Source organism: Podarcis cretensis (assembly GCF_951804945.1).
Source record: "Podarcis cretensis genome assembly, chromosome: 5".
Lineage (NCBI taxonomy): Eukaryota > Metazoa > Chordata > Lepidosauria > Squamata > Lacertidae > Podarcis > Podarcis cretensis.
The window spans coordinates 54051904-54123992 of NC_137174.1; the positions used below are offsets into that span (position 1 = coordinate 54051904).

General features: G+C 43.2%; 1 protein-coding gene across 1 annotated transcript; it reads left to right on the top strand.

The window, feature by feature from the left end:
* Positions 1-1074: 1074 nt before the first annotated feature.
* On the top strand, positions 1075-36128 carry XPNPEP1 (X-prolyl aminopeptidase 1). The gene is made up of 21 exons (XM_079976093.1): positions 1075-1198; positions 4507-4606; positions 10231-10351; positions 13183-13246; positions 14990-15094; positions 17329-17421; positions 18214-18357; positions 18638-18733; positions 20091-20172; positions 20871-21081; positions 22432-22521; positions 22788-22838; positions 23719-23777; positions 25334-25411; positions 26545-26616; positions 29453-29513; positions 30196-30265; positions 31409-31582; positions 32937-33013; positions 33992-34090; positions 34805-36128. The coding sequence occupies exons 3-21, from the start codon at positions 10235-10237 to the stop codon at positions 34931-34933; spliced, it is 1872 nt and encodes a 623-aa protein (XP_079832219.1). The 5' UTR covers positions 1075-1198; positions 4507-4606; positions 10231-10234; the 3' UTR covers positions 34934-36128.
* Positions 36129-72089: the final 35961 nt, after the last annotated feature.

Consider the following 72089-nt stretch of genomic DNA (forward strand, 5'->3'; position numbering starts at 1 on the left):
AAACTTCACCACTCAAATATCTGCCTATTACACTTGTGGCCTTGCCAAGGGGGAAAGGGTTTCTACCATAACAAAAGCACAGTTCATTTTTGCATGGAAATAAATGAGCCCAACATCTCTCTCGCCCCCTTCCTTTTTAAATACATAAAACTTGGATATAATTCTCCAATTTATTTTGAAGATGTATGCCTCATATCCCAGTCTATTGTTGTTTCAACTTTTCAAAAGTCTTAAATTATTATTTTTCTTATTTTATTGTCAGGGTAGCTCACCTGGCACCTTCATTACTTATCATTAGGCGCAAGCTGAAAACATTCTTCCCCCAAACCTTGGGCTAATGAAGCAATCAATGGCCTCTAAAACTGTATGTGTGTTTGTGGGGGCGGTGATTGTCTTCTAGATACTTTTGTGTATTTTTGTGATTTTACAGTGCAAATCTCCCTGCGTTCCTCAGATAAAGAGCAGTGTATTATATCATGGGCGCGGGGAGCAGGGAGGGGCAGCTGCCCCCCAAAATCAATAAAAATACATAGCAAGCTGAGGTTCTACGCCCCCTAACAAAAGGCCTAATAAAAATCCTGGCTATGCCCATGTATTACATATAGTAATAAACAGTGCTTTTTTCTGGGGGTACACATACCCCTAAACGTTTTGTGAATCTTTGTACTTTTGTCCATTTACTGTATTTACTTTCCCCGACTTGAACTATAAAACGGTGAATTTCTTGAGTCAAAATGAGAGTGCCCCTAAAAATTTTTTTTTTAAAGAAAAAAATCGCTGGTAATAAATAACTAAAATTATCCATTTATAACAAAATTGTATTTATCTTTTTTTTTGGGTAAGCGGCTTTGAGGGGTGTTAAATATCAAGCGGTGTGTTAGATCTTATGAAATGGCTAAAATAATTTCCCCGGGCGACTTTTCTTTCCTTCTGCCTCGCACACCAGCTAACAACTGAAGAAGCTCAGAATGCCAGAGCCAAGGGAAGCCCCCTTCCTGCTTCCCTTCCCTCTTGCGGGCGGCGAGCATGAATGGGAGCCGCCGCCGCCACCGCGACGTCACTGGCGCGGAAGCGGAGGTTGCTCCGCCCCTTCCCTTTCCCCGGCCTCGGTGGCTCACGGGGCTTGGAGACGTCAGATTTGCATGGCAGCCTCCCGGAAGCGCTGAAGTAAGGGAGGCAAAACGGTAGAGGCGGCCAGGTGAGCGATCCGAAGGGCCAGGATGGCCGCTGGGTACAAACGGGGTGGCGCGTCCGGGAGGAGGGCAGGGGAAAAGAAGGGACGCGGAAACTGCAGCTTGATGCATTGCAGGGGACCTCTGGGAAACAGAGGACCCGGCTTTCCAGCAATCTGAAACAAACTAATAAAATAAAGCATTTCAGGCTGTGAAGAAAATGGCTAGGCTTTAATTTCCCCCTGATCTCTGCGCAAAGCCCAAACGGAAGAGTCTTGTGGCATCTTAAAAGAGCAGCACGTTTTCGCTTCCTTGGAGCACAGCTCATTTCATCAGATGCAGACCAGACTTATGAAGTGTGTGCATGCATATGTATGAGTGTGGTGTGGTGTGCATCTATCGGATCCAGTGTATTTTCATTGAGAAGGAATTCCCCATAGGTTCACTGAGGCTTATACCATAGTAAATATGCAATAGGACCCTTGCCTTCAACGGGTATATGCTGCATGGGACTTCCTGGGGAACCCCCCCCCCCCAATGTTGCTCTGTGCTTTCACTTGTTAGGAAATGTTTTTTAAAAAGCAGCTGATGGAGCCAGAAGGAAAATATGAGCTCTCACTCTTAAAACAATTGTTTTATTAATGAAAGTGAAACTGCATTTGAGTATGACTGATGAGAAGCTTTCTTTTCTTTTACAATAATGAGCAACAAGAAAGAAAAAGAAGAAGCTGTTCTGTCAAGGTTATAATGCAAGATTTCAGGTGTGTATGCACCTGAGAAGCAAACAGAATTTTAGACATACTGACCACACACTGTATTCTAGTGTTGGTTTAGTATTCCTTAACTAGTCTTCTAACAAGAAAAAAACAACACTTGGCTTGTATGAGGTCAGCACTTCTAAACTCAGGGTGCCAGGTACTTCACAGAGTTCCCTGATATAGCAAACCTGCAAAAGGCAGGTTGTTCTGTGAAAAGCTTTATGCCTCAAGCTAAAATCCTGTGAACACCTGCCTATTGAAACACATTGAACTTAGTGGGATTTATTTCTGAAGAAATGTGTATGGTTGGACTGTAAGTTGCTTATGTAGGCCAGAACGTGTCTTAATGGCAGAACTCTCTAATGTACAGTCCTGGGGACCCATTTCCTGAATGCCCATGCAGCAGCCATAGTAACAGTTTCATAAATAAGCTATTTTATATACTCTGCATATTTTGTGGAGAACTTATTTTCCCAGGGGCTACTTAAAGACTCTCAGTGCACCCTGAAGGAAGGTGAAAGAGGAGAAGCTATGAACAGAGAGCTCATTTCACCAGCTCCTGAAGATGCCACCAGAAAAAAAATCTGCTTTTTGTGGTGTGTGTGTCTTTTGAACCTTACTTCTGTTATTACTCATTTATAGCCCTCCCTTTCACCCCATTTAGTATGTTACATTTCATTGCGGGTATACAAAGGCAGTAGATAGGTAGATAAATAAATAAAATACAGAAATAGTATTAGTGTGTAGGGCTATTTTTAGCTACTGTTTATTCTATTCTATTTGATTGGTTAGAATAGTAGAATTGTAGAGTTGGAAGGGAGCATGAAGATCATCTAGTCCAACCCCACCCACAAGGCAGGAAACCCCTAACAATTAAGAATATAAATAATCAAACCAAAATCTTGATTATTTTGGTTTGATTAGTTATATTCTTGTTGAAAACAGCTTTGATGGTTTTTTTAATAAAAAAACAGGGTACACAAATTAAACAGGCACACTGCTATTTTAGCTTAGTTTTAGCCTATGTGGCATAATGGTTAGAGCACTGGACTAAGACTGGAGAGATCCAGGTTCAAGTCTCGCAAAACTCCCTGGGTGGTTGTGTGCCAGCCACTTCCTCAGCCTAATTTGCACCACAGGACAAAGAGCTGTAGCTCAATGATAGAGGATGTGCCTAACATACAGAAGACATCAGGTTCAGCTATAGGCCTGGAGGGAAAGTCCTGCCTAAACCTCTGAAGCGTCACTGGAAGTCAGGATGAAGACATTACAGAGCTGGATGGCCCAATCTTTTAACCAAGGCACCTTCCTTTGAGGGTCTTGCTTTTGTGGGGAGGCCCTTGTAAGTCATCCTGAGCCCCTTGGAGGAAAGGCCTGATAAAGAAAGAAAGAAAATGTGTTCTTTGTAGCCATTTAAATGTGGTTATGGTGTGAGAGCCCTGGGTGCAAATTCTGCCCCAAGAAATTACTCCTTTCTTTTTTGAGGTTTTACCTACAGACAGAACGCCAGGTCAGCACTTGTTGGTACATGCTCCTGTAACTGAATGAGCAACTTCTTGTACTCCTGCCCGCCCCCAACAGCTCACATATGTGCACATAACTACAATGTACTTTGTCCTCCTTGCAAGTGTTGCCACCCCCCGTTACGTTTTCTAATCTGTAGCCGTTCCAGAATTAAAGTCTAAACTGATTACATATGGCTTGGACCTTGCTGACATTTATCACAATTTGGATCCTTCCACCAACCTAGCAGTCTGAAAGCACGTCCAAGTGCAAGTAGATAAATAGGTACTGCTTTGGTGGGAAGGTAAACGGCGTTTCCGTGCGCTGCTCTGGTTTGCCAGAAGCAGCTTAGTCATGCTGGCCACATGACTTGGAAGCTGTACGCCGGTTCCCTTGGCCAATAAAGCGAGATGAGCACTGCAACCCCAGTGTCGTCCGCGACTGGACCTAATGGACAGGGGTCCCTTTACCTTTTTATCAAGCAGTTCAGAGCAACATAAATGGAACCATCTTGTGTATCTTCATAGCAGCCCTGTGAGGAAGGGGCGTCCCTCTTGGGAGTTCTACCTCCCTCAGAAGTTTGGGTGTGTGTGTGTGTGTGTGTGTGTGTGATGGCCTGGGAGGGGGCATCCTCTGTGGCAGCCCCTTTCCCACAGAGGTGTGCCTGGCTTCTTCGCTATACAACTTTCATTTCTTCACCCTGGCCTTTGACCCCCGACTTGTGTGATTAAAGGGCCCACCCTAATCCTCTGGTTGTAATCTGTTTTGAGTTTCAAATTGTAAATTGTGGTAACCCACCCTGGAGCCTGCTGGAGTTTAATGATGATGATTATGATAAAAACCATCAAGTTTCACATGACCTTGAGCCAGCTGACTGGTTTGAGCCCAGATCTAAGTGCAGCCCTCTCCCCTCCACTATGGCACAATGCTTTCTGTTCTGGTGTTGTGAACTGCAACTAGAACAATCCTATCACTGCAAGGATCGCTGCTTGAGATTAGCCACTGTGGGAAGGGAAGGGTTATTGTGGCAAAAAGTCTCTGTACCTTTGAAGTTTTGCCCTTTGCTTTGTCAGGCACTGCTGAGTCAATGAAGAGCAAGGAAGGAGCTGAATAGTGTTTGTGCTGTCCAAAACTGGGGAACCCAGGATTCCAAGGAAGGACTAACCAGGACAGGTATTTTTTTTTTGGGGGGGGGCATGTATAGACTGTGGTTCTGTCCTTTAAACTGAGGCGGTATTTTACACTGATGAGAAAATGTCGTTTAATTCCAGCTTTGTTTGTCTTTGAATACCACAGGGGCAGATGATAGCAGGGAAAGAATTAAAACTTACTCCTTGCCTATAATTTAGTGTTGTCAAAGTGATGGAGGTAAATGGCACCATTTGGAATCTAGTGAAATTGGATAAATGACCACCCAAGGAAAATGGAAGGGAGGAGAAAAAGAGCAGCCCCCCCTTTTGTTTTGCTAGAGTAGGACTGTGCCAAAGATCTTATGGACACACAGTTTGAAGGGCTGGTCTTCTCAAGTCAGGAATGAGGCACACAACACAGATAAAATGAGAATGAACAAGTTTCTTTTTTAAAACAAAACCAAAATGTACTTAGCTCTCCATGGAAAAAGTAAAATTGTTACTGCTTGGTTCTCTAATGGTTTCTTTATTTAGAAAAAAAGAGAGCAAAACAGCTTAATATTGTGAGATACATTCCCTTGAGTTCTGAAGGACTTGTTTCCTTAAGACTGATTTCTTTAAGAGGGAAGCTAATATAGGGAAACATAAGTGAGGACTTGTGGAACTGGGCAGATCTAAAGTGAGAGAGTGATTTGCAGGCTGTGAGGAACCCTGTGAGGAATCTAACTGTTTTAGAAATATAAACCTTCTAGTCCTCATTGCTGTGGTTTTTGTTTGATTGTTTTTTTTTAACTGTGGTATTAAGGGTTTTTTTTTGGGCAGTAGAATTTTGTCTTGGCAATAAGGATATAAGGAGCTGGTTTAGGACAGTATGAATAATACAGTATTGGCTAGACAGGCCACCAGAGGCTTTTCAGGAAGTTCTGAGACAGTAACCTGTCTCATAAAGATATTTTACAGACAAGTGGGCTAGAGACTCAGGAATAAACTAAATGTGTGACATGACACACACTGTTAAAAGCAGCTGGGGCGGGGGTGGGAAGAGGAAAGCATTGGATTGGGAAAACAGTGCTGGCGAGGCAGGGGATTTTCCTGATCAGAACTGCCTCATCTAAAGCTATTTGCCCTGTGGGTGACAACGTGCACACTCTCCTGGCAATATTTTCATTACAGTGTTGGAGCGACAGTTTGCTCTTTCTTAATTATTATTAGCTTTTGCACCACAGCTTTTCAAGGGACAGAAGTTTAGATTGGAAAAGATATGTGTGTCTTTGGGGGGAGGGTTAACCCCTTCCCCTAGTCCTGCTTTCTGTCCATTTCACCCCCCCCCATGCATCTACTGTATTTTTCGCACCATAACACTCACTTTTTTCCTCCTAGAAAGTAAGGGGAAATGTCTGTGCGTGTTATGGAGCGAATGCCTACGGATGGCGGGGGGATCTGCTGCAGTCGTGAGCAGAGGATCCATGGTTCCCCTTCCTTCCCTCCTCCGTGGCTCGCTTTGAAACAGCAAAGCGGGAGAAGAGCCGCTGAGTGGGGAGGAGAGAGGGACAGAGCCTGCTTCTTTAAAGGAGCAAAGTGGGAGAGGAGAGGAGCCGCTTACAAGAGTCCGGAGCTGTTTTTTCAGCGAACCGGGGAGGAGGGAGAGAAGCAGAGCCTTTAAAGGAGCAAAGTGGGAGAGGAGAGGAGCCTTCTCCTCTTATACCCCTCTTCTGCATTATTAACAGCATCCTTCTCCACCCACCCCACGCGTGTTCCTTGTCCCTTGAGTGCTTTTCCTTCCCTCCCCACTTAAAACGTGGTTACAAAGCACGGATCCACATGGATCCTCAGGATTTTTGCACTGGGTCACCCCAAATTCACCATCAGATCACATAGCATGTCCATGGCTACAGCTTGCACCAAAAAAATCACGCACCCACTGTTGCCTGGGGCTGCAGTGGTGCAAAAACGTGGTTACAAAGCATGGATCCACATGGATCCTCAGGATTTTTGCATTGGGCTACCCCAAACTCACCGTCAGATCACATGTCTGTGGCCACAGCATGAACCACAAAAACCATACATCCACTGTTTCGTTTAGAATATTTTTTTTCTTGTTTTCCTCCTCTAAAAACTATGTGCATGTTATGGTCAGGTGTGTGTTATGGTGCGAAAAATACAGAACTTTTACCTTTGGGAAAAACACAGGAGATCTGATTACAGGTCTCCCAATGTCACATGCAGTTTGGCTCTCAAAAGCGAACCACACTGGAGAAATGCTTGTGACATTTTTGAAGCGTTGCAACTGTGAATGCATTAGCACAGGAACTAGGTCCAGCCTCATGGTACTTACACTTGATTTTTAATGGGATACCTTTCCTCCCCAAAGCAGATGTGCTTTTAAAAATACCCACAAAAGTGGGCTAATGAGAGCAAATTTGTTACTTGTGTGCACTCCTGAACAATTTTTCTTTTTAAAAAGCTACTGTCATGCATTACAGTTGTTTCAGTTGTCAAGTTGTTTCAGACCTTGCTGTGTCAAGATCACAGTTTTGGAGTATGTCATTGCCTTTTGATCCCAAATCCTCCTTTCTGGTTGGACAATTGAAGTTAAATGCCTTGGGCTGATTTTTGCTTCACAATTTCACTTCAGTCACATTTATTGGCCACGTGCCGTACTCTTGCTGAGGGTTAGTTAGCATGCAGCAAGCATACCCCATTTTTAATACTGGGCTTTGGCTGCTGAAGGCCCTTTCTATTTTAGTGGCTAATCAATGGCCATGGAAGATGGTGGCCTGGTGACATGCAGGCACCAGGCCATCTGTTATTGAATTTCTATCAACAGAGGAGGCCGGTCCATTAGGGCAAATGAGACACTGCCTCATCCAACAGTGTCTTCAGCAGTCCCACTTGCTTGCCTTCCTTATTAAAAGCAGTCCCCAAAAAACATATTGTCCTCACCACAAAATGAATATTGTGCAGTTGGAAAGAGTTAAGGAAAGGCATCCAAAATAATCAAGCGACTCTCCTGTGGGGAAAGGATGCGACCTTTGTGACTACAGTGTGGTGTGGTGGTTAAGAGTGGTAGTCTCGTAATCTGGGGAACCGGGTTTGTGTCTCCGCTCCTCCACATGCAGCTGCTGGGTGACCTTGGGCTAGTCACACTTCTCTGAAGTCTCTCAGCCCCACTCACCTCACAAAGTGTTTGTTGTGGGGGAGGAAGGGAAAGGAGAATGTTAGCCGCTTTGAGACTCCTTAGGGTAGTGATAAAGTGGGATATCAAATCCAAACTCTTCTTTTTCTACTACTAGTTTAGAGAAAAGGCAGAGAGGAGGAGACATGATAGATGTTCATACATTTATACACGGCGCAGAGGAAGTGGATAGAGAAAAGTTTCCCTCCCTCTCTCACAATGCTAGAACTTGCTGACATCCAATGAGGCCAAATGTTGGAAGGTTCAGGACAGATAAAAGAAAGCACTTTACACAGTGCATAGTTAACCTTTGCAACTCACTCTCCCCTCAGAGGCAGTGATGGCCGCCAACTCAGATAGCTTTAAAAGAGGACTGGACAGATTCATGGAGGATAGGGCTACCAATGGCTGCTAGGCCATGATGGCTATGCTCTGGTTGGAAACTGTAGGAGGGGAGAGTGCTCTTGTGCTCAGATCCTGCCTGTTGGCATCTGGACGGCTACTGTGAGTATAGGAGGCTGGACTAGATGGACCATTGGCCTGATCCAGCAGGCTGTTCTTATGCCAGCCCCTCCCCCTCAATTGGCCTTTGTAGAACTCAGCAGGGGAAAATTGGGGGGCAAAACTAGAATTAGTTGGCTCTACTCGCCATTTACTGATGGCCTCTCTGTTTTCTGTCCTGCGGATCCCGATGGGCACCAGCCATTGTCGTCAATCAGCAATGGCTTCATGTCCTCATGCCAAGGCAAGCTGCAAGTTCCAATAGAATCCCCATGGAGGGATTCAGTAAATTGGTGATATGGTAGTGGGCTACAGTGTGGTTGATCTTATTCCAAAAGAGCTCCAGTTTCTTTAAGTGGTGTAAAGAAAAACAAATTTCCACTGGCACAGTTCCCCCCGCCCCCATCACAATGTTGGAATAAAAAACAACCCTGCACTCACTGAACATTGTTCCGCAGAATAGCTCTTCCAAAGATAGAATCTTGGTCCCTTTTGGAAAATGGTAACCCACCCTGACCAGATGGTATGTTCCTAATGAGCAGTATGATCTTGTAGCTTCTGTGTTGTGCTGAATGAATATTAGTGACTCAGTAGCTGCTGATTCAGGGCCAATTCCAGTGTGAAGTTGCTTATTGTATATGCCAGTTTCCCCTTTCCCCCGTTTCAGATGTTAATTGACATATCTGAATGAGTATCCACTGTTCTTTGTGAGTGCCAAATTAATAATGTAGATGTGAGCCCAGGTTAATCTGCAGATGGACCTGCATGATTTTGTATAGCAAATATTCCACCAGCACTGGAATAGTCCAAAATAACCCCAGTCTTCTGGGTAATGGAGTCATTTGGGAATGCACAAATGGTGCCAAAAAGGGTTGTAATCCTGAATTGTAATCTGGGATAGAGATGATCAACGTGTGCTGCTTTCTGGGATAACCAACCCAAGACTGTTTTGGCATTAAGTGGCATATAAATAAATGATAATGATAACTAGAAAGAAAGGGTTTTACACCTGCCAGATCATCTATAATGAGAGACAGGGTATGAATTTTATAAAAAATAATAAAAATATAGACATATCTTCCAGTAAGATGGTAGCTCTGGGTGATCTGTGATGAATTGCCCAAATAATATTTTTATGCTCGTCTTATCTAAATACACTTCCCCAACAAGCCATGTTTCTTATTTCTCTATTTATTTTGTTTATATCTTGCCTTTCCTCCACTGAACCACAGGGCAGTGCACATGTTTCCTCCCTCCCCATTTTATCATCGCAACAATCCTGTAAAGGAGGTTTGGTTGAGAGATAGTGGCTGACCAAAGGTTCATGGCTGGTCGGGGATTTGAACTGCCAGTTCCCCACATTGTAGCCCAAGACACTAACCACTACACCACACTTACTTTGATTTTGGGAAGGAGACATGGAAAGTTGCAAGGGTAGGGCTGCCAGATCCAAACTTGGAAAAATGAAATGTTTTCTTTCCCTTGGGAAACGTGTTGCTGAGAAAGGAGGGATTGTGGAACCTATTAACTGTCCTTGGCAGTAAATTATAATACGATGGCACATAGGAAGCAGTGAGAAGCTCTAGGAACATTCCCCACAACTGAGAGCAGCAGCAGCTTGTGAATTGCTTCCTTCCTGTTCGATGTCCTTGCCCTTCTCACATGCCTCAGAGCATCTGTTGTGCTTCGTTTCCTAAAGTTTCCCATGCACAGTACTTCCTCCAATCTGCCACTCATGAGGCATCCACTGCCAAGAGATTCATCATTACAAATGCAAGGTCCTGGAAGTTGGCCAAGTGTGGTTGGGGTCAAACTGTACTACAGTAAAGTTGACTGTGGGAGAAGAACGGAAGGGAGGGAGGAGAAAGAGAGTTCACTTGCAGGTTCTGGTTGGAAACCATGGAGTTTCTTTTACATATTTGAAATATTTAGGTATGAAATCCACAGGACTCTCAGACTTTTTTTTTTTTTTAGTATATAATTCCAAATAGGAATATGGCTCCCAAGAAGACTACAGAGCTGCTTCATCTGCTTCGACAAGCAATGAGAAACTCCAAATATGTTCCAGAACCAATCCAAGCCTACATTGTACCCTCCGGAGATGCACACCAGGTATGGGATTCAGCAGAATTGTCTTCTGTCAGTAGAATTCTTCCCTCCCCCGTGCTCCAAGAGCTTTAGCCAAGACCTAAAGATTAAGGTTCTTTAGCCAAGCGTGTTTAATATGTAGAGGTATCCCTATTCTATGCCACCCTATCCTAAACCTATATTAAGGTGATGCACACTGTGAAAAGTTCCAGTGTTCTATTCTCACAGTGGGAATGTTTATGGGAGCCCACAAATAGGCCGGGAAAACAGTAAGATTCCTGTCCCCCAGCAGCTACTATCATCCATTTATTAATCACCTTCTGAACAGCCATCTCAAGGCAATTTACATATGAGATTATTAAACACAAAATCAGCAAATACATTTAAAACAAGACTGAAACCCTAGGAAAGCAGACACTCGTGGTTAAGACCCATTTCTTTGACTGGGAACAAAAAATATCTTCTGTTGTTTCCGGAAGGTGCAGGTAGTGGGGCAAAAGGGGGGCAGCCACGTGGAAAGCCCTGCTCCAGGATTAATGGCTACTCCATTGTCCACGTTTTATGCTGTATGCAGAGAACAGTGCCTCCAGCTGCCAGTGCGCAGTGTTCTTTATCTAATAAAGCAAGCAAACCAAACACGCACACAGCTATTCTGCTCTCAAGTTGCTGCAGGCAAGGGGGTTTTATTTTTACTTTTTTTGCAGCTGCTACAGGTGCTTCTTTTCCTGCCTGAGCCTGCTTCTCTGTAGCTCTGGTTACACTTGTGAGACTTTTAATATGTTCCTGTGGATCTTGGAATATGACCTGCAAGATTGTTTATTTCTTTGTGTCGCTTTAGGGAATGCAGTAATGCAAAGACCTCGCATTATGCTTTTCCTGCTGGGCAAGTTTATCAGGTTTGTTCTGTTCTGTTCAGAGAGCTGAATGGACAGGAAGAAACCCACCCCTCCTTATTTTGTATCACTAGATTTGCTGCATACCATGACTTCAGCAAAACCGTGTCCACCCATGTACATGGTTTAAAGCCTTGATTCTCAGGACACAAGTACATGCGTGCTGAAGTAGACAGAGTGACCAAGGAGTCATGGGTTCAAAACCCCACTTGGTCATGAAACTCACTTGAAAGATCTACATTGGCTCCCAGTATGTTTCCGAGCACAATTCAAAGTGTTGGTGCTGACCTTTAAAGCCCTAAACAGCCTTGGTCCAGTATACCTGAAGGAGCGTCTCCACCCCCATTGTTCTACCTGGACACTGAGGTCCAGCACTGAGGGCCTTCTGGCGGTTCCCTCACTGCGAGAAGCCAAGTTACAGGCAACAAGGCAGAGGGCCTTCTCCGTAGTGGCACCCACCCTGTGGAACGCCCTCCCACCAGATGTCAAAGACAAGAACAACTACCAGACTTTTAGAAGACATCTGAAGGCAGCCCTGTTTAGGGAAGCTTTTAATGTTCTAACAAACCACTGTATTTAATACTTTGTTGGAAGCCGCCCAGAGTGGCTGGGGAAACCCAGCCAGATGGGTGGGGTATAAATAATAAATTATTATTATTATTATATTCACTGCAAGATCTCACAATCTATTAGTCTACCCTACCTTGCAGAGTTGTTGGGAGGATAAAAGGGTGGGACTGGCAATGCATGGCTCCCTAAAACTTCTTAAAGGAAAGATGGGATAAAAATGTAATAATGAATTAAGGGGTGGGGGGAGAAGAAGAATGAACTGCCTGACTGGTTTTCTACCAGAGTTCCTCAGCAAGGCTTCAAGTGGGGTGGTGGTAGGGCTGCCTACCATTTCACAGCATCAGAGTTATCTTACGCAAAGTAAGCATATATACTTAATTTCATAAATTATTTGCGGGGCTGGATGGAAGCTGACGGTGGTTAGCCGTACTAGCCATGGTTAATGCTAACCAGAGGTTCCATTGGAATCAAGGTTTGATGCACTTGTAAATCTTGGTTGAAGGGTACCTAGCTCGGTTGAAGCATGATTAGTGTTGATAAAAATATCACTGTAAACCATGATTCAGGCCAACAAGAAAATGGAAAATAGGAAGAGTAGGAAGGATGCATTCCATAGGTTGCCTCAGTTTGCAAACCACTGTTTGCATGGAGCCGGTATTGTGACTGCACTAGTCTGTGAACACCAGAGCTGAAGTTTTAGAAAAAGTAGATTCTGCCTTAGCAAATTAAGTTCTGAATTGCATGGGGTACATGCCGGCAGTGGAGACTTCTAGGCTTCTTTGCTTTGAGCTTACAGCCAAGGCCAGAACAGCTTGTTGTCAGTGGTTGAAATTCTTAACAAGGAGATTTTAGGCAGACACCCATTTTTGAGTACGTCTCATAAAATCCAGTTAGAGGATGCCAGTAAAATAAAGCAAAGGTTACAGATTTGAGGCATATCGTCTATTACAGCTTCCAGGATCAGAAGATATTGGGGGCGTTTCTTCCGCTTGTGTTGCCACATCAAAGGCCTGACTTGTTTGGCTGGACAGTGGTGTGGTCAAGAGTGAAATAAACATGAGCGCTGGGAGGAGGAAATGTTGGAGGAAAAAGTACTGCAGATCTGAAGTAAACAAATGAAGAATAAACATGGAGGTTTAAATGTCTCAGGGGAATAATTATATGAAGGCAGCCTTCCCCAGCCTGGTGCCCACCAGATGTCTGGGATTCTCACCAGCTGTGCAGAAGAAGAACTCGTTCAGATTTTTAAGTATTTCTTTGCATCTGGAAGAGCACCTGATAGGGGAGCACAGCTAATTCAGGAAGCATGTTCTGCTGCTCTTGGTGCCTCTCTCTGCTGTTGTGCATCATTAGGCTCACTTTCCCCTTTTTCTTTTCACTATTCATTTCTAGAGTGAGTACAGTGCGCCTTGTGATTGCCGAAGACAGTTCATCTGCGGGTTTGATGGCTCAGCAGGTATGTTCCCAGAACTGTGCTTGACCCCGTCACATTTGACAGTTCTTCAGCTTTGAATGCCAAGCTCCTCCTCTGAGGTTCACGGGCCAGAACATGAATCTCTCCAACTTCCTCTAAAGCTAAAGTGCTGTATGGTTGTTGCTGTTATTTTACATCCAGTCTGGATATGGCTGTTTAATAATCTCTCTGTAATTTGCAAAATGTCTTGATACACCCACCCACCGCTTAAGACAATCTTTAAGTGGTTTACAAAATGCATTCAAGATGTATGTATAGATATATGTATAGATATCAAGATGTATAGATAACCCAACACTGAAACTGCAAAACTACAATATAATACAATGCAATAAAACAATAGCATTCCTAAAAACATCAACATAGCAGCTCACTTTGAAACACCATTAGAGTCAGCTCCATTCTCTCTTCTTCCTTCCTCTTGCCAAGCACATCCTGACTCACGAAATACAACACCCATATACTACACTTGCGGGGTGAATTGGGAGCAGAGAGAGGTGTGGCATAGGGATATGGGGTGTGGTCTGAGGAGGTTTCCCAGAGCAAGACAGGGACACAGGCTTTATGTTCTCTACCCCTGGTGTGTAGGATTGCAGCCTTGATCATAGTGGCATTTGTCGTATAAATTAAAAATGAAATGGGGAAGGTGATGTCAGCGTCTGTTTCCTGATGCTTTTATATACCAGAGAGAAGTAGGGACTGGTCCAAACCTGGCTGCTGTTGTGTGTAACTTTTTAAGGGGAAGAAATCAGTCCCTACCATGCAGCATAAACAGTTCTCTCCACCACATTTAAGGCAGACTTGGTATATATTCCATATTACCTGCTCTGGGCAGATAAGTCTATAGCGATGTTGCTGCTGAACTTTGGTATGTGCGTAGGGGTGGGGTGGAGAGAGTTGGCTCAGCTCACTTCTGGAAAAACTGTTGTGCTTTGCAGTTTGCGTGCTGGGTTGAAAGAAAAACACGAAGGAAAAGTTTGACTTGTCCCTTCCCCTTTCAGCATCGACACCAGCTGGAATGGTGACGTAATACCCGTGTAGTAATGAGCTTTTGCCGACCCCCAGATGACCCTTCAGTAAAGTGAAAAATCCTGTTAACTGTTTCATACAGTGATCGCAGCTTGCCTTTCTTTTTCCCTCTGCGAAGCCAGTGGAAACAGATTTGCTTGTAGTTTGGCAGATTGGGGGATTAAGCGGTAAACAGTGTTGGTTAGCCAAGTTCAATCTTCTTAAAAAACATTTTTTTTCTGTATCTGAAATCTCTGGGCATTGAAATTCGGCTAATGGGCGGGAAAAGCCTTGTTTATCTTTCATAGGGACAGTGTGTTCTGTTTAGCAGCATGTCCTGTGGTAACACGCATTAAACTGCAGCTATGAGATGTAGGTTTCATTTCAAGCTGCGTGCGTGATATATATGCATTGCAAGCATTGTCAAGCCAGCCATTCTGTGGGGCTTTGTTTACCCCTTACTGTAAAATAGCCAAGTCCAGGTGTCAGCAGCCTAACTATGGTTTATGTCCCAGGAAGTATTTTAGCTCAGGCCTTCTCAAGGTAAACTCTACTGCTCTGGCCTGAATTTCAGATGCTTTGGAGCAAACTTAATTCAAGTTTGATCATTTTATTTCCCTTCATTTATTCAACTGGCACCACTGGCCATGTGTGTGTGTGTGTGTGTGTGTGTGTGTATAATATATGACCACCTCTCCCTTCTTCACTCTTTCTCAGGAACCGCCATAATAACAGCACAAGATGCTGCCATGTGGACCGACGGACGCTACTTTCTCCAAGCTGCTGAGCAAATGGATACCAACTGGACACTCATGATGATGGGTGTGTGAGAGCCCAAACTAGTGCTTTGCTTTAGGTCTCCTCCACGGTTCCTTTAGTAACTCAGTTGTGCTTCTTAACCCATTAACATTCCCTTGTCCCTGTTGTTACATGGAGAAAAGAACGTTTTCTTGAACATGTTACAGGAGCAGGGCCTCTTGCTTTCCCTTCCTAGTATATCTGCCCAAAGTCAGTGGTTATTTGCAGGCAGAAAGCAGGCAAATCCTAGTTGTTAGGCTGTAGCCTTCACCAAGTGTGAGTGTTCTCTGGAAAAATACAATAGCATTTCTTGTGTGAATGGTATAAAAGCGAGTTGCAGCTTCCTGTACCAACCCTATGAGAAGAATATAATGGAGTTTGCTTGAATGCAGCCTGAGTGATTGTCAGCTGCTGAGCAAAAGCGATAAAGGTGATGTGACCTTGCCCCATAGTGACCTCTTCATTTTGTGTTAGGACTGATTACTTCTAGGCTCACTTGAAGGTGCAGCTGAGGGCCTGTGAATTGGGCACCCAACTTTCCAAATGCCACAGTAAAGAGCCATACTGTGCTTGCAGAAAGTCTGCATTTAATATCTGGACATGTAACTCAAAATTAAGAAAACTCTTGTAATTTTTTTTGGGGGGGGCATAATTCTAGCTATGGAAATTGTACCGAATTGCTGTCATTTATATGGGCGTGTTGGGGAAAGATTGAGGAACAGAAACTGTGTGTGTGAGAGGCATGACATTAAAATGTTGCAACGTTCAGGGTACCCTGAACCACAGAGATGGTTTCAGCTTCCCCAATGGAGGCACTAAGACAAGGCATCAGAATTTCTGACTAGTCCAGCATTCCCCATTCTTTTCCTTGTGCTGACTCCCCCTTTCACCATTGGGCTTCCTGAACATACCAGTTCCTCCTTTATCGCTGAACTTGCTGCCAGTACTTGCAACTTGTTGTTTCTTGGCCCATCCCTTGGTTGCTTAGCAACTGCAGTGCTTTCTGACCTTAGTGAGAACAAAGGCTGATGAGGGAAGGGAGATAGGAGAAGGAAAGAGCTCGCATGGGCATCACTTCTCTTTTCAGTGGTACTCAAATCAGTGGAGGCAGGCAGGGAAAGGAAGGGTGCTCTGTTTGGCTACCTCCCAGGTGCTTTGCTCTTGGGGATAGCAGTAGCTATAGCTGAAAGGAGCCATGCTTCAGTGTGAGGAGTACATGGTTTGCATGCAGAAGGCTTTAGGTTCAAGGGTATTGGTTGGCAGAAATGGAAAAGTTCTGACATCTCCTAGTTGGAGTAGGCAACACTGGTCCATCTAGCCCAGGGTTCTGACTCCATTGTTCTCTGAAGCTGATTGCTCATATCATTTCGCAAGGCAAATAGTAGGGAACAAACTGAGTTATTAAAGGGGCAACATTCTGGGCCATACTGCACTGTATCACAGTGCTCCAAGCTCCAAGTCATTAATTTTGCTGGATATCTGCAGTGTTTTTAGGTGTATGGAAAGGGGGTTTGTTTTGGGAGCAGAGGGCTTCTATGATAAAGGTTGGTTCCTAGGGATGTATGCATGGTTTGTTTCCCCAAAATACTATTTGGTATTCCAGGCATGGGGAAGTGGACCTGACCTGTGTGCTGGGTCCTTATCTCCCTCACAGGGCAAGTTTGACAGGGGAGAGGGCACTAGCCACCTGTCGGTAACTGGTGTTGCAATTATGTTCACAGCACTTTGAAGTCCTGACAATTAGTCGACCGCTGCAACTTCAAAGAGCCTTGCACAGCTCATCAGCCGATTGGCAAGGCTTTCAAAAAGCCACGGGTGGGGCTCTATTGCGGTGTTTCTCAACTGGGTGCCATATGGCTTTCTGGGGGGTCCCGGATATTCTAAGGGGGGCACAGATGAAAATCATGTAAATGTGGATCCACAGCACAAGGTTAGGGGGCCACAGAGGGAAGTGAGCAGTGAAGAAAAGAAATCATTTTTTAGCCTTTAGCTGCCCAAGAGGTGTGTGGCTTGGCCAAAATTGCATTCCGGCCAAATAGGGAGGCCTGGTGGGCTGGGGGTTCCCCACCGCTGGTGCTAATTCCATCTCTGGCACTGCAGTCTTACTTGGGGTTTGGGTATGCATTTCTGCACTTAAATTTGGTTATAAACCTCTGTGTTGAGGTTTACTGCTCCCTGGTCTTGTGATCAAAGTCTCCATGCTTGTGTTCCTTTTCGTTAAACTTTGCAATCTCTCTTGAATTCTTTCTTGTCTTCAGGTCTGAAGAACACTCCCGCGCAGGAGGACTGGCTTGTGAGTGTTCTTCCCGAGGGTTCCAAAGTTGGAGTAGACCCTTTCATCATTCCAGCAGGTTAGTTTGCCCTTAAATGTCTTCTGATTTATGTAAATGGTTAGATTCTCCTGACCTGTGCTGCTTCACCACGCAGCATCAAGGGGTTGGCTCTAACCAGGGTAGTTGAACTTGTCCTTAAACCTTTTCTCTGCCACAAGGTAGTTGGGGGGTAGGGAGGCTGATGTTTTTCCAAGGAGGCAGTGAGATATCCTGATTATTCAAGAAGGAGGTGGATTGGTTGCCCTATCCAGTTTCAACTGCAAATGAATCTAGCAAACTTTTCAGTTGGGAATTTGAAGAAGGTCACAGGAATCTGTTCCCCCCAAATCTGGTTAATGGCAATATTTTTACTACTTTCCCTCTACAATCCCACAGTGGTTTGTAAGCTAACCATTCATCTCCAGTTTCTTCTTCAAAACCATAAGGCGTAAAAACTTTTGGTTCTTTAAAAATGAAATGTGATACGTTTCTGTTCCAAAGTTTTCTGATGAAAGTCTAGGGTTTAGTTGACCCTAACAGGAGAAGTTCTCATTCCCTAATTCTTGTTGTAATGTACAGAACATGCACACACAATTTTCTTCAGTTTTTTTTATTGATTTTATATTTTATGAATGCAAATGGTGAGGTTCTTAATAAAATTCTTTTAAAGAAATGCAGTGGATAAATGATTCTGTTACCAACCCATATGTTTAGATGTGTACTGTATCCCCCACCTTTCTGATTACACAATGTCGCTTCACAGGGAAAGCTAGCAGGCTGGGGATCTCAACAGCAGCATCCTTCTTACGTCACTCTTTCTGTCATCCTCAGATCAGTGGAAGAGGATGTCCAAAGTTCTGAATAGTGCTGGCCATACTCTTGTGCCTGTCAAAGACAACCTAATTGATGTCATATGGACAGATCGACCACCACGGCCTTGCAAACCCTTGATGACTCTAGGCTTGAACTACACAGGTTAGCGGGATCCCAGTCACGTCCGTAAGAATGTTGTTGATAATGAAATGACAATCTCGACAGGCTCACCGTTGAATTGCATATCGGGCAGAGGTACTGTGTGTGTGGAAAGGATGAGACAAGTCTTGCCGCAACCATCATTTAATATCCCTAAAAGCATCTGAGATGAATTGGGCATTGGATATAAACGGCACCTGTGTGTAGATAAAAGAACTGCTTTGTTACATTAACCCTAGAGAATTTGGCCGGATTAAGTTCTTGCTTTCATTGCATGATGCAGGGATCAGTTGGAAGGACAAGATCACAGCCCTGCGGGGGAAAATGGCTGAGAGGAAGGCTCCGTGGTTTGTGGTGACCGCCTTGGATGAAGTGGCTTGTGAGTACAAGTATCCTGTTTCCTTTAGCATTGTTCAATTCCATGTTCGTTATCTACTCAGAAATCTCTACACAGCTGGAAATGAGAAACCCTGCAGCATCCCCAGGGGTCAGTAGGACTGTTGGCCAATTTGGACAATAGAAGCCTGTCCCGGTGTCATCTTTGGAACGTAGAGATTTCAGTTGCTGGCTGTTAACTGGTCAATGGCAAGGAACCTTGCGCCATTTCCAGGAGGGCTGCTGCTGGGCTCAGTATTACTAATTACCACGAATGGTTGGAACAACCACCTTGTGCTGCACTTGTGGGTAGCTGCTGCCTGCTCACAGTCTGCTACCTCTTAGTTCCAAATACCCACCAAGCACAGCTGAGGAGCAGCCAGGAGCCCAGTAAAGTGCAAAACAGGAAGTGGTATGTTTGCCTATTGGGAGCTAATGGGGCCCAAAGGATAACGTGTTGGATTTGATCTGGGGAAACTGCTTGGTAGGCTGTGGGCTTGTTAGTGGCCTGCTTTCTGCAGGGCTTTGCTGCGCAAGTGAGTTCATAGTGGCAAACATGCTTGCACACCCTCACCAAGCAGAGTTGAACTCCCTGCCCATCATCAGAATGACTGCTGGGGCTGGTGGTGTAGAAAAATGCTTGTGATCTCCTCTCTGGGAGCCTGGCTTGGCTTAGTGTGATATGTGAGTCCCGTCTCAGTCTCTAGAGACAGATGTGAGTAATTCCTGGATTTTACATTTTCAATAATAAGGAGTGAGCCGCTGAACCATTGGATGTTCTTTTGTTTTCGTTTATAATCCCAGGTGTATCTCGCAACCTGCACAGCACCTTGATTACGTTCCTTATCTCTTCCTGCACTTGGTCACAAGACTGAAACCAATGCAGACTTTATGGTTTTAATACCAGCCATGTTCCCTCTCCACCATCCCACTCCTCCTGCTTTGCTTCCCTCATCTTCCAGCCCGATAAAGCGATCTGGAGACCTTGAAAGTTTGCTCACTATTTTGTGGGTGGTCCTAATAAATATAGGGTCCCGCTGTGGATTTTCTACTTTTTCCTATGGTCCAACTTTGCTTCCTTTGTACTTCATTTGTCTTATTTTCTTGTTACCAAAAGATCTTCCTTGTGCGTAGTCTGGACTTCTAATGCCATCTTGTGGCAAAAGCCCCTTATTGTTCATTTAAGTGGTTGTGTTGCATTTCACTATGGATGGTGCTTCCCTACTGCTTTCTTAAAAAAAAGAAAGTACAGTGGTACCTCGGGTTACATACGCTTCAGGTTACATACGCTTCAGGTTACAGACTCCGCTTGAATTTTAACCAGGTTTGTGACACCGTCTTCTCCTTCCTTTTTTTTTTAGGGCTCTTTAATCTCAGAGGCTCAGATGTTGAGTACAACCCGGTTTTTTTTGCTTACGCCATCATAGGAGCCAATACAATCAGGTAATGGAAACGGAGGCTTTCTCATTTATTTTGCTCACATTTACCCTGATGGTCAACATGTGTATATATTTTCCTTTAAGAAACTGATTGGCTGAGTGGGCAAAGACATCAGGTCTTTAAAAGCAATAGGCTGCAGCCTCTGAAGGGGGAGGAATGGCTGTGGTGCTTGCCTAGGGGTGGCACTGCACTCACTGGGAAAGAAATAGGCAGCAGTGAAGTCTGGGGAACTTTGAGTAGACAGCAGCCCCACAAGGCAGCTGTACCTGCAGAGATATTACTGTCCATCTAGATCTCCCCTGACCTCGGTGCCACCTCACTCTTCTCCTTCCTATGGTAGCACTACCATATGTTTTTCACCTATAAGAAAGTCTGTGCCCAGATTACCAGTACCCTGCTACTGAGACCTGGAGAGCCAGCCAGCGTGGTGTAGTGGTTAGAGTGTTGGACTAAGGCCTGGGAGACCGGGGTTCAAATTCCCACTTGGCCATGAAGGGTGACCTTGGGCCAGTCACTAAGGATTGTTGTAGGGATTGAAATGAGGAGGCGGAGAACCATGTACGACACCTTGATCTCTTCGGCAAAAAGGTGAGATGCAAATGCAATAAATAAAACGTTGTTCAGTCATTCACTCTTTATTTAATTGTGTGTCCCGCAAAGCTCAGGCTGCTTTTCTCTATCTCTCCAATATATTCCTCTAGGTTGTTCATTGATGGCGATCGCATGTCCGACCCAGGCGTGAGAGAGCATCTGTTGCTGGACTCTGCTCAGGACCCTGAGTTCAGCATCCAAGTGCTGCCTTACGACTCCATCCTGACCGTTCTGAAGTCCATCTGCGATACCCTTTCTCCCCACGAGAAAGTTTGGCTCAGTGACAAAGCCAGCTATGCCCTGACCCAGGCCATCCCCAAGGTCCGTAGGCTTTGGCAAGGCAGCAAATTCCTCTCACCCCCCCCCCAGCTCAGGTCTGCCGCTGTGCACTTCCACTCGGGATGGATGTTTCCAAGCTTCCTTCCGTGTGGGGCTGTTGCAGGCCTCTTGTCCTCTGCTGCAATGTGGCTTTGAAACCCAAGCCAAGCTCTCCATGGGTTGCTTACAACCCCTGTGGCAGGAGGAAATGACTAACTCATTAAAAGAATTTATCTGAAAGAGTGTCAGATTAGAATAAGGCAGGGATTTGGGGGAAAAAAAATTGGCCCTACAGCAAAAAAACTACTTTTGTGGATTGGGCTGGAAAACATTCTAGTAGAGAGGAATAAAGAGGTTTTGTTCTCATCGTTTTGTTGGGGGACGGCGACACAGCAGCCTCTTCTGGCTTTCTGTGGGGAGGCTGTGACAAAACGCACCTTGAGACTTACTGTTATCCCATGTGAGGCATTTTTCTTCTTCACCTGTATGTAGAACATGAATATAGAAACCTCCATTAGCTAGAGCAGTGGTAGCTCTTGTGGTGCCTTCAAGATGGCGTTGGACTCCAACTCTCCTCATCCCTGGCCATTGGCCATGGTGGTGGGGGCTCATGGGAGTTGGAGTCCAACCACACATAGAAGGCACTCCACCGGCTACCCTGGGCTGCAGGAGCATGCCTTCTGTTTGAAATGGGCTCTTCTTTTTCTTTTTGCTTTCTGTGCTGTGTTACATACCTAACACAGAGTGCAAGAAGATTCTAAGGTACTTTTAGTTCAGTGTCACATGTATATGGCAGTGTTTTGGCACAGTCCGCAATGTTCTTTGAGACCACACTTCGCCCTGCTTCCTGCTCAGCTCATAAAGTGGCTTGCACAGAGCTGGAGACTTTCCAGAGAAACTATATGCAGAGGTGTGTCCGCTTCATGGAATCATAGAATTGTAGAGGGACCTCACAGATCATCTAATCCAGCCCCCTGCAATGCAGGAATCCTATCTAAATACGTAGATCCATGGAATTGTAGACTTCAGATGGACCATCTCTTGAAGGGCTTAGAACAGTCCGAGCAGAATTGAGGGGAAATGACGGGAAAAGGTGCAGGAAAGGGCATGCAAAATGATCTGGTGGTCCCTTGTAAGGAAAGGCTACACTTTGCCTTTCATGCGGACAGAAGATGATAAAGGATGCTCTTGGCTTGCATGTACCCTTTCTGTCTGGTCCCTGAGGCTTGGAAGGATACGAAGATGTAGCTAGCCCACTTCAGCGTAGTCTTAGTGGCCAGACAACTCCAGGGCCAGCAGGCAGTTTGGGCTCCTTGCCAAATTGTATCTTTCTTTTTTTCTTTTTTGTCTTAGGCTCACCGCTACCTCACCCCCTACACTCCCATATGCATTGCAAAAGCTGTGAAGAATGCAGCGGAGTCAGAAGGCATGAGGAGAGCTCACGTAAGTGATCTACCCAGTTTAGTGGCTTTTTTGTTTCAGAGCTGCAAATTATTAATTCTACTGAACTCTGCAATAGTTTTTGCAGAGTGCAGAGTGAAGTGCAGAAGTTTCTGCTTGGAAGTAGAAATGTCGTCTTTTTGCTACTGCCTACTAATATATTTCTTCCATTAAAATGTTTGGGGCCAATTTTTCAGTGGGTTATTCCATACAGGTGTATTTCATTAATCCCTTTACCTTGTTTCTTCTTCTTCTTCTTTTATTAACAGATTAAGGATGCTGTGGCCTTGTGTGAGTTATTTAACTGGCTGGAGAAGGAGGTATAGTTTTATAGATTTTTACTGAGAGAAGACTGTTACTGTATAATAGAAGATTGCATGAATATAAGCTTTAGTATTGCTCATGGTAACTACTGATTACTATGGCCTAGAGGGACGGAGAAAGCCACTGAGACTTTTAGGTCCTGTGAGGGCTGTTCATATTTCCACCTTCAGAGGAAATGATGAATTTGGAGACTGTTTTTGCTTGCCTTGTGTGATCGAAAGAGGAATGGTGAACGATTGGCTTGCATACAGGAGAAAAATCATGGCAGAGGTTGCCATAGTAGAATGTTACTGGAAAGCATCAAATTCTCTTCTGTTTTTTTATATGCTATATTGGTTTTCTCACAATGGCCATGTTCAGATATCACACTAAACTATGGTGCTTAGCACTACGTGAATGGGCCTGCGTTAGCCTTGGATTCAAACACTTCCCCCTTGCTCTGCTTTTCCAGTGCAGCCACATGCAGGGTATCAGAAGCTTTTGCTGCTGTTTGCCACCAATCACAGCTTAGTGGAATGTCCGAACTCAAACAAACTGTGTCTAGTCTTAACCATGGTTTATTGAAATAAGTCAACTTATGAAATCAAACTATAAATCTGGTTTCAATATAGCATAGTTAAGATTAACCACACTTTTAAGTTTTCCAAGGTAACACTAATATTCAATAGCTGTAGTCTACTGAGGAGAAAGTACCGTTGGTTTAGCCACTGCTAATGTCGTTGAGCCCTGATATTGATGCCCAAGGATAGCATGGAGGGATGGGGAGTCAACAGTGGCCTCTAAGGGAAAAGAGAGGGTGACTGGGCAAGATCCCATGAAGGCTACAACATGCTGTGTTTCCATTGTTGTTTACCAGGCTGCAATCTTTTCTATTAGGTTCCCAAAGGGAATATTACTGAAATAACAGCAGCAGACAAAGCAGAGGAGTTCCGTAGGTAAGAAGAAAGACAGATGTGGGCAATCTCTGGGTCATTATAGTCACTGAAATTTTATATAGACTTTGGGGAAAACAGGGTCCATTTGTTTAATTGGGAGGCTGCGGAAAGAAGGGGTCCGACTTCCAAGGCAGGCAGTTTAAAGAAGAGCAAACCTTTAGGAACATAAGAGCATTGGAAGAGCCTGCTGGCTCAACCTCACAGTGAATAGCTAGATAACTTTGAGGAAAGCCACAAGCAGGACCTGAGCATAAGGGACTCTCTTCTCCCTCAGTTTTCAGCACCTGGCATTCACAGGTGTGGCTGCCTCCTGGAGGCAGAGGATAGCCATCATGGCTAGGAGCCATGGATAGACTGATCCTTCATTAATTTGCCCAACCTTCTTTTAAAGCCATCCAAGATGGTGGATGCTACTGCCTCCTGTGGGAGTGAGTTTAACTAAGTGCTGCATGAAAAAGTACAGTGGTACCTTGGGTTACATACGCTTCAGGTTACAGACTCCGCTAACCCAGAAATATTACCTCGGGTTAAAAACTTTCCTTCAAGATGAGAACAGAAATTGTGCAGCGGTGGCGCAGCAGCAGTAGGAGGCCCCATTAGCTAAAGTGGTGCTTCAGGTTAAGAACAGTTTCAGGTTAAGAACGGACCTCCGGAACGAATTAAGTTCTTAACCTGAGGTACCACTGTACTTTCATTTGCCTGTCCTGAATCTTCCAACATTTGGCTTGATTGGATGTCCACAAATTGTTTTGAGAGAGGGTCCATGTCCTGCATAATTTCATGACCAAACTGTTGCCTTGTCTTCTCCTTGTTTGTCTTGCCTGGTTTCATACCTCTGTCTTAGACAAGCTCAGAACAATATTATGCAGTTCTTGGCCTTCAGGCTTATTCATCACATAGAATACTGTGCATGTCATTTTGGGCAAGCAAAGTGAACCCTGTATCTAAGACCAGATTGGCAAACTTGGCTAGGGAGTCTGCTGTGCATGATGTGGGGAAAGTACACCAACTCAATATGTTTCAGTACTCCAGCTGATACCTTTTTGGATGAACCAAGCAGAGGGTATAGAGCAAGCTCTGGTTTGAGATCATCACTAGTCCAGTTCCCATCTTCTTTTTTGGTTGGTAAAATAGGAAGCTTCTTTATAACACATCATCACACCATTGGTCCACCTAGCGCAATATTATCTATACAGAACTGCAGTGTGTCTCCAAGTTTTTAGAGGGCATTCCCAACCTTACCTGCAGATGCTGGGATTGAACCTGGGACCTTCTGCATGAAGAGCATATGCTCTACCACTGAGCTACAGCCCTTCCCCATACTTTAGGTTTGATGTTCATTGTCTTGCTAGAACAACCTGAGCAAGTTTTGGCCCAAATGGTTAATCGAGACAAATTGCAGGAAGACTCACCAGGGTGATCATGAATGATGAAATCTCAATGAAGGGCAATGGCAGAAAATGAAAACCTTTGTTCTCATCCTTTGAGAGGCAGGATGTCTCCTTGCTGTAGAAGTTCTAAATGACCTTTGCTCATGAAATTTCTCTTTTTTCCAGCCAGCAAGAGAACTTTGTCGACTTGAGCTTTGCTACAATATCAAGTACAGGCCCAAACGGTGCTATAATTCACTACAAGTAAGTAAGAGCAACAGAGTCCTTGCACTGGACACTTCACTACATAGTTGGAAGAACCTAGAGCACCATCATGCTAGTGTATCGCTGCTTAGTCTAGATTAGGAAATGTTCGCTACTGTTAACCTTCAAGTTGGCTTCTATGACCAAATCTTTTCTCCAGGATCCCATTGCACTTGGTGCGGTCCCCATCTGAGGCTTAACAGAACTTCAGGGAATCACGTCAGTTGATGTTATTTTCCGTATAAAGAGAGTTTGTGGCTGAAGCAGCAGAACAATGTTTCTTGTTCCATAACCATCTACTGTGGATGTCCAAATTGTTTTCAGGCGGTTGGCTTCATGAAGATTGGTTTTCCCTGTTTGGCTAGCTTCCTGTTTTTTTCCAACGTTACTAATGAGAGAGTTTGAGGGGTGGAGTCATTGTGGAGGGCTGAGGTTATTTGCTGCTGCAGAATGCAGAGACTAGAGGATTTCCTTTTGTCCTTTACAAGTTTCTCAGGGATTGCATGATGTTGAGGCTGGAAGTGTTTGTTTTTTTAAAAAAAGAAAAGATCTTGACATCCACTGATTCAGTGAAAAATTTAACCTTGTCCTAAAGTGCAGCTTTCAGTGCAAAAACTGATAACTGTGCAGAATTTAGCACAACTCTAGTTGAAATAATGGTTGAATGAAGTGCAAATACATGCAAATACTTTACTTTATCTATATTTTTTTTTTGAAGTGTTGGAATATTTCTTGGTGGCTCATAGACCTGTCTCCTGTCAGCTGTAGAATTTTCAATAGAGAATCATGTGATCAACAAGTAGGTGTAGATAACAAGCTCTTCCAGCCTTCTGATCGTCATTGTGAATGTGCTTCCACCACCAAATATTGTGATTCTATACAGCCTGTTATATAAGTTAGAATAGTAAACACATGCTGTACAATGCTGAAGATGCCCTCAGACACATGATGCTGACCTAAATGGGCAGCTGATTTGATCCAACAATCCATGAAAATTTACTAAGGACAAATACACTTGGCCCAGAGTTCATAATTTAATTGTATAATTGAAGGAAGAACTTGTAATTCAGTCTGTTTTCACTTGCTGGTTTCAATGAAAAGGTGAGACAAATCATTTTTCTTTTCTTGAATAGGCCTACACCTGAGACAAATAGGACTTTATCCATGAATGAAATCTACCTCCTGGATTCTGGGGCTCAGTACAGGTAAATGAAGCTTATAGGCTACTTCGCATTGGTGAACCTACACTAAATCAAATCCCACCTCAGATATAGATTTGGTATGGAAAAAGACACAGCCTTATACTATACTTGTTTAAGATAAACACCATGGAGAAAATATGAGTCATAGCAATATTATCCTGGCAAGTTGGGGGCTGTGCAGTTGCCTTTTGCTTTGAAATAGTGCTATTTCACACACAGTATCATTTTTTATTTAAGCTTAGAGTGAGTGGCTTGCTTAAGGCAACCTAGTGTGCTTGTAGAAGTGAGATTCAAAAGCTGGGGACTTACAGAAGTGCATAATTTCTTAGCCACAGCAGCATTAAGATGAAAACTGTTTTGTTCAGCAAGGAATGGAGCGGAACTGATCTGCGGAACAGTTCTTCTTTAGAACTGGGATGGGGAACTTGTGGCCCTCGAGATGTTGTTGGACTACAACTCCCATTATCCTTGACCATTGGCCGTGCTGGCTGATGGGAACTGGAGTCCCATAGCACCTGAAGGGTCACAGGTTTTCCCTTCCTGGCTTTAGAGGCTTGGCATTTTTGTTTTTTTGAAATTTTAATGGCCCCCTGAATAGGAACTGTGTGGATAAAACTTGTACAATGAGAGCCTTCTTCTCAGGCAGCCTAATTATCGACTTCCTCGGTGCCACATTGTGAAGCAGTCACTTGAATATAATGAGTTATGCATCCATGACATTCCCTAGGCTGTGGGGCAGCAGGGCTGAACTGGCTGATGTTGCAAAGTTAACTCGAGTGTTTTTAAAGTCATGTGCTAGGGCAGAGTGCCTGGAGAGAGACTTTGCACAAATCCTGCCTCCCCCGGGGGAAGTTCTCAGGGTCCTGCTTAACTCCTCTTAATGTCAACAGAGGTTGTGGAAAAGAAGTTATGAGTGGATTGTGCTCTTTATTTTCAAAAGTATGGATAATTTGGGAATTCTCAGAGACATACAGATGCCTTGACTTTTTTTCAGCACGGTACATATAGTTAAATTAGATGCTTGAGCAAAGCTCCATGATCTGTAGGACCATAGAGATGAAGGAGGCTTCCTTGGTCAGTGATCCCAACCCATTAGATAGAATTTCTTGATGAACTTGAAAACCTACTTTGCACTGGGGCCGTCTAATGAAATTAAGTGTGCATTGCACTTTCTGAACTCCCATCTTTCAGACTCTTAAGGATTTTCCACTGTACCTGCCTTTCTCTCCCCCCCCCCCCATTTTTTAAAAAAGTGTCGCTTAACACCCAGCCTGCAGAAGAAGTTCTGGAGAACTTGAAATATTTGCTCACTCCTCTGGGACAGGGTAGAGGAGTTATGCAGGGGTCCTGATAGCTTCCAACAACCCATGGATCAATAGAAATCCTGCTTGACTGGCTTTGAATACTTCCCCAAGCACTGCTCACATGTTCTCCAACTCACTTTCCCTAGTGCTGTCCTCAGAAGGTTGATTTTTGTTCCTTTGTGCTTTATGCACAAAGCTGCAGGATGCACATTTTGCCCTGATTTTTATTGGATTGGCAGCATTTATTTCCCTTGTTTTTGTTGGTTTGACGTAAGGAAGTGTGTCCTGCTTTTCTCATCCTCTGAAACATGCCCCACAGTACCAAATTATGTATCATTTATGAAACATAGCATCCCAGAGCCTTGAGTTGCATCCAGTGACTTCAGTTTGTACGCTGGCAGAGCTAGCCGGGGGGAGCGGGGGAGGGAGCAGAGGTCGTTTAGTACAATCTCTTGTGCTGGAGCCAAATCCTTTGTACCTCAGCTTTCCGAACAGCTTGCCCTGTGCAGAGACAACAATGCAGATGGTTATCCAGATTGGAATGTTCCATAAGCAGAGAGCAGGAGGAACCAACGGACACCAGCGCCGGGATAGCTGGAGGGATAACAGAATAGATTTGTTGGAAGAGAGTTCATTTCCTCTGAGCTACAGTTACAGATTCCGCTTGACATCTCTCCAGTGGCCTTGCAGTCTGTGAAAGCTTACTTGAGCATGCATTAACTAGAGAAAAGTTGGGATAGGGCTGGAGCCAGCTTCTAGAAGTTGCTCCCTTTAAAAAACAGCATAACTAAATAGATTATACTTTGAGGTGTGGCAGAAGACACCTGGATGTCCATTGGCTAGCTGATACCTTATCTCAGGAGGACGGGAGAAACCATCTGCTTTGGGGGTCTCTAATTGGGAAATCTCTTGCTAGCAGGTTTGGAAGGTCACAGCTGCCACAACCAACTACCCGTCTTGTTATTCCACCCTCTGTAGGCATACCTTGTCCTTCCCCTGCCCAGTGAACGTCTGCCCGTTGATTGCTATTTCTGCACTTTAGATTCCAGTAAGAAGGATGAGGCCCACAGAATATCTTGCTGTGTGAGCTGATTGGTGGGCAATGGTCTCCTGGCGTTTCCATGAGGAAATCTTGACCTGTTTCATAGCCTATTTTGATGCGACTCAGCAAGACCAGCAATGCCCATTCTTGTTATAGCTGAGCCTTACCCACTGCAGAACACTTGGAAGAAGCTCACAAAATTTTGCACTAGGCTGGCTATAGCTTAAAGTATATTCTTGACTTTTCTGGGAAGTGCCATAGCTCAGTGTTAGAGCATCTGCTTTACCTGCTGAAGATCCCAGCTTCCGTCCCCAGGATATCCAGGCAAGACAGGGAGAGACCCCTGCCTGAAACCCTCGGGAGTTGTTGCCAGTCAGGGTAGACATCACTGAACTAGATGGACCAATGCTCAGACTCGGTATAACGCAACAGCCTATGCCTCCACCTTTCTCTTTCGATAGTTAGAATGTTTTTCTCTTTCTCTTTTTGTAAGGGATGGAACTACAGATGTGACAAGGACAATGCATTTTGGCACCCCAACAGCTTATGAAAAGGTATGCAAGAATTCGGGTTTCATCGTTGATTCTCCCCAAACAGGTTGCCTTAGGCAATTTTAGATACAATAAGCACTGTAGGTTTGTTTGTGTGCAGATTTCACTTACTACAAGGACCGTGAGATGATCAAGTAGCTCTGCTTGACACCAACCCCCCCCCCGAAAGTCAAGGGTGGCCTTATTGTCCCTGGGCACCTGCAGCAACTCTCCCTCTTTATGGGTCCTGGTTTCATACCTCCCCCCTTTGTATCTATCCATTGGGAACCTTTTGGATATTCAGTTTTGTGGCATTATTTTTTCATAATCAAAACCACCTGAATATTTATAGAAGCAGCGTTTTCTCCAAAGGGGGTGGGGTGGGGCAGATGTTCTGGATGCCAATGTGTACAAGAGCCAATTAAAACATCTGGGGTGTAGTCCATATGTAAGCTGAACATCTAAGCTCTGACCACTGTTAGAAATTGCCCTTTATTTCACTCCTCCCTCCCTGTACACACACACACATCTTAGGGAGATGAGATATACACTGGTCGCTTTTACTATCAAACTGAGCTGCTGCTTCAAATATATTGGCAGACCCCAGTCCAGAATTCTTTATGCACTTGTTCTAGGTTGCAAGTGACTCATGGGCCAGGCCTTCCAATGCCTTCTGTTTTGTTCACCGTCTTCCCTTTCCTTCCAGGAGTGTTTTACCTATGTGCTGAAGGGTCACATAGCTGTCAGCGCAGCCATATTCCCCAACGGGACCAAAGGTTGGTCAGTTTCCCTTTCCTCTTCCTCAGCTGCAGTGGCACTCGGAATCAGATTTGTGTTTTCTCTGTTATCTAGTTATCAGGCCTTCATGAGGGAAGGGTTTAATGATGAGGAACTGCATACCTGTATAAAAGTAACTTACGATGAATAGAATTGCCACAGACGCAGATAAACCATATATACAAACTAAAGAAACTTAAAACTAACATTGAATATTTCCCTAGCAAATCACAACAATTCCCCTTTAAAAATGGGGTTCCTGTTTTAACACGTTAAGTAAAATAAAATTGACCCTGAAATTTAAGCCTGAATGAAATTATATGGAACCTGAATGAAAGAGTGTTAAGAAACTTAGGAACATAGGAAGTCGCCTTCTTTCTATGGAGTCAGACCATTGGTCCATTCAGTTCAGTATTGTCTGCTCTGACTGGCTGGCAGCTGTCTAGGATTCCAGGCAGAATTCTCTCCCAGCCCCGCCTGAGGATGTGGGGGGACCCTTGGCACACAATGCCAATACTCAAGCCCTGAGCTATGGCCTGTTTCCCCTCAATTTAGAATTCTGAATCTCTCAGGCAGGACGCAACATTATCCCTTTTAAAAAATGAATAAATTCTGCAAGATTGCAGATAAAAGGGGTATCTGTATTGTTCCCTCAGCCCAGTACACGAAAGGAAGGACACGATTATCTATCTACACATCACACAATGGAAACAGAATGTGTGGTCAATTGCTTTATCTGAGAAACTAACTAAGAGAGTACATTCCCCAGTGATGCGACTGATACGGATGATTTTGCTGAAATACGGCATACCTTTATAAAATATCCAAATGAACTCTGATGACTAGCATCCACTATATATGCATATAGATTTATGGGGAAATTTGTTGTATGAATTAGTTTTTGTTCTGGGGGAGTGGGAAACCAATTTTTTGTATAATATTATGGTCGTGCTTAAATCCTGTTTCCAAAGGTTTTTTTTTTTTTTAAAAAAAATCATAGTATATAAAGGAAAGTATAAAATTGTATGCACATCTTTTTCAACCTGCAAGTTCAGGATATGACTGTCAGAAACAAGGCTGCTCGCTTTCTGCTCAGTTTGTTAATATATTGTGGACCTGCAACTTCCTTTTGTGTCTTGTAGGTCACCTCCTGGACTCCTTTGCACGCTCTGCACTGTGGGACCAAGGCTTAGATTACCTGCATGGCACAGGACACGGAGTTGGGGCTTTCCTAAATGTCCATGAAGGTCCATGTGGCATTAGCTACAAAACCTTTGCAGATGAACCTCTGGAAGCTGGGATGATTGTTTCTGATGGTAATTAATTTATTCCCATTGACTGCAATGGGACTCATGACTCTTGTTACATGAACTAGTGTCTTCTGCCTCTTTGGCTTTTAATAGAAGAATTTCATGTGATCCTCTTGGCTCTCTATGTTGTTTCTGGGAAAGAATGGGAGGGTGGCACCTCTCCAGTCCTTAAATATCAACATTGATTATATTAATACGTAGCATTTATATAGTGCTTGCAAGTGTCCAAATATATTTGAATCACAGACTCACAGAATTGTAGAGTTGGAAGGAACCACAAGAGTCATGTGACCCCACCTCTTGCAATGCAGGAATTATTTGCCCAACGTGGGGCTCAAACTCATGTCCCTCAGATCAAGAGTCTCATGCTGTACTATCAGTTTGCATGCATTGATCTCAATAACGCTTACATTCCTGTATGGTAGTTCAGTATTATCATCATATCAGGAGCAGCTTGCCTAGTGGGACATCAAACAGGCTTTTAACACCTCCTATCCACCCCCCTCCTGGTAAGCATCAGTAACTCCATGATGAAATGAGAAAGAAACAGTTAAACAAACAAGAAATTAGACCCGCTTTGAGGAGGAACGAAGTCTATTAGAATAAAATAACAATCGAAAATAGGGTAACATAAGTCCGTGTGTAAGAGCTTTCAGCTTTATGGTTATTTGTTTGTCATTTGTTTTGTGTTTTCTTTTTAGTTTGTTTCTTAAGTATCATGTGTTTATGTGTTGTAATAAAAAGTTAATAAAAAGCATAATAAAATAAAATAAAGTAAAGTAACTCCATCTCCAGGAAGCTGCTGCTCTGAACTACTCTTGCTTCACTTTATAGATGAGAGCCTGAGAAATGGTGCCTGGGCTCACCTAGCAGTGAGTGAGGTTTGAGGCAGGGATGTCCCCTAGCTGTTATGGCAGCGATTTGTCAGCCCAGGATGTATGCATTAAGGTCTGATTTTGCTGGCACAAGCATTCCATAGATTTGGTGCACATTATCTCTTGTCTGCCATGTGAATTTTGTGGGGTTTTCAGGCAATATTGCTGTTCAAGGGCTTTGGTTCTGCCCCTGCATAAAAAAATCATCCATCCTGGTTTCCTTTCTTACGGTGTTGGGATTTTCACCCCCAAGTGCTGCCTCACCAATGCAGCCTCTGTGACCAAGCCATAGAAGAAGCCTTTACTGCCTTTCTCTACGAAAGGTGTAGATGTGTTTTTGGGTGTGATACGGAAGATTCTTTGAACTCCAAAATCTTCAGGTTGCTTGAACAGAAAAGCTGGGCCTTACTCCCAAGGTTGTTAGGGGGTTTGCCCTTTGGGGAAAATTTTTCTAACAGTGTTCCTGGCTAACTTTGTCTCTGCAGAGCCTGGTTATTATGAGGCTGATGCTTTTGGGATCCGAATAGAAAACGTTGTCATTGTCGTTCCTGTTAAAACCAAGGTGAGCAGTTTCTTTGCATGTCTGAGAGGAGTGATGCCTCCTTACTGTGACTTGTGAGCACGATGTCTTTCCAATAGGGAGTGAACCTGCCTTCTTCCAAATGTTGTTGGGCATCGTGGTCCATCATCCCTTACAACTGGCCATGCTGGCTTGGGCAGATGGCAGTTTGAGTCCTCCAGCATCTCAAGGGCTACAGGTTCCCACCAATGATTTCAAAGCCACAGCTTTTCCATCCTTGCAGTGCTTGGTTGTTTCTGCCGTTTGGAAGCTGAAACATAACTTTGGAAAGTATCCTTAATCTTCTATTAACTTTCCTAGTTGCTGATGAAAGGGAATTTTTATGTAGGAATGACAAACATAAGAGAACATTGGGTTGAAACATGGTGTTTGGCACAAGATGGCCAACCTTTACATTAGGACCTTCAGTGGTGTCCAAACTTGTTTCAAAAAGGGCCAGATTTGATGAAGTGAAGGGCTGTGAGGGTCGACCAAAGGGCCAGCCTTTTTTTAGGATTGCAGTTTTTTAATGATTTTACCCCAAAGTTGTTGAGCTCGTTTTATGATTGAAGTTGTTGAGGTTTTTTTAAAGGATTTTACCCAGGAAATAAACTGCCACAGGGGCCAGATTAAACCGACTGGCGGGCCGGATGGATTACGCCCCCCGAAATGGACTTTAGACATGCATTACGTTACTTGACCGAAAATATTTTTATAAAGGTGGTGAGAACAAATCTAAAGTCAGTTTTATGCACCAGGGACAGTTCTCCAGAGGGATGGATAACATGTCTGGATTTGCTTAGTTGAACTCTCTCAGAATATACCCTTAATGCCACCGTTCTCCAGTTTTCTGTCATCTCATGAGAGTTGGAGGACACCAGAATGGGGAAGGCTGCATTATGGGAAATCTGTGATGGTGAGAGGGGCACTTTTACTCAGCTAGAAGCTTTCTCCAATGACTGGGATATTTTACCTCCGTAGTATAACTTCAGCAACAGAGGGAGTTTGACGTTTGAGCCTTTGACCCTGGTTCCCATTCAAACCAAAATGATAGAGGTTGATTTGCTAACTCCAAAAGAGGTAAGGAAAATAATAACTGTGTTGTAAAACTTGAGACTTTTACTGTGAGGACTTGAAATGCTTGGTTTTCTTCCCCCTCATTTCCAGACAGGCCAGGTCTTGATGAAAACCTCCATCTTAGTACTTAGCTATCTTAGTTTTTACAGCCAAACCTGTCGTGGTCTATTGCCAAACTTGACAGAATGATAATACAAGTGGCACCGTGGTTATTTTGGGGACAGAAGGTGGGGAGAGGAACTCCCAGATTTGCAAATATTTCAGAAACTGAGTATATATCAGGTGAAATTCCGGGGCATTTTGCCATTGAGGTTGTTCTGTAGTGATGCATTCATATGTATCTTATACTTGCCATGAAATCAAGAGCTGAAATTTAAAGACAAAACAGAAACTTGCTTGCTGGTACTCTTCCTGCCCAGCTTTTCTCTGCGCATCATGGTAGAGGGCATGGCTAGCTGCCTGGAACACTGAACCTTCCATGCTGCAGCATTTTGTTGCGGGTTCAGCTTGCCCTCACAATTGCCGTTGACCTCCATCCCTCCAAAAGTGATGCACAAGGGACTATTGTATTCAGCTGCACTTCCCCATAGACATCAGTACACAAAGGGCTGCTCTTCACTTCAACTATTTGAGCTTTTTAGACATATATAACCCCTTCCCCCCTTGCAAGTAGCATTCACAGTGGCTGGAGATCAAGATGCTCTCCTTTCTCTTTAGTGCGACTGGGTGAACGAGTACCACAGAAAATGCCGAGAGGTGGTCGGGGCAGAGCTCGAGCGACAAGGACGGCAAGAAGCTCTTCGGTGGCTCATTAGGGAAACGGAGCCCATCTCCAAGATGCACTAACAGCAGCGCACGTTCTCTTTGTGTGTCTATGTGCGTTTCTGCGAGAAAGTCATTCCTTTTTACAATTGCAAGTGCAGTATTGGTTCGGCTTTACAATAATATACCATGCCTGGGGAGGGAGAGTGAAGTGGGGGGAATGTGAAAACCCTTTCATATCGGTCAGGAGAGACACTTGGTGCTGGGGCTGGGTGGGATTGAATATTTTTTGGGGTGTGGAGGGGATTTCTTTCCTTGTGATTCTTTTATTATTATTTTCTTGATAATGAGCAAAAATAAATTGGGAGCTATGGAGTCTGTATCTTACGGAGAAGATGGGTCAGTGGAGAACAGCACGAGGTCACTGAAAACTTGCTGAATCACTGGATTCTATTGTTTATGCAACCGCCAAGCTTATGCAGCTGACTGAAAACTACCTGGGAAGTGTGCAACGTGATGCAAGTTAATTGTTGCGATGTCCTGCCAAAGCACTACAGAGAACAGGGCTATGCATCAGGTGGAGATGCGTAGTAAAATGGGTCTCCTGTAGGGGCCTGAGAACAGGTGTTCCCAAGGACCCTGTACTGAAAACTTCCAAAGCCTTGCTTTTCTGCATTTTGCACCTCTCAGAAATGCAGCTCGGAGCAAGTTCACATGTACACAGTGACTGCAGCATCGTGTTATCTCTTGGCTGCTGTGAAGTGCCCCCCCCCCCAGCTCAGTCCTGTGCATGTCTACTCTGAAGAAAGTTCCACTGTGCTCAGTGGGTCTTACTTCCAGGTAAATGCACAAAGATTTGCTGCCACAGAAGAGAATGTCCAGATAGTCCTGGCTTACCTTAAGCAAAATTATTTTTCACTGGATGCGGTTGTGTGTCATTGAGCAATAAGTGATGGGGAAAGGTACCTTCTTCTACAAACCAGCCCCGACTTGCAGCGTCTGTAAGTTGCTTCTTGTGATGAAAATCGTTTTGGACACCTGCAGTGTTTAAGCATGCAGTATAATGCAATGGTAGCCACTTGGGTTTTTGTTTCCCCCCAGCTCTGAGGGTGTGGGCTCCTGGGTGTGACCATTAAGCAAACGTTTAGTGTTGAGGATGGAGAATGTTCAAAAGCAGCCTTGATTGTTTTGAGTGAAACTTTTACACGGCTAGGAACATGTCTTTGCTCTACCCACAGTCAAAATCTGGAAGTGCCAATAAACATCATATACTTCTTTACTGCTGTGTCCTATTTCACAGATTTCTAAAATCCCACAAATGCACCCCAAATTTCTGCAATGGGAGCATGCTGTGGACTCTTAGGCATTTTTTCTTAATTTAATGCAGTCTAACTGAACAATGTGAGAAGCTTTGGAGGCGGGAGTAAGGGCTTTAGTCTTCCTTAGGATCAGAGATCTGAATGTGGGCTGTCTACTCTTTCACTCACGGATTAGAGTGGACACGTAAAAGTTAGATCTAGTTTGTTTATTTGTTAACATTGTTAACTCACCATTCTCCAAAGAGCTCTGGGGGTTCTGTCAAGTCCATCCTTCAGTCGAAAGATATAAGCCAGGTAGCTCTTAATATTTCTGCAAAAAAAAGTGTTTCAACTGGGAAGTTGGTGCTGAATTGCTCTTGCCTTGGGCCACTGAACAAATATTCAACATCAAAACTCTACTCCATTCCAGCAATGGGGAGTGCCAGGACAGAGCACACCCACACCCACCCACAGGTAAACGGGGGAAACAACTTGCTGCAAAATATTTTTGCATACACAGTTCTTTTCCTTCCATTTTATCTTCACAACAACACTTGAGAGGTTGGATAGGCTGGGAGAGGAGGACAGGTCCAAGGTCATCCAACCAAATAGGGTCATTGCTGTATGGGGATTTGAACCCGGACCTCCCTCATCCTATTTAGACATTTTAACCACTGTATCACCTGGGGTCTCTTTGTACTCCAGACCATGCACTTTCTATATTATTGAGCCCGGTCTGAATCTTTAACAGGAGGAATTGCTGCATGGGCACTAAATAATGAAACGATGCTCCTAAAATAATGGCATTCCAGACAAACACTCTTCAAGCAAATCTTTGTTAAGGCTCAGTGTCATTAATTAAAAATGGAACAGGCTCTCACAGTCCTTAAGAAGTTAACAGTGACCTGTCTCTTGCTGTATTTCATCTGATTTCTGTTCATGCAAATCCTCTTAACTGTCCCTCACGGTGGCAATTTGCTAGTTCGGCTGCCATAGTCAGGCCCATATTGGTTCCTACTAATATTAAAACACGTCACTCTCTGAGGCATGAGCTTGATGGAATTAGACCAGGTTTTGCAATACGAACGCAAAGGTGCCAAAGGATTAAAAGAATCCTTATTAAGAAGTGCTCAGTCATTTTGTGCGAAGAAACGGGCACATCAGGATGAGACAAGACACTCAAAGGCAAATAGGCCTAGTATAAATTTGCAGCACTCTCAAGTGCTGAGGTGAAGATAAAAAAGCAATTTTTTTTTTTTGGGGGGGGAAACATGGAGTGAAGAACTTCCATTCGGCACCGGAATCAAACCAAGGGTACTATTGAAGAGGGGGCAAAATCTGCCTTCCAATACTGGGATAACCACGGGATGGGGGCAGGATTTCCCCCCTACCTTAAGTTGTCCTCTCCTCTACTTTCCCCCACAGATTAGAGTCATTTGCTTCCATGTAGGAGATGTGAATTGTCCCCTTACAGTGACGGAGGCGGCTGTTGTGGTTTGCATTGCAGTGATATCAGACATTGTAGCCTCTTTATGCTGCAGAGACTAATGGGAGCCATTTGTGTGTACGGGAGAAGGAAAGGGTTCAAGGACAAGAAGAACCCCACTAGATCCTGGCCCAGAGACCCATCTAGTCCACCATTTTGTTCCCACAGTGGTCAACCAGGTGTTGATAGGAAGCCCACAAGCAGGACATGAGGGACGTGGGTGGCGCTGTGGGTTAAACCACTGAGCCTAGGACTTGCTGATCAGAAGGTCGGCGGTTCAAATCCCCACAACGGGGTGAGCTCCCATTGCTTGGTCCCTGCTCCTGCCAACCTAGCAGTTTGAAAGCACATCAAAGTGCAAGTAGATAAATAGGTACCACTCCGGCAGGAAGGTAAACGGCGTTTCCGTGTGCTGCTCTGGTTTCTCCAGAAGCGGCTTAGTCATGCTGGCCGCATGACCTGGAAGCTGTACACTGGCTCCCTCGGCCAATAAAGCGAGATGAGTGCCGCAACCTCAGAGTCGGCCACGACTGGACCTAATTGTCAGGGGTCCCTTTACCTTTAAGCAGGACATGAGCACTATAGCACCCTCCTGTTTATGTTCCCCAGAAACGGATTCAAAAGCACACTGCCACTGATGCTAGAGGTGATCTCATGACTGGTAGCCACGGCTAGTTTTCCCTCAGTGTGTCAGATCCCCTTTTAAAGCCGTCTTAAGTTGGTGGTGATCACTAGGCCTTGAAGCAGCAAATTCCAGTGTTTTAATGATGTGCTGCTGTGTTATTTTTTTGTCTGCCCTGAATCTTAAAGGCATTCAGCTTCACTTGCATGACCTCAGTTTCTAGTTCTGCAAGAGAGGGAGAAAACTGCCACAATTCTACTTTTTTATATAAGCAGAGACTTTTAGGGAGGCTTTTGGGTCTAGCTGAAGTTACGGTAGCAATAAGAAAAGCACATAATAAGAACTTCACAGGCACTGTGAAAGGCACCGTGTTGGCATTTTAATTAGCTTGCCTTTTTAATGCTTGTGTACTAGCTTGGAAGAATTTTAATACAACAATTAAAGCCGGGGCCTATCTCCTCACTGTTCTTTGTCCTTGGGGGATTTCCAGTGGAAGCTTCTCAGACTGGAGGGAGGGGGGGAACCCACTTTGCTTTTCTCATTAATTTTTTTCAAAATGTGGGTTGCTGCAACAGATGCATACTGATATAATAAGATGGTGGAGTGGGGTGAAGTTCTGAGAAAAGGAACTTTCTCTGCCATTTTTTTATATGGATTCATACTCCAAAGGAAATCAGTGCCATGAACAATATTGGCTTATATATCTTTTAACTGCAAGAATCAGTGTGCCACGCATAACCTTATCTCAGAAGAAATTCTAATTCTGAATCTTTAGGGATGCACCTGTCCAAGCAGAAAGAACCTTCTAGAACCTTCTGTAATTATTATTTAAAAGCCTGCCAGTTGAATATCAGATTTAAGGCTAACTCATATTGGCCCAAGTTCCCAAAAGCTGGGAAACTGGAAACTAAGGCTGATGCCTTGTGCTCATATGACACAAATATGTAATATGTTCAGACCTTCTGGTCAGTAATCAATAATCTGGCTGCTGCATTCTTTACTAGCTGTAGTGCAATCTAACCTAGATGCATTTGAAGATGCTTTGCAATTTTCTGATATCCTTTCCCCCCTTTCTCATAGAGGCCCCTTTCTTTAGTGGGCCTCAGAAGGACAGTATATTCAGAACTGAAATTTTGATTTGAAACCTTGGTTAAGCTATAGAGTTTCTGCTGCATTTGAGATTTGAATAAATAATCCGTTCAGCAGTCAGAAAGACCTGGCATTTGTTCGGCACGCCTAAGGTATCTTTGCATGGCTTAGAATAGTTGATCCAGCAGGCGAGCGAGCAAGTCTACCCAGGCATTTGGGCTAAGTGCAAAGTTGAATGAAGCATCCTCTTGTATCTTATTAATATTTAGGATCTTCTATCAATGATTCATTTCTCCAGGGTGTTTTTTCCTCATCTCAGTGCCATCAGCTTAACTTGCATAACTTCCCTGGGTACTGAGATAAGAACTTTACTTCTTGCATCTGCCAAGGCTTTTTCTGAGAGAACCTCCACAGACATGTCACATATTGTCTGATGTCAGGGAATGAAGGATCAAGGAGAGAAATGTAGAAGAAGCTTCACCACTGGGATTTCACAAAGTAAAAGTAAATCTACTTTTTAGAGTCATTCCTAATCCTGATGAACAACAAATTTCAAGATGAATAATAATAAGCCTGTTTTTTTAAAAAAACAAATATACCTAATAATCAAGGTACAAAAACCTATAGAGTTAGTTCTATGAGGCCAAGAGGATCTTTCAGCACCATTTTAAGGATGTTTACTTGGAAGTAAGGTTCACTGAGTTCAATGTGTCTGACTCCCATATGCATGGGATCACAGCCCTAGCCTTGTTTTCATTAAACAATAAAACTTCACTGCACTGCAAACTGCTTTTGAAATGGAAAGGAGTTTCCAAAGCAGTTTGTGTTATGGCAGGGGTCACCAATACATCCTATGGCCCTTGCAAAAGGTCTCAATAAATATCCGAACTCAGTTCCTGTTTGCATTGGTTTAACTATGTTAAACCACAGCCCCTTGAACATGCTCACATTTCATTGGATGCCAGGATTGGACAGCCATCTTTCATTCTATTCAGCAACAGAGGAGAAATGCAAAGAGTTTTCAAGCAGATTGTGCACAAAGAACCAGGAGGGAACGTGATTTCCATTTCCCCACCAAAAACTGATAAAAGTATGCCCTTGTGGCAGAACCACTGCTCTCATCTTTCTGGAATTTGGCAGGCTTTATTGCCTCAGAACAGGGAAACGTGTCTGGAATTTGCATGTACTTATGGCAAAAATGTAAAAACTCAGATACTTTTTTTTTTTAAGTTTCTCTGCTCAACACCCCCCTGGGTGAATCATCACCTGAAATTTGGCAGGCTCAAGCCATTCTGGAGGGACTCTTAACTGCAAATTCCAGCCACTTCTGTAAAAAAGAGCCATATTTATTTTTCCTATCATTGCCAATGGGGAAAAATAGAGTTTCTGATTAAACAGGTCAAATTTGGGTCCTGGATAACAAACTGAATCAGAATGACATAAGCAGATCTAAAACCGTATCAGGCTGCTTCCAAGTATTACAGGCACAAGGCAAATTTTGTGAGTGCTGCTAACTGCTTGTTTCTATTAACATCCAAATTATGCAGATTGATTAACCCATATGATTGACTAATATTTCTTAAATTGGGGGATAGCCTAATGTTTGGAGGATAGGCACTGCTCTTCTGAGACCTGCCAGACTTTTCTGATGCCCACACAACAAACCCTGGCTTTACAGCTGTGATCCTAAAGCCACTCACAGGCTAGTAAGTTACACAGTAATCAGCAAGACTAATTTCTGAGAAAACATGGTTTGGACTACACTGTTCCAAGCAGCTCCTTCCACTAGGAAGAACATTGGCCTGTCCCTGACCAAGCTATTATCTATCTTTATCCACTGGCAGCAGATTCAACCCTCCATTGTGGACAAATTTGATAAAAGGAGGGGAAATCTTTTGGCTCTGGTTTTTAAGTGTTGCACTCCTGTTGACAAGGTTGTGTGTTTCATTGCTGGTGTTAAAAGTGGCTGCGTTGGTATTCAGAAGCAATTGGCTCAGCAACAATAGTCAGGAAAGCTGTTCTGTATTGCTTTCAATAAGGACTCCATTATACCTCAGAGGTCTAACATGAGGGAGCTATTTTCCACCACATTGTTTGTTTGTTTGTTTGTTTGTTTGTTTGTTTTTTGTTGTTGCAAAAATACCCTCTCCTGCTGATATAGCAGCCATTCCACACTTTAAGAATTTATAGCACTGGCTTTCCTTGGGAGTTTATTCTCACTGATCATCAAGAGTCCTAATACTGCACTTTCTAAGGAAGGGAAGAAATAAAACAACTTCCTTTGATCAGGTATTCTACTATATACAGAATTGAGAACAGATGCTCTGAGTATTGTCAGTGAGCCTAAATAAGAAAATATCAATTACTGGGACGTGTACCATCAAATGCATGGTCATGTTGCATCTAGTGTCTAGAGTCCTGTCTGAGGAAAGCAGTTGCAGCCAAACTAGGCAGGGGACAGGCTAAATTTGAGTACAAACTAAAGTCAAGTCAAAGTGGCCAGTGGTAAGGCACTCTGTACAGCAGTGACAGGAGACTTGCAGGCCTCCAAATCTTACTGGATTCCAACTTCCACCAGCATGGCCCCAAATATCTGCATGGCCACATGTTCCCTCTCCCTGCTGTACATAAAGTAGAGGTTAGGGTAGCAGTCTAAGAAAGTACTTGTGGTTACCAATGTTTGAACACCTCACATACTCCTGATAATAGCACATTGCTACGTATCTGGCCAAATGAAGTCTACAAGCGTGTTAAGGAACAGGCAGTTTCACTGTTTTGCAATCAAGGGCCCAATACCTCTCAGTGGATTTCTGGCTAGAAAATGTGTGCAGACCAGGTTGTGCTAGAAGCTGTAGCACTTCCATATTCAGCTATGAGACACCCTGAGGTGTCTATATGCCAAACTTGTATTGCTGCTCACATGCATTCATTTGGAAGAACTAATCTCTTTCCCGTTGTGATTGCTAAAGCGAATATGAACCCCACCCCCACTTTCATCCCTAGGTATGCACTGAGGGCTTATCTACACTTCCTCTTATTCTGCTACTTTCCCCTGGGGAAAACTGCTCTTTAATGCTTAATAGGAGCAAATGGCAATTCAGTTTTTCTCCGGATTGCCATTTGTTTTTATCTATTGCTAAAGAGCGGATTTTCCCTTGAAAAGGAGCAGGGCAGAAAAAAAAAACTGCCCAGACCCGTGCTTTCTATGCATGGTGTGGATGAGCCCTGAAAAGAGTAGAAAAGTATACCTTTGCAAAACAGCGAATGCGGTCCATTAAAGAGTATTAAGCGGAGTAAACAAGCTTGTGTTAGGTGATCTTCAGTGTGTGCCTTGAGTCCTAAGGGGAAAATAACAATGACATGTCCCTATGGGGGTGACAGGGATAGTTTATAGTAGATTTTCTCTGACAGGAAAGTGAAATGTGTGGTCACCTGCGGGTCTCTGACTATCAACATCACAATATGTGGAAGTTTGTTACGCGTCTGCAGCAAGAACACAGAAAGTGGTGGTGATTTGCTGCTTGCACATGCCAAGCTGGTCATCTACAGGGGAGTTTAATCCCCACAGGAACACTCACTCCCAAATGGAAACATGGGAGCCAGCCTTATTTCTTGCAAGCCACCTGAGACCCTGCTCACCAAGCAGAACTCTCAAATTTTCAAATAACAACGTCGGCAAGTGTAAATCTAATGGCTCACAAGAGATGCCAACGCCTCACTCCCAGAAGCAGGGCGTGGATGCTGTTAAAAGCAAGTCAGAAGCCTGATGCAGTTTTAATGCAAAGGAAGTGTATCAAATAGCAGCTTGTTTTTTATTTTTAATGTTCCAGTTCTTTCCTTCCCTTTCTTTCTCTCCCCAGTGTAGAATGAGAGGAAGAAATAAACAGGCCCTAAATGCAACCAAATCAACAAGGCAGCTAGCAGACCCTACGTATATATTTTATTTATATACACCACGACTAGCGACCTCGTAGACAATAAAATGGAAAACCCATCTCCAGCGAAGTGTTTTTGACCTTTCTCTCGGTGTGAGAGAGCGCAAGAAAGTGAGAAAGATTTTAATGATAGAAGTGAAGAAACTGTATAATACGTCCTAAAGACAAAGAATATGCAGTGAAAGCTGGCAAAAAAGGTGCAAAGCCTAATGAGAGAATTAGTCTTCGTGGACATTCAGTAGATATACTGCATCTAGCTCCTCACCGTGGAGGCACCTGAAAATTAGGGCCTGATCCACCCTGTCATCTCTGGATCAGACTGATTCAGTAGGTCTCTCCTTTTCATGGTTTCTCCTTTTTCTTGCTCATGCCTTCTTCTCATTCCTTCTTGATGCCCTGCTCTCTGACAGCCCTGGATGACCCAGGCCTCCTCAACAAGTAGTGATCCAGGGTTGTTTCAACCCAACCGAACTGAGGCCCAGACCCTGCTCTGATCCTTGGCTCAATTTGGATTAGGATTCAATCTGGTGTACCACCCTGCTGAAAACCCATTGAGTATCAAAAAGATGATAGACCATCCATCGTTTGCCATTACAGTCTTACCTTGGATCCTGAATGCCTTGCAAGTCAAACGTTTTGGCTCCCAAACGTCGCAAACCCAGAAGTGACTGTTCTGGTTTGCGAACGTTCTTTGGAACCCAAACGTCAGACACGGCTTCTGATTGGCTGCAGGAACTTCCTGCAGCCAATCGGAAGCGGCGCCTTGGTTTCCGAACATTTTGGAAGTTGAACGGATGTCTGGAACGGAGTCCGTTCGACTTCCGAGGTATCACTGTAGTTTTAAAAAAAATACTCTTGTTTCAAAAGTCACATCAAAATGTACGTCATATGAAAGGCCTGAGCTAACATACATCCTGTGACTAAATGGGAGAGTTTCAAGAGTATGGCAACTGAGATCCATCTTTTGATTAATTATCCACGCTACAATGGTTATTTGCACTTTCCTCTTTTGCTTGTTAGCAAATAAGACAGTATTTACTATTCATTGCTTGAATAATATTTTACACAGCATGCACAAAATATCAATCAACTGCCATTAGACAGTGTAGCTTGATTTCCAAGTGTATGTCCATACATACATCTAACCCATTGTTGTCAGTGAAATCAAATATTCAAGTTACACGTCTTACATTAAGCAAAGGAGTAAATAGGTCTCAACTCTCTCTTTAAAGATATAATGAGCCCCACCACACACACAGACACACACACACACACACACACACACACACGCAAACACTGTGTACCACATACATAAGCCCTAGGTGCTCAACAGCCATCTCAGTGGAGTAAGCAAAGTGAACCTTCTGACATTTCATAGTCCTGCTTGCATATCCTTTCTAAGGTTGCAAGTCTGTTTACACTTACCTGAGAGTCGGCACCACTGAGCACAGTGGGACTTCCAAGTAACCATATACATTGTGCTCCTGGCCACCTCCAACATAAGCATCACGTTAACAGTGTGAGGGGACGTTCTGCTGTATTTACCACTCAAAGTGTTTAATCTTCGCCCCATGAGCAAATCAGGCCAGAAGCTGCTTTCCGGCATGCATTCAATTCATTCTGTTTTTCTTTCACACCACAAGGGGTCCTTCTTCTACCAGAGACTTGCTTGTTCCATCCCATCAGTATTCCACGGGAGTCTATTTAACGGTGGCCTTTGTGTACGCTGCTTGAAGATATAAGGGATGCGTTTATATCCTCGCTCCCTCTGCCCATAGGCTCAAGGTGGCTAGCATTTTAACGGGACTCACCATGTTGCACAAATCTCATGTAAATATTTCCCTCTCTTTCAGATTTCCCTGCCCTCCTTTGAATGTCAAGGGTGTATATTTTATCAGATAGATTTTAAAATATTTTAAAGATCAGACATGCAAAATAAATGCTTGCCCTGATTAGTACTCCACTCATGTGAGTTTCCTTCCTTGCTCAGCTGAGTTTGTTTGGTTTAAAACATGCCGAGGCTGGGTTTTATGTTTCTCACTGTGGCCCAAACTATAGCTCATATAAGAGGGTCTATGATCAGATTCCATGACATTTGACTGCACCCAAAATTCAACTGCAGCAGCTGTTCTGGGATAGGGCAAGCTTCACCTTTCTTGCCATGCTATTTCCCCATATTAATTTATTAGTCCACCTAACGAAGAAGAAAAATACAAGTATCAGAGATGCCAATGAATCAAGCCCATATCACACTGTCTACACCCAAGTAATGAACAGACTTGTCAAAACAGCGCTGCAAGTGTGTCTTGAGCTGTGACGGGAACTCAAGAATCAAGACTTTTAGCATATGCCAACTACAGTTCTCTGTCAATGTTGGGACTTTTTAAGGAAGTACTCAGGAATTGCATATAATCGGAATACTGTGTATAGGACAAGCATGTCCACAAGGGCCAAAGAGGCCAATGCGACCAATGCTTAAGAATATGGAGGGTGCAGAAAGGTGGGAGTTGTTGATAGGGCAGGTGGAACAGGACACAGAGGTTTGCAGGGTTGGAGTAGGCTGGTATGCCAGATAGCAGCTACCTGTCTAGGCAAAAGCAAAGAACAGAGCTGAAAGCCAAGGTCACCAGGGACCTCTGGTAAGGTTGTGGGTGAAGCAAAACAGAATGCAACCTATTCCTGATTCCTTCAAGTAGCTTGAATGATACTTGAGAAATGATTTGGGTAGGAAAATGAGAAAGGTCATTTGCTGGAGAGACCATCTCCTCCTAATGCATAGGTATAAGGGTTGATTTATGGGCCAAAAAGCAAGAGAAAATTAGGAGTGTCTATGGGTATGTCCGGGACGCGGGTGGCGTTATGGGTTAAACCACAGAGCCTAGGGCTTGCTGATCAGAAGGGTGGCTGTTCGAATCCCTGCGACGGGGTGATCTCCCATTGCTCGGTTCCTGTTCCTGCCAACCTAGCAGTTTGAAAGCATGTCAAAGTACAAGTAAATAGGTACCGCTCCAGCAGGAAGGTAAACGGCGTTTCTGTGCGCTGCTCTGGTTTGCCAGAAGCGGCTTAGTCATGCTGGCCACATGACCTGGAAGCTGTACGCCAGCTCCCTCGGCCAGTAAAGCAAGATGAGTGCCGCAACCCCAGAGTTGTCTGCAACTGGACCTAATGGTCAGGGGTCCCTTTACCTTTACCTATGGGTATGTCCAGACAATCTGTTTATTGAGCATTCATCCTGATTCACTTGTACAAAAAGCTTACATGCAGGTTAGATTATGAACAGTGGTCACCTAACTTTTGTTCAGAGTAGATCTATTGAAGTTAATGGACCTAATGTAGCCATGTTCATTAATTGAAATAGTATATTCTGGGTAAACCTAGTCTCAGTTTATCAACCCAAAATAACATTTGCCAAAGAGCGGATTGGTAATACTCTGTTGATTGCAAACATATACAGTGATACCTCGGGTTAAGAACTTAATTCGTTCCGGAGGTCCGTTCTTAACCTGAAACTGTTCTTAACCTGAAGCACCACTTTAGCTAATGGGGCCTCCTGCTGCTGCCGTGCCGCCACTGTGCGATTTCTGTTCTCATCCTGAAGCAAAGTTCTTAACCTGAGATACTATTTCTGGGTTAGCGGAGTTTGTAACCTCAAGCGTCTGTAACCTCAAGTGTATGTAACCCGAGGTACCACTGTAGATGGCTTTTGCTCACTATGACAAAAAGCAACTTTTTCTTTCTCCTTGCGGTGAAGCTATATGAACAGCAGACGGCCTAAATGCTGCTGAATTTATCCAGTGTTCTCTCCCCCATACTTAGGAGGGCACTGAAGGCCATTTCCCAACCTTGCCTTTACTCACTCATGTCTTAAGATGTGAAGCACCTTCAGAAGATGAAGAAGAGGCTTTGTAGGCAACTGATTAGCCACTATGAGAACAGAATGTTAGACTAGATGGGCCTTTGGCCTGATCCAGCAGGGCTTTCCTTACGTTTTTATGTGCTTTCTCACTAAGAGAAAAAGAAAAAGAAAACCACCATCAGCATTGTCTCCAGGAGTCTTCTCTCCAGCTCTTCCCTTCAATCTTTCACATGCAGACAACTTGCTCCAAATCCTTTTATTCTCTCCAGTGGTGTAGTGGGAAATTATGACGTGCAGGAGCTCATCATGACAGGTCCCAGCAGCAGGGACATTGCTTGATCTTTTGGAACAAATCTGGAAAAAAAAGCACATGCTGATTTATATGCATCACTGGCTCTGGGCAAATGAATATGTGGGTGGGTGGGCCTCATCAGGAGTGCATCTGGCCACACCGTAAAGGGAAGAAGAAGGGTCAGGAGAGGCAGGATTTGGCACAAAGGACCCCAGGCAAAGCAATGACCTTGTCCTGCAGCAATGAACCCAACAATGCAGGAAGGTGTGTGGATCCACTGGTATATACCACAAAGCAGTGGTATAAAGTATAATGCCCAATAATCCCATGTTAGGATCAGCAAGACTGCAAGTGCCATTGAACTCAATAGTGCTCACTTCTGACTGCATAAGTTCAGCTTGAAGGAAACATATTGAGCTTCAACAAAAGATCTTCAGTCAGCTGAAATGCAACCTTTAGCTTACCATTTGAAATTGCAAAGAATCTCAAGAAAGAAGTGTTATCGTTTAAACTGGTAGGATGAAGTAGGAACCCCACCAAAAAGAGAGAGAAAGTATCCAACCTCTGCTTGAATAATTCTCTCATTTTCTAACTTCCTCTATGCAAGTCTGTCAGAAAAGGAAAGCCTCCCCAGCACCTCATTCACTTGCCGGAGGAAGGAAGGACTATCAAATTTCCCTGGCACTCCAGCAGATGACATCATTACACCAGCTCTGGTAAAAGTCCCTGAGCAGGGCTGGCCTGGGATGTTTTGATGCTTCAGGCACAACAGAAAATATGGCTCCCCTGCCGTCTCTGCTTCCATGCCCAGAAGTTACTGCCCACTGCAGTCATGGACTCATGGCCACCTCCTCTGCACCTGGCCATGGCAGTAGCTGCCTCCTCCTGTGCCTGGTCCCCTCCTGTGCTGCCACCCACTGCTACCTACACAGCCATGGGTGAAGGAGGTGGGCCCAATGGCAAGTGGGCGGCACAAAGAAAGCTGGATCAGCCGCCTGAGGCAACTGCTTGCTTCATGGGTGCACTGGCCCTGGCCCTGGAGCTACACTTTTCCATGCTCCCTCTTCCATTACACAACTGAATCTTCCAGCTCCTTCAAGATGGAAAACAAAGGCATGACCTTAAAAATGGGCCATCTGTATAAAGAGATGTCCACAAATGCCTGATAACCTGCTTGCCTGCCTTTTCCCTTCTCCCTTTAACACTGTGTCACAGAACAGCTGCCCCTGTGGAGTAAATGCTATGAACCCTTTTCTCTCCAGCTATGCAAATGTATACTGATATCTATCTATCTATCTATCTATCTATCTATCTATCTATCTATATCTATCTATCTATATCTATCTATCTATCTATCTATCTATCTATCTATCTATCTATCTATCTATATCATCTATCTATCTATCATCTATCATCTATCTATATCTATCATCTATCTATATCTATCATCTATCTATCTATCTATCTATCTATCTATCTATCTATCTATCTATCTATCATCATCATCTATCTATCTATATCTATCATCTATTTATCTATCATCTATCTATCATCTCTCTCTCTCTCTCTCTCTCTATCTATCTATCTATCTATCTATCATCTATCTATCTATCATCTCATGTTATGTAGACACATATTGATCTCATCAGATTTTTTCCAGATGTTGGTGTAATGTGTACATTGCCATTGTTATTATTATGTTGAAATCAGCTTCAATTTCATTTCTTACTAAGAATCTGAAATTAGGCACATATGTCCCAGGTGTCTTTATTGATCATTAACTGGACAGAAACGGCATAGGCAAATCACTCAGTTCACAAAGGTTCCCAGTTATTGGGCTGTTAAGATTTGTTTGCATGATTTGGTTTTTATATTAAAAAAAGCTGTAACATGTAATGGGTTTTAAGAATGACTGTATAGAAACATGCATAGCCATGTTCTTACATGGCTCATTTTCCTGAGCAGCAAGAATTCCAGGACAACTTTACTGGGTCAGTTTATTTTTTGGGTGCGAGAGATTTACATGTTGAGCATGTATTTTGTGGGTGCAGAAGCACTTCATCAACACTTTGAAATATCACAAGCAATTTACGCTGGTAGGAATCTTCTTGGAAACTATTTAGGTGGTTTCCAAAAATAAACTGCTTTCTTCTCTAGATACCTCAGGCTACATCTCACCTTCATATGCCCACACTAAGGTGCCCATCTAAATGGCCACTGGTGATCTAATGAACTGAATGACCTGTAAGCATCCTTCGTTGCAATAATAATAATAATAATAATAATAATAATAATAATTTATTATTTATAGCCCGTCCATCTGGCTGGGTTTCCCCAGCCACAATGGGTGGCTTCCAACCAAATATTAAGAACAATACAGCATCAAACATTTAAAACTACCCTAAACAGGGAATTATTATTAGCCGCTACCTGCCAAAGCTGTCAGAAGGTCTTGAAAAACAGGACAACATTGATGATGATTGCGATGATGAATATTAATGAAGTTTTGATAGCATATTTTTTCCTCTTTCTTGAGAAAAGGTAAGTGTATGTGTAACAGCTGGTGTCATTTCAGTAGGAAGAACGAAGTTTGAGACTGGCTAGATTTAACCTGAATAAATTTAGCCTATCCCTACATTTGATAGATCTTATCAAGTTAATTGTTTGCTGATGTTTCTGTAACAAATCTCTTGCTAAATGAGGTTCCTGTGAAAGTGCTTTAATCAAAGATAGCACTGAACACACACACACACACACACACACACACACAGCTACCATGATAATTCTTTTCTGTCTCTCTTTAAAGCAGGAGCAAAGATAAAATTCACCACTCATTTCATCACTTTGCTTTAAACTCAGTGCTTGCCCCTACAACATTGCACACAATGGCAGCCAAATATATTTCAAAATCTGCTGGCTTGCTCAGCAGGAGGCTGCATTCAAACATTCCCACCAGCTGTGGGGCAGGCTGCTTCATCTCAAAAGGCATGGCTGCTTCTATTTTTCAGAGCTCCACGCACACCCTTCCCTCCTCCCTCTGTTAGGGTCCTGTGTATGCACATGCTCTTGCTAACTTTAAAACACCCTTGTTCCCACCGCAGTGTGTATGTGCCGGTGATGATTAGAAATTTATCCAAACGGCTTGATGTAAAGAAACCCTGAGATGTTTACCTGGTGAAGGTAACAATAAATTACTAGATGGAAAAGAAAGGCAATAGCTCAAGCAGGCAAGCTGGCATCATGTCCAAGAAACTGCATGCCCATGTACTTCTTACAAAACTGGATTTATAAACATGAAAGTGTGAGAATGAGACTGAATTTGAAGATTATTTCCCCATCAACTTCAAACTTCCAAGTCAGTGGAAATGTTTTTCATTTATGTTAGCAAATTTTGGAGCAGAGCCTTGCCATTTCTGCAAAATGTTTCAGCATTTTGACTTTATCTTCACTGCCACTTGCCTTGCCAAGTGTAGTCTGCAGATGTGCTTCCCCTCCCCAACATGATGACATCTGACTCTTATACCAGCAGTTTATACTGGGTTTCCGTGTGTTTCACTGATGTGATGAAAAGCTACAATAAGGTTAACCAGAAACAAAGGAGAACCTAAATCTCGAATAGCTGTGCCTGTAAAGGGAATTTTGGCAAATGCAGCTTTTCTCAGTTGTGCTTCAGAATCTGATCTGCTAAAACTCCTTCTCCACATGATATTAAGCATGGAAACAGCCAATCACGCCCCCCCAGACAATTAAACATAATATGAGGCATTCTCACCAGAAGTGTGTACATTCAACACACCAGTGACTCTAGTAAACAGAACCACTGTTACATTATGTTTGACCCTCTTAGACTATACCTGTGCTAAAAGTTTGTAGTACCTATTTAAATGATCATGGCTACCCTCAAGGATTGCTGCAACTTGGTGAAGTTGTATATGAAATCCCTTGCTACAATTTCCAGAGTTCCCTGGGGAAAGTGAACATAAGTTGAATCCTGAAGGATCAGTGCAATGGTCTATGTATTGCAGCATCCTGTTTCTTACAGCGGCCAACCAGTTGCCTAGAAAGCCTGAAAACAAAGATATTGTTAGTGGGTAGCCCAGGGAGCTCAACTCCTTCTTTTGTGCTAAGCTCTCTCGCACCATCCCCTCTCATTAAAAAAAGGAAAAAGAAAAAGTAACATTTCTTTTTCTTTTTTCAGAAAACCTTGCTTACAGATGTATAGATGACTCTAGGGAAATTAAAATGGTGGCTCACCATGTTAATTTCCCTAGAGCCATTTTGCATAAGCACATCTCTAGCCATGCCCACAAGCAGGTTATGAGGGTAACAATCCTCTCCTCCTATTATTCATCAGCAGCGAATATTCAGAGGTAATAGCCTCATCCTGGAGGTTATAGACACCTATCATGACGAGTGATGGCTGGTAGTGCCTGGACCTGGTGGGGCAGCCTATAGCCAAGAAGGTCATGTAGGTGGAGCCTATAAGGTTACATGGGTGGGACCAGGGAAGTCACATAGTTGAGGCCATGTTGTTCTGGTTTTCTTCCCATCCTCCTCCTTTGTAAAGGTGTGGACACCAAAACGTTGCAGTTGCACAAGTACTTTGTGCTTAACTAAACTGAAAAGTGTTTAACCTGGTTTTTGATGGGGTCCCTACTGTCACAATTTCTAGTGTGGATTGATGTCACAATAACCACTCATTACTTAGGACCAAGCCCTGCTTAATTCCATGAGAATGCCCCCAGGTAGGACCAGAGGCTGAGCTGATTAGTCTTCAGAACTGACAGCAAGATTCTTCTTAAACTTTCAGCCCTACAGAAAAAGATTACAGCCCCCATGTTATTCCTTTCTTTGCCTTTGTTCCAGAATGAAGATATTAAATGGATTAGGATGTAGGAGACAAGGGTTAAAATCAGCACTCATCTGTGAAGCCCCCTGGCTCACCTTGGGCTATTCACTGTCAGCCTATGTCTTAGGTTATGAGGCTAAGATGTGGAAGAGGGGAATCATGAATGCCATGAAAGGAAACCTGGCTTGCATGCTTTAACTGGTTCAACAGAATAGCTGGTCATGGGAAGGGTTTGGAAGTTTCAGAATCTTGGAAGGTCTGTGCCCCCACTTTGTCCAACAGAGGAGCCTCCACTGATCATGGCCAGTCAAGCCACTGATAACCTTGTTCTCTGTGAATTTGCCTTTGAAGCCATTTAAGCAGGCGAATGACCACTAACAAGCAATGGAAGTGTCTGGTATAAATATGCCATTAACAATTCCCATCTATCTTCAGCTTAAAGAAAAAGGAACCCTCCCATTCTTTAAATATAGCCACCTGAGGGCCTAGAGAATTGTCTTATCCATATGGTACGGAAATCACAACATGCTGAATCCCATATGGTAATAGCAACTACACTGTTCATGCCTTAAAAGCTGTTATCTCTTAGCATGGTGATAGTTTGTCAAGACAAATTTCCACAGCTCTGTACATGGGGAATATGTAAAACATCATGAACCTGCTCACATGACTATTGAGCACTCCCCCTTTATTCTAGTGTTAGTTCCAACTAAAATATAGAAGATAGAGCTACCACCAGACTGATAGATAGATAGATAGATAGATAGATAGATAGATAATTAATTAATTAATTAATTAATACCCTGGCCATCTGGCTGGGTTTCCCCAGCCACTCTGGGCGGCTTCCAACAGAATATTAAAATACAATAATCTATTAAACACGAAAAGCTTCCCTAAACAGGGCTGCCTTCAGATGTCTTCTAAAAGTCTGGTAGTTGTTTTTCTTTTTGACATCTGGTGGGAGAACATTCCACAGGGTGGGTGCCACTACCGAGAAGGCCTTCTGCCTGGTTCCCTATAACTTGGCTTCTCGCAGTGAGGGAACCGCCAGAAGGTCCTCGGCACTGGACCTCAGTGTCCGGGCAGAACGATGGGGGTGGATACCCTCCTTCAGGTATACTGGACCTAGACTATTTCTCCCCCAAGAAAGGAGGCCTTGTTTGCTCACCTCCCATTCTCTGCATATTTGACCTTTCAATATCTCTCAGGACCCACTCTCTTCAGGTGCATGGGGTTATATTTAAATTTGCAGAGCTATATCTGTCTAAAGCTTTTAACCACCAATTCCAGGTATTTTTCTTGTAAAACGTAAGACACCAATAAAGATGGGGAATTTAGGAAATAAGCCCAAATATAAATTGTTTTTATTTGGCTCTACGTTAATGGTCATTTGCTGAGCTGGTCCTAAGGCTTTAAAGGGTAAGAAACAACATCCATAGACATATTTCAATCAGATGCCTTCCCCGCACCACTAGTTAGGCAATGCTGATCCCATACCATCACTTTCTCAGAAGTAATTTTCGGAAGTTTAATTTTCTTTTGGACCTTTTGACCAATTAGAGCCTGAGGGCTGGACTTAGGACCAGCCAATGGAGAAGTTAGTTTTGAAGCTAGCCCTGCCATGTGGTATATTAATTCTAAAAGGTACGTGACATTTCTTAATTACTACCACCTTGGCTTATTCTGACTGTAATACAGGCACAAAGAACTCTGTAATCCCAGAAGAAAGAATACAAATAATATCAATGCACAGATGAACTGCAAGCTCTGACTTACATCTTATAAGACCTCAAACTTCAAAATTCAGTTGTATCCTGGAAATTGCATCCTACAATTGCATTGTATCCTGCTTGCACACTGCGGGTTCTGAGTCAGGAAGAAGGGACCCTCTCTTTAGCTTTTGCAACTGTAGGTAAATCGCTCTCTTAAATTTGAGAATCATGTGTTCCAAAAACATCTAGATCATCCTTATGAATCAATATGGTGAGAGGCAACCAAGAATCTTGAGGAGGCCTGTCAATCCCAGGGTGTGGTTCTGCTACAATGTCTGGTCTTGGCTCTGGTGCTTTCCTTTGGTCACCTCTTGGGTGACAATTATGGGTTTTTATATCTCAGAAAACCTTTGGTGTTGCCTTTGGTTTGGCAAATGTACAAGCAGGAGGGAAGCCCACTGGAGCATCTTCAGTGGCCAGAGGATTGGAGAAGATCAGCCTGCATCCCAATATCAAAGAAGGGCAGTGCCAAAGAATGCTCTAACTACGCCACAACTGGGCTAATTTCACATGCTAGCAAGGTTATGCTTAAAATTCCATGGTCCATGGGGTCACGAAGAGTTGGATTCGATTAATGACTAAACAACAACAACAACAACAATTCATCATAAGAAGAACCTGCTGGAACAGGCCAGTTGCCCATCTAGTTCTGCATCCTATTCTCACTGTGGCCAAGCAGATGCTTATGGGAGGCCTACAAGCAGGACCTGAGCTCTCTTCTCTCCTGCAGTTTCATGCAACTGGTTTTCAGAAGTCTATTGCCTTATTGATCTGAAAGGGAACATCCTGTAATCAGAAGAATGATGAATCTAAGGTAGCTCTCTGGGTGCTGTTGCTTCTTCCTGGGATGTAACCAGTCCAGCGTGGTTATCTGACTCAGTTTTGAATCGATAGGTAGGTAGCTTTGGTATCAAAATGCACTGAACAAAAGTGGGTTCACCATCACGTGTGACTGTCAAATTCTACATGCTCATTTTGTCCAGAAGTGGGTCTTATATTATGAGTCCTAAATATAATGGGTGAACAAACCATAAAATGACTCACACAATGCTGAACTCTTTAAAAACAACAACAACTACAGTATAACCCCCTCAAACCCTTCATATTGAAATCTTTAAAAAAGAAGGTATGCTCTCCTCACTCAGATTGCCTTCTAGCTGTGTTTTGAACTATTTCCATCAGCTACAAAACACGTTAAAGTTTGATTTGTCGACACAGCTCGAACTTCCCATCAGCATTTTACATCACTGAAAATTGCAGTCTATCGGAGGATTGGCTGCTATGACACTTTGTGCATCTGCTTAAAAAACACAAGCAATTGAGGCAAGAATAACCTCAAATCCCCCCCCCCCCAGTATGTTAAAGCTTCACAACAAGGTCTCTTTTGAGTTTGCCATAAATATGTATGATTCAGGCAACCTAGAACAGCAATCTTGGTATAATGATGACAGAGGCTAAGAAGACTTTTGTGGGATGACCCTGGAGCCTCTGCTACCTTCACTAAGGTGGGCCACTTTTTAAAAAAAAAAAAAAGAAGGAAGAGGAGAAAGAAGCCTTATTTTTAACTTACAGTGTGCATAAGAAATGATATTTGAGTTTTAAGCATGTTAAACGAAAGTAGAAGTTGGGTGTATTATGGATGCATGCTCTATATTATTTTATTGATATTATCGCTATGAATTTGTGATGGCCTTCACCTAGAACAATAAACTTATTGACTGATCGAGAAGAAGTTGGTTTTTTTTCCCACGGAGTCCAGGGCTGGATCTAAATGCATTGTAAACTTTGTATGAGAAACCGGGTTAGCAAAAATGAAACTCCACAGCGCCATCTGGTGTCAGTGTTATAATGCACATACAATGCATATAAAGCGCTTTTGCTTTGCCGATATAGCTGAGTCCCGGTTAACACAAACTAATGAACGTATTGGGGATCTGAGTGGAGTGAATTGGTGCAGAATGTGGCACAAGATGAACTGTGCAATAACTTCACCTTGCATCCAACTCACAACCCAATGTACAACACATAGCTGCTGCAAAACTGCTGAAAGGAACCATTCCATCAGTTGAAATCCTAAGACCACACAAGGCTAGAATACCTTAATATGCACCAGCAGGACTTCCTTTTCGAAGCTTCCTTCTCCCTAGATGTTTGCTCTGTCCACTGCTCTGCCTGTACGCATAGTTTTGGGGGTAGCAATTTTTGGTGGGAAACGCATGAGGAGAAAGGGTTATGTCTCCTCCTCAGATTTCAGCATCAGATGCCTCCTTTTCTAAGACACATGGATCATGTAAAAATCAATCATGGGACTATATGCAATGCATAGCTCCACCTCAAGTAATTTCAAACCTTTATAAGTCAATGTTTCTCAAATTCAGAAACCACCAGAAGCCTAAGACAGATTCATAGGGGAATTAGTAGCCTATTGGAGATGGGTTGTGGTTATATGAGGAAATGAAAGGAAAGATTTTTCTTCTGGGTCAGAAGTTGCTGGAACGGGAATCAATTGGTGCATTTCAGATAAAGACAATTTCTGTGGACTGATGCCCTTATAAAAATGATTGGGAATGACTACATTAGGGGAACAAGTTCTGTAGAGTAATCAATCCTTTCTGCTATGTACTTATACCTCACATCCTATGAGAATCACTTCTATAAATAGAAATATCATTCAAGAGCAGCAATATTCTGCTGGCATTTACCTACCATCCTGGCCCCACTGAGCAGACCTGTTCAATAATCTGCTTATCTTTTCCAAGTGTACCATGTGCCATTTGCTTCCCCCAGAAAAGAGTGTCAGGAAATGGAAGTTGTTGCAAATCTGGAAAGGAAGCTATGGAAGACTCTGCCTGGGAAACTGGTTTTATACCTACTCTGAAAGTGGATTAATGACTTGACCATGTGAATGAACTGATTTATGTCTTCTTCTCTAGGAACCTAAGTTTCAGTCAGATCTGTGGCAAAACGCCACATGCAGCTGAAAAACAGGCATGACAAATGCCTCATGAAGTTTCACCGAAAGGGAAATTTCACTCCAAAGACTCAAACCACAGCACGTGAGCTGAAAGTAATAAGTTTTTGAAGAAAACGGGAAATTCTGCTAGTTCTACTTAAGTATTATGTTTCAGGTGACATGAATGCTACATTTCAGTCACTTGTGGTCTGTGATGGCCAATTGATACAGTCATCACATGATATTGCAGTCACATCAAAGTCCAGCTCCAACTGACCTGGGATTGGTTAGAAACTGTATGGGGCCAGTTTAAGGTGCAATCCTAACCTTCCCCATGCTGATGGGATTTTGTGGGGCCACCACTGCAGCTGCAGTGGAAGGGGTGTGTGTGTGTTGGGAGAGGAGTGGAGAGACAGGGCAATTGGGCCCAGTTTCGGTCCAGTGCTATCATGCAATGCCTGTGGGATTGTTCTGGAAATTTCCTCTCACCAGTGAAGACGCTCCACTGGGCTTCCTTCCTGCTTGTACATTTGGTGGACACGAGGGGAAGGCATTGGCTTTGGAGTGATGCTTGTGTCTTTTTATCAGCACAAGCCAATGGGAAGCTACTTCAGCCAGGAGAGCTGGGCAGGGATGCCCTTCTGCCTAATCCAACCTCTGCCCTCACTCAGCCCAATGTAAAGTGGGATTGGACCATTCTGCCCCACGGGCATATGCATAAGGCTACAAATGGAGGCAGTGAGAGATTTTACTTTCTTGGGCTCCATGATCACTGCAGATGCTGACAGCAGTCACAAAATTAAAAGACGCCTGCTTCTTGGGAGAAGAGCAATGACAAACCTAGACAGCATCTTAAAAAGCAGAGACATCACCTTGCCAACAAAGGTCCGTATAGTTAAAGCTATGGTTTTCCCAGTAGTGATGTATAGAAGTGAGAGCTGGACCATAAAGAAGGCTGATCGCCGAAGAATTGATGCTTTTGAATTATGGTGCTGGAGGAGACTCTTGAGAGTCCCATGGACTGCAAGAAGATCAAACCTATCCATTCTGCAGGAAATCAGCCCTGAGTGCTCACTGGAAGGACAGATTGTGAAGCTGAGGCTCCAGTACTTTGGCCACCTCATGAGAAGAGAAGTCTCCCTGGAAAAGACCCTGATGTTGGGAAATGGAAGGCACAAGGAGAAGGGGACGACAGAGGATGAGATGGTTGGACAGTGTTCTCGAAGCAACCAGCATGAGTTTGACCAAACTGCAGGAGGCAGTGGAAGACAGGAGTGCCTGGTGTGCTCTGGTCCATGGGGTCACGAAGAGTCGGACACGGTTAAATGACTAAACAACAACACCTTCCACAAAAACAGAGGTAGATATTTAGTACTGAAAAACCTCATTCTCCTTCCATTTTCTTCACAGACTGTAAAAAAATGGAGATGCTCTCCAACACCTTGACCTATCCTGACTGTAATACAGGCACAAAGAACTCTGTAATCCCAGAAGAAAGAATGCAAACAGTATCAATGCACAGATGAACTGCAAGCACTGAATTACCTCTTATAAGATCTCAAACTTCAAAATTCACTTACATCCTGAAAATTGCATGCATACAATTGCAAAATGTATGAGCACTTTTGGGCATATTTGAAAAGAACCCAAGTCTACCTGAGCCAATTCATCCTCTGCTTTGAACTTGCAGAGAAATGAACTACATGTGCATACTTGACACAACAGCAAAGCCCTTGCCCCTCTCTGCTGTCGTCTGCTGAACAGCTGATAGGAAGGAGAGATCCAAAGAGCCAGATGAAATCTGGTTGGGGGCTATATCCTGCTTGCAGACTGCGGGTTCTGAGTCAGGAAGAAGGGACCCTCTCTTTAGCTTTTGCAACTGTAGGTAAATCGCTCTCTTAAATTTGAGAACCATGTGTTCCAAAAACATCTAGATCATCCTTATGAATCAATATGCTGAGAGGCAACCAAGAATCCTGAGGAGGCCTGTCCATCCCACGGTGTGGCTCTGCTACAATGTCTGGTTTTGGCTCTGGCGCTTTCCTTTGGTTGCCTCTTGGGTTACAATTATGGGTTTTTATATCTCAGCAAACCTATGACATTGCTTTGGCGCCCCTTATTCTTTTATCTGCTGTGACCTTAGCGGCAGCGCTGTCACCATTCTGCATCGGCTTTTAATAGCTTCGTTACAGGCTTTTGCTGACTGAAGGCAGGAACACGCTGATGGAGATAAGTGTGGAGAAATGTGGGTTTTTAGAGATAACCACAGCTGTCTGTGGGATAAAAGATGATTGAACTTAAAGGATAGAAGAATTGATTCATCTGCTGTTGGAACACCTAATGGTATTCTCTGTGTTTTTAAGGGCATAAACTGCATGACACAGAAGAAGAAGGGGGGGGGGACCACATCGCCCATAAAGCTAGAGAAGATTCTAGGATTTCAGCCTAAAACAGTAAAGCTCCGTGACCTTTTCTTTCTTAACGTTTATAGCAAATCATTATGATGTAATGGAAAGTGCTTCGTTTTTAAAAGAAAATTCAGAACAACTCTTTGCAGAGAAATCCTTCAGAATTCTGTAGGGGGTTTAACTAGATATAATATGGTAATCAATACCTTACCCTTGCAGAAAAAATGTTCCCCAAAGAATCAGCCCCACAACAAATTGGTATGGTAATCATCATCATTACCTATGTGGCCAATGCTGCACTGGGGCTTCCTCATCTGGAGGAAGATATTCATAGGGCTAGGGGTACTTGCTTCATTGAAGGCTCCCTCAATAAGCTACATGGTTGTACAGGCGAGCGTGGAGATTCTAGAGTACCCTGTCTGCAGTAAACATCCAGCATTCCCTTTCTTGAATGTACTGGAATGACAAATCCCTCTTGAGCCCTCCTGCTTCTGCCTCTCAACCCTCCATCTCTCCAATGGGTTTGGAAACCAGGTATATGGCACAGGTGGCACAGGGATAAATTAATCCCTCCTGTCTGGAATGGTGGCAGAATTTTTGTTGGTGGTTATAGGATAACATCCCAGGTTCATTCAAAATGAAAGCTGTCTACCAATTCCTACAGGAGAATGTGTGTTGAAACCCGCTCTTTGCTCAATCTCTAGCGCTCCTAATCGTATGATATGCATAAAACGATGGACAAAATGCATTAAGGGATGCCAAATTATATAAGGGGTTTTAAGAATGCTTCTCACAGTGTGAAAGGGCAGTGGTTAATACATTTTTGCAGTTGTAAGGTCATAACCAGCAGATGGTATTTAATCTAAACACAGGAACCTGGTATAAATCAGTGTGGTCTCATGAAAGCTCTCTTGGACACAGAAGCTGTTGGTGGCAATGAAACGTCTGAGACTGCAAGGATTGGAGTCATCAGCCATGTAGAATAATACTCACAAATGGCTTCCCTCGAACCATTCTGGTGAGGATTCCGTTTCCACGACACCTAGCACCATCCTGCAGAGTGCTGCTTTAATCCTTTCCTCCAGTTTGAAGGGAAAAGCCATATCCCTGTGTTAAAGATGCAGCCTTCCCTGGAGAGTCTTTTGCTTCTGTCTCCTGAGGGGTCAATTAAAGTTTCCCCCATCGCTTCCTGCGGCTCAGGCAGAAAATGTGCCTTGGCTCCTCTTGTTTTGATTTACTATATTGCTGTAAACAGATGATGCAGCACAAGAGAGAGAATCTAATCTGCTTTCTTCCCATCGTCATCTTCGAGGCTCTTGCAAATGAGTCAATTAATTTGAACCAGTGCACCCTTTTGCATGAAAAGGTGCAAAGCCGGCAGATATCCAGACTCTTGCTGAGTTCTCAGGGGAAAGAGGGGAAACTCAGTTAAATGTGGAAACACGCACACAAATGCACACTCACAGACAAAGATGCAAAGCTTGCAAAGGCTTTAAGTGTCCTACAGATACCTTTCTTCAGTTTAAGAGATTTCCTTCGCTGCTCTTCGCCCCCTCCCCCCCCCACACACCATGTAAAGGATACCACGAAGCGGGCATTTAAATTTTTATGAAGTGCCTCCTTTATTGCCTTAATAAATCCTAGTTTGGTTTGCAGAACGCAACCCCACTGATGTTAAAGAGTTTATATGAAAATTAAGCTGCCAATCTATCTCCTTAATTAGACAAACGCCTAGATTAAAAATAAAACAAATGTCAGCTGGAAATGAAGGGTTAGCTTAGCTTGCCTGGGAGAGGGATTTCTCCCCGCTAAAATTGTTTGCAAAGGTTAATGGACTCATATCTTATCGTTAGGATGAGCAAGGGGACAGCTACCCCACTCCTGCGTTGCGCCTTTCATTCGCGCTGAATTATTTACACCTAGAAATGAGTTACATAATTATGAACGCCATAAAAGTTAAGCTGAGTTCATTTTTCAGGAGGTTGCAGCCGAGCTGGAGCCTGCTGTGCCTTTGATCTTCTCTGCCCTTTAAGGTATATGCTGGCTGGCTGGCTGAGCTGGCACAGACATTTGTAAACTGCCAGGGCAATGTTGATTAATGAATTTTTAATCCAGAACATCTTTTCATTCTCCAAAGCAAGATGTTTCTTAGCTTGTTGTGTTTTATTCTCTTCTCTTTCTTCCGATAAAGATCATGGCTTCAAAGCAAGGCTGGCTTTTCTGATATGTTCTGCAAGAGTGTTGGGTAATTACTGGAAAGGTCAGGAAGCAAAGTTCCGTTCAGGCGCTTGTAATGGTTGAGAGGCAGAATGGGTGAGGTGCGTAAAGCAAAAGTCTGAGGAAAACACACACCCTCACATCCTACTTCTTGTGTGTTTTTACACATTTGGTCAATTGCCTCTCTTGAGTTCACAGTCCTTGGAAAGGATGGCTTGTGATCCATTAGGGCCCCTGGGTCTATTTTTTTAAAAAACATAATTTTATTGTTTTTCTTTTCTCATAACAAATATTCAATACCATCACTTAACATTTATTTTCTAGTTTCCCCTCTCCCTGTTGACTTCCCCCAATTTCCATTTCTGGTTTGTTACACCAAATGTTACATTCTGCTGTTTATACAAATGTTCTGTCGGTCACCTGTTATATTTCTTGTTTTCTGTAAATAAAGTTGTAAATGTCTATTTAAATCCTGCCAACAAATCCATGTTTTTTTGTTTGTTCCTGCAATGGGCCTCTGGATCTTTTCAAATTGCAGATTTCACTCTTGATTAACACACAGTACTGCTCACCTGTTCCATCAAGGTACAGTCGTATCTTGGATCCCGAACACCTTGCGAGTTGAATGTTTTGGCTCCCGAACGCCACAAACCTGGATGTGAGTGTTCTGGTTTGCAAACGTTCTTTGGAACCCGAACGTCTGATGGGGCTTCTGATTGGCTGCAGGAGCTTCTTGCAGCCAGTCGGAAGCTGCGCCTTGGTTTCCAAAAGTTTTGGAAGTCAAACGGACTTCCGGAACGGATTCCGTTGGACCTCTGAGGTACCACTGTATTTGCTTTCATGAAGTCACATGCATGCAAATGGCCTGACCCATCCCTCTCAACTCATTTGTGGTGATGTCAAAAAGCAGCATGGCTTGCTTTTGCACGCACTGTCATGATATCATGGTAGCATACCATGTTATTCTGACCTTGTTTGATTTACTTTGCTACCAGGCCAGATTGAAGGCTCGTGTTAATAAACTGTTATGGGTTAGTGGAGGAACAGGGATCCCCCAGATCCCTTGCTGCCAGATTCCCCCCTCTAGATTTTAATAATAAATTTCACAGGGATTTTTTTCATTTGCCACCATTTTTCAGTTGTGGACTTGTTCAAGAGTACTGAACAAATATCCACTGAGAAACGTCTTTCTGAAGAACGAAGACCTTGGGAGGCGTTTGTTAAAATTGTTATCACATTATAGAGCCACACAGCCAAACATGAGAAAGTGCCTGGTTTGAATCTGCAAGGAAAATGTCAGTTCCGAAAACATTGACCCAAGCATGACGAGTGAGTCCTTGTAAAGCTGTTGTTGCCAAGCCTGGAATTGGAGAAGCAAATGAGGGGAAAGAAAGATTGGGGATATAAAAAGCATAAATGTTTGTCTCCTCTCAAGGCTGAACTGTTTTGCAGAGGACACTTTCCATTTACCTTACCGCATAGCTTAAAAAGCGATTGGAAGCAACGGCTGTCTAAATGCTTTCTACCAGTGGCCCCTATTCATCTTTCAGAGTTACATGTTTATTGGTGGGGAGGGGCTGGTGTCCTCCAAAAGAACTTGACAAGTTGGTAACGGATCCCTAGCTGAGTGAGCAGCGATGAGGGCATTATCAAAAAATGAATCTTCTGCTTGGTTTGACCTGTTGACATGCCTGCTGGTGGCATTAGAAGATCTGCCAATTTGTTTGAGTTGATGTCCTCTTTAGAAACGAACCCATGACAGCCTTTGAACTGTTTGCAGAGGTTGAGTGCATCCTTTCATTGCATCACTGAAGTTCAAAGATGTGAATTTCTCATTCAGAACGTCCCTGTGGACCACCCAGTTTTAAAGTACTGTAGAAAGAGGAGTGGGAACCAATATTCAGCTTCTCTTCCAGGGCTGGGGAAAGAAGGAGGGAAGCTCAGGGCAGACATGTTTTGGCATGCAAGTAGCAGGTTTATGGCCTGGATATGGCCCCTGCCTGAAATTCTGGAGAGTTACTACCTGTTATGTAGATAACATTGAGTTAGGTAAATGAATGGTCTGACTTGGTTTCCTATGAAGCAATAGAGTTCAAATGTGAGGAAGCAGATTTAGATTACGCATCAAGGAGTGGGAATGATCTATTGAGCCTCTTCTAATTCCTCAATTTATTATCCTGTACAAGTCAATATCAGCCCACTGGAAGTGTGCTGCTTGCAAATTTGCAATCTACACTCCATTTACTTATAGAAGTTACCCCACTGAAGTCCACTGGGGTGTGTAAGGGGGTTTAAGTAGTTTATTTATTTATTTATTTATTTATTTATTTGCAATTCAGGGATTCCACAGTCTCTGCAAGCTCATATATAATATAATATTGCCACTTTCTGGAAACAAAAGTTAGGGAAAGACAGAGGTAAGGAACATATTTCAAAAAGCAGATGTATTTTAAAATATAAGTAAATATTTTACTTCTCACATACTTGCATAACAGCTGCCATTGAGGTTCAAATACTGCATAAGAGATAGACAAGAGTCCTCCTCCCAAGCTCAGAAACATTTGAATATTTTATATTTTCTGTATCCACAGTAAGCTAAAATAAAATGTTTATAGAGCAGGTGTGACTAACCTGTGATCCTCCAGATGTTGTTGGACTCCATCACCCCAGCCAGCATGGCCAGTGGTTAAGGATAATGGGAATAGTAGCACAGCTATGTCTGGAGGACCACAGGATAACCAACCCTGTCATAAAGAGAAGCACAGACTTCTGGATATCCAGAGTTTTCTAAAGAGCAAGCCTCTGGCACACACACACAAAAAAACTATGATAGATGTGAAAGTACAGCCTAAAAGAGAATTTGAAATAGCTGCAGTGAAAGTGGTGAATCAGAGAGGGGTAGGGACATGGTTGAAAACATTAGTCTGCATTAGTCAAAAACCGGCAATTTGAATGTGTTGTAAACAGGCAACACCATATGGTGCCTGAGAGCACAAAACATTTCTAGTGTTGCGTTTTTACATAGATTTTCCCCCCTTTGGTTATAATAATTTAATTTCTGACTTATTTATAGTGTTTTCCCCCTGTGTATAGATCCACCCAAGGTAGCAGCAAGGGGTGGGGTGTGTGAGAAAGGAGCACCTAGAGAGTAAGAGCAGCCTTGCCAATGTATTACAAGGTTAAAGTTAACCATTGGTACAATACATGCCTCCCACCTATCTGCTTGGTCAGATAATGGTCTTGGTCAAACAACTCTTTACTTCAAATAATTAAAAAAAGTAGCTCAAATAATAAAGTCAAGTAACTCAATACCTGGGTTGTCAGTCCGTTAAGAAATGTATAGCTGGATACTAGGGTGGAATCTACATACACATAAAAAACGCTGTGAAAATGCTTTTTTAAGAAACGTTTTGAAAAATACATTGAATTTTGCATAACTGTCGCCATCTAGTGTTACATTTGTATGTTGCACTTTACAACACATTTAAAATGTTTTATTTGCAGCTGTGTAGCTGAGTCCTAGGCTAGTGTGATCTACAATAGGTCAACAGTGCTCATTAACATTATAAATACTTTTTGTCTAACATAAATAGGATGCAAAAGGCAATTTAATATTGTGCGAGATGCCCTCAGTCTTTGGCTTTTAACCTTTCTGGAGTACCAGCTACCTAAGACCACAACTCTTCTACCTGAGCCTCCAACACTCATACAGATAGCTAATAACTGAATAAGGGGGACTTGTCAATCACCCCCACTTGCCACATTTAACCTTTTCTAGAGCTTTTATGACTACCAGTCATCATCGTTTCATGTTGCAAAAATCACTGGGAGAAAGAAAAGCTGGTTAAAGAATGAAAATCTTTATCTTTTTTGAAGCACAGGGAAAAGCCCACTCTCATCTGATCACACAATCTAAGGATTTGCTATTCACATTGTCAGATATTCAGAATTGAAGACTCTTTGCCTGTGAAGTGCAAAATATTTCATCTTCTATTTTCCCCCTGTTATTTCCCCATTATTATATATACCTATTAAAGAACGCCTGTGCCTTTCCTTTGCCATTCACCTATAATTTTATAAGCAATCTAAGACAGAGCAAGTCTGGGGTAGAAAAGATGTATCCTTAGGTTGGATGAAATTGCTGAAAAGAACTGACAAAGAGAGACAGACAATTGAATTTATTGTCCTGGTATCTTTCACAAGATGGCCTCCATTTTGTGCCGTGAAGAAAACCCAGTTGGATAGGTATTGTTAGTGTACAAAGTCCTGACTCTTTCCCTTACTTGGGGTCAGGAAGCATTTTCTCCCAGGTTAGATTGACTAAGGATCCTAAAGTTATTTGCTTTGGCCCTTCATCATTGAAATTGTTGGCTTCTATCATAGCTCACCAGTAAGAGGAAATACAACGGCCAAGAATTAACAGTGTTAGGAAAGAATAACTTTTTCTTTAGCGCTTTCTCAAAATTCCAAATGTGCCTCCAGACTCAAAAGGTTGGTGACCACTGGGCTTAGCCCCTTGGTTTTACAGTATTCATATTTAAATGAAGCCTTTGGGCATTCATCCTGATTGGTTTGCGCAACGTTTACACTGAGGTTAGATTGTACCTGGTTTTATTGAGCATTCATTCCTATTTATCTGTGGGACAGTTGTACAACAATGAACATTCATCCTACATTCATTCAGATTTTCTTTTGGGGTGGTGAAACATCTTCCTGTTATTCATTCACCCCACGCTTTTCAATGCATTTTCCTGTCACTTTCCTAACTGCAAATAGTCTGCTTCTTGTTTAAAATGGATTTGTTGTGAACCTATCCTTCCTGCAAGATCATGAATCATTTTAAAAATCTGATCCAAACACATTTTAAAAACTATGTTTCTGTTATTCATTCATTCAGTCATTCACATGAACAGCAGTGAGAGGCTCAATAACACTTAAGTGGCACATGTCTAAGTACTACAGTATGTGTATATACATTACATACACATTCCCTCATAGCCAATATCATTCCTGTATTGCCTTGCTGCACTTTTCTCCCTGCAGTTTAGGGTGTATAACTTCAGGGCATAGACCTGTCTTGTTCTATTCTGTACTAATGAACCTGCTTTAGTACTATACCTGATATACCTGATGGCACTATATAAACGACAACAAAGTAGTAAACTGCCCTACAAGTATATTAATTAATATTTTGCAGCTAGGGACTGGGAAACACACACACACACAAACACACTTGTAATCCTTGGCAGTCCCTGTAACATGAGGACAAGTTCAGCTGCTCCTTTTCTTTATGAGCAGAGTTTATGGAGGCAATTTTCAAAGACTCTTACAGGTATGTGGGCATAATCAACAAGGCAAGTTCTCACAAAGTACATAAAGTGGTAAATCTGTGTCTGGGCTGCTGAACCACTTCAGACTGCGGTGGCTTAAGCACCTCATTCCTTCTACGCCTTCACTACAAATCACCCTCTGACAATGGTGCATTGCAAGGCCGAAGCAAAGGCTGCAGGGTTTGTAGTTTGGCAGAAAGCACATCCACTCATCCTTCCAGGAAGTCTTAATCTGAGGTGAGCAGCACCCATGCATGGTGTGTGTGTGTGTGTGTGTGTGTGTGTGTGTTGTGTGAAGAGAGGAAAACTGAGTGAGTCAAGAAGTGTAATGTCCTGTGGCTGGAAAGCAGCATCCACTCAGGTACAAAAACAGAAAGCCATGTATGTCCCACTTCCCCTTTGCAAGTGCGCCAGACAGTTTACAAGCCTTAAAACTAGCTTATGTTATATACAATGTCTTTCTTTCTTGTTTCTGTATGTTTGTAAGATTTATTACTTCATGTACCTGACATTCAACAAAAACTGTTCAATAAAACCCACAAAGTGGGTTCATTCCCAAGAAATTTCTCTTAATTCAGGAGTGGGGAGCCTGTAGCCCTTCAGATGTTGCTGGACTGCACCTCCCATCATCCATGACTATTGACCATGTTGGCTGGGGTTGGTGGGAGCTGGGATTCATCATCATCTGGAGGGTCACAGGTTCCTCAGAGCTAATTTTGAAACAAATTACGTCTTTGCTTCCTTACAAGTTAAAAATTCCCTCTACCGAGGTATCTTTTCATCCATCTATCTCCCAGTATTTGTATATAGTCTTTCCAATCCAAATGCTTATTACTGCCTACCAATCCCAGGGGCTGACAATGTGCATTCCGATTCCCCAAAGAAGAGGGATATGAGCAAGGCCTAAACACTCTCCCCTCTCAAGTGTGTCAGTCCAGGTTCTTAGCCTTAAGCAGCGAAATTTGATGTTCAAGTCCTGGAGTTGCTGATAGAGACTCTCCTTTTCCGTTGTCTTGTACGAGCTTTGGGGCAAGAAGCTTAGATGTAGCTGTAAAAGTGCTGTAGCAAAATGACTGCGAACCCCTCTAACTTCTAGGTGCAGGATAATGGCCTTTTATTAATTTTGGCTGACCATTATTTCTTTTGTTCCAGTATTAACAGCCTTTGCTCTGGGCTCTGCAGAGTGGCTGGAGTTCAAGCTTTAACTGATAAGTGACTATGAGGATGATTATAGTTACTGAAGATGAAAGGAGCTCAACAGGATAATGAAGCAGGAGCTCAGAATTGCCTTTTTACAGCTGTTTGGACCCCTTTCATTTCCCTGAGCAAGTTAAGAATATCTGAGATGCTTTTTCTAAATTGCTAAAACAACAATAAGAGCTTTGACAAAGGGTGCCCTCTCCTTTCCCCTCTCCCCGCCTCACTTCAAGTCCTGTATCTGTTTAAAAGTATTGATCCCATGAAGTCATTTATTTAGACAGTTCTATACTACGGCATGATATAAGTGGTGCTGTCTCTTCAGGAATCAATGCCTTGGTACGCTTTGTTTCATCTATTGAAAAAGGGATGCTATTTGCCCTGTGGTGGCAAGACTTTGGGCTGCCAGCCCATCAGATTTAATCAGCTAAGCAGGAATGGACCTGTTCAGTGAATAGGAGAAATTCAGGACCTGAAGGAAGGCGAACTCATGAGACTGGTCAGTGCGAACATAGGAAGTTGCCTCATAGCAAGAGACACCTCTTGCCCATCCAGCTGAGTTTTGCCAACACTGGCTGGTAGTGGCTCTGCAGGGTCGCATGCAAGATTCTTTCCAAAGCCCTTCTGGGAGAGACCAAGAATTGAATCTGAGACCTTTTGTACGCAATGCACATGCTCAGCCTCTGAGCCACATCTCTCCCTCTGGTTGGACTCCTTCGTTCCATCACTTATCTACATGTACCAATCTGCTTCACTAGTTGTTTATTTAGTTACTTATTGACTTTCCGCCCTGTCCTTCCTCAAAAAGGAACCCAAGGCAGCAAACGAGAAATATAGCAGCATATTTCCTGAAATATTCCCCATCCACCAGAAGGGGTCTTTCTGGGAGCCAAAGCAGGCAGAACAAAGGCATCCCATTGTTAACATCACCTCTCCCCTGTAGTACCATATAGTACAGTCTCTGTACTGCTACTTTTTTGTCCCCCTGCCCTTGCTATCAGCAGCCAATGATATTCAGCTCGGGTGGGAAATGCACAACCTTGTGTCAGTAGTCTGTGGATTTGGGAAACAGGGTTCATTTTTAACAACATAGCCTCCTTTCTGGGGACCGTCCTTGACACATGAGAATGTAAGACGATTCTGCTGAATCAGGCCAATGGCCCATCTAGTCCTGTTCTCACAGTGGCCAACCAAATGCCTGTGGAAAACTCGCAAGCGGGATCCAAACAGAAGAGCACTCTCCCCTCCTGTGGTTTCCAGCAGCTGTATCCAGCTGTGGCATATCACATGAAGATTTTTCTGTAACAGAGCAGATGAAGAGAAAAAGAAAGTCTTCACTTAATGAACCACACTGTTCCAAATATTTGCTCTTGGTGCACTAGAGCATTTCTCTCATGTCCTTTCCTTTTTGAACCCTGCTGTGTGTGTGTGTGTGTATATATATATATATATATATATATGTGCTTGCCTTTTGCATGCCACAAAAATATGCATTTTAATAAGCCTCTTTCTTCAGCCAGGTTTCATTCTAAGTGCTGTTCCTTTCTATTTTCCATTAAGTAATTCCATGTAGGGGTTTCAACCCTCACAAATGTGCTGAAAATACCAGTATAAATCCATTCCTTTCCTCCATTTTACATCTTAAAACTTGTAACTTCTTCCCGATGGTTCCCTCTCTCCCTTCCATTTATGTTTGATAGTTCTTAAATCCAACCTGTTTTAAGAGGAGCTGAAAAGGTCTAAACAGAGAAAATCTCAAACTAAACCAGCCTGTGGGTGACAGATTACAAGCTGCTTTGGGCATTAAGGCTGGCGAAAACCACTTACAACTGGCTCTAACCAAACCTACAGCTGCCAGAACCTTTGAGTTTTCTTGTCTATAAAGTCACAAATATTTTACTCCCACACAAAGCCTAGGGGATAGTTCCACCCTTGGCTAGAGCACCTTTCTGGTCTGGATATGTTTCTTTACATTTTTTAAAAACAACAACACAGTTTTAACATTTCCAGCACATAGAAATGACTCACGTTCATTGCTTGCCAGTTTGACGAAAGCAAGGTAACACAAACCTCAGTGCAGCACATAAACAAAAGCAGGAGCACTGGTAGTTTTCCTCATGCCCCCCCCTTGTATTTCTGAGGCTTCAAGTGGTCCCAGTTCATAGGCCTGATGCTGGAGACCACCTTGCTGAGAGTGCTGGAGGACCTGGGAAGGCAGGACCCTGACTCACTCCAGCTAAAACAAACTCTTGAGTTGAGGTATTGTCCAGGGGTTTCTGTTGGGGGCTGTTCTGGTTTTTGCTACCTTGACTGTTCAAAATGTTTTAAATTGTGGGTCTTTAAATTGTGTGGTTTTTTTTGTTGGGGTCTAGGATGTGCCTGGGAAGCGAGGAGCAGGGAAGGTTCTATAGTGGTTCAGGGTAAACAACATCATTTTGATGGGAGATATGAACGGGGTCGTATCAACCAACATGGATAAGTCACAAAGCCAAAATGTTACAAAAGATGGCAGACTACCAAAGACCTTTTTCGAAATGACAGACAATATGGATTTGATTGATATTTGGAGGATAAAGAACCCCTTGGGAAGAGAGGGAACATTTTTCTCTGAAGCCCAACTGACCTGGACAAGAATCGACCAAATATGGATATCTAGAGGTCTGGCACCCAAGGTCAAAAAGGTGGAAATCTGCCCAAAGACCTGCTCCGACCATAATGCAGTAAAGATGGACATGACACTAATACCAACCGGCTCCTTTAGATGGAAGATGAATGACAATTTGTTTAGAGATCAGGAGATTATTAAGAAGGCCCAAAAAGCTTTAAAGGATTATTTTGAGATAAACATGAACACTACGGTGGAAAAAAGAACCATCTGGGACGCAAGCAAGGCAGTGATGAGGGGGTTCTTGATACAACAGAATGCTGTAAAGAAAAGGACACAAAATGAGAGGAAAGATAAAATTTTGGAGAAAATTAAAGAATTAGAAAAGAAGCTAAGATTAAACCCGAAGTCACAGCCGACGCTGAGAGAAATTAAACTTCATCAAGCACAATATTCTAAATTGATAAACCAGGAAATAGAGTGGAAGATTAAATTAATGAAACAAAAAACTTTTGAATCGGCGGATAAATGTGGAAAACTGCTAGCTTGGCAGTTGAAGAGGAGACAAAAATTAAATACAGTTACAAATTTAGAGATTGAAGGAAGAAATATTCAGAACCCTGTGGATATTAGAAAGTGCTTCCAGAGATATTTCAAAAAATTATATACCCAAGGGCCGCAAGATGAGATTGAGATTAAACAATTTTTGGAAAAAAATGGATTACCAAAATTGTCACAAGAAAATAGATCAATCCTGAACTGTAAAATAACACGACAAGAGATTGAACAAGCCATTCAGAATATGAAATTGGGCAAATCTCCAGGACCAGATGGGCTGACCTCCAAGTATTATAAGACATTAAAAGACTATCTGATACAACCACTGATGGAGGTTAGCAATGAAATTATGGAGGGGAGGAGGGCGCCAGAATCGTGGAAAGAAGCCTTCATCACATTGATACCAAAATCGGAAGCTGAAAAGACACAACTTAAGAACTATCGTCCCATCTCTCTTTTAAACGTGGATTACAAAATATTTGCAGACATTCTGGCAAGTAGATTTAAAAAAGTTTTAAATGAGGTAATTCATAAGGACCAGGCGGGCTTTCTCCCAGGTAGACACTTGTTTGCTAACACAAGGAACATTATTGACATTTTGGAACTTTTGCAAACAGACATAAATACAAAAGCAGTGTTAATTTTTATAGACGCGGAGAAGGCCTTTGACAATATCTCCTGGAAATTTATGAAGGGAAATTTAAAAGAAATGGGAGTGGGACGGGGTTTTGAGAATGGGATTGATGCAATATATTCAGAACAAAAGGCTAAAT

Coding starts and splice junctions, on each gene's coding strand:
- XPNPEP1 (XM_079976093.1), top strand. CDS start 10,235: ATGGCTCCCAAGAAGACTACAGAGCTGCTTCATCTGCTTCGACAAGCA. Junction 20,173..20,870: donor ATAGGAGCCAATACAATCAG/GTAATGGAAACG, acceptor ATATTCCTCTAG/GTTGTTCATTGATGGCGATC. Junction 25,412..26,544: donor GGTGCTATAATTCACTACAA/GTAAGTAAGAGC, acceptor TTTCTTGAATAG/GCCTACACCTGAGACAAATA.